Source organism: Euleptes europaea, chromosome 7 (genome assembly GCF_029931775.1).
Source record: "Euleptes europaea isolate rEulEur1 chromosome 7, rEulEur1.hap1, whole genome shotgun sequence".
Classification (NCBI taxonomy): Eukaryota; Metazoa; Chordata; class Lepidosauria; order Squamata; family Sphaerodactylidae; genus Euleptes; species Euleptes europaea.
In genome coordinates, this window is record NC_079318.1 from 99,349,819 (window position 1) to 99,420,825 (window position 71,007).

At 50.7% G+C, this 71,007-nt stretch overlaps 1 protein-coding gene across 1 annotated transcript; it reads right to left on the bottom strand.

Annotated features, from left to right (window-relative positions):
• Positions 1-1,085: 1,085 nt before the first annotated feature.
• SEMA6C (semaphorin 6C) lies at positions 1,086-55,216 on the bottom strand. The gene is made up of 18 exons (XM_056852473.1): positions 55,079-55,216; positions 53,429-53,543; positions 52,648-52,705; positions 50,186-50,242; positions 49,747-49,848; positions 49,413-49,503; positions 45,759-45,881; positions 44,571-44,659; positions 43,038-43,255; positions 39,035-39,166; positions 36,942-37,097; positions 36,246-36,419; positions 27,712-27,849; positions 25,171-25,248; positions 23,984-24,039; positions 20,944-20,994; positions 15,113-15,259; positions 1,086-2,350 (listed from the first exon to the last, which is right to left on the bottom strand). Exons 1-18 carry the CDS (start codon positions 55,182-55,184, stop codon positions 1,110-1,112), a joined length of 3,132 nt encoding a protein of 1,043 aa, XP_056708451.1. The 5' UTR covers positions 55,185-55,216; the 3' UTR covers positions 1,086-1,109.
• Between the last annotated feature and the right edge of the window lie 15,791 nt (positions 55,217-71,007).

Consider the following 71,007-nt stretch of genomic DNA (forward strand, 5'->3'; position numbering starts at 1 on the left):
ACTGCAGCAGTTGGGGTTCCACGGCTGACTTCAGAACGGGGGACTACCCAACTCAATACCAGCCTGGAGAAAGAATGAGGTGCGCGTGTTCTGGAAACCCCTTCTTCCTTCCAAGGAGGAGCATGGGTGGCACGCCATCCCTCCAAAAATCCCCACGGACCTGGAGTTCAGTGTGTTTTGCATTTCCAAGATGGCCACCAAAGAGATGCCGTATTCTGGTCTGCAAGAGAAAGTGCTTGTACCGTGGTCGGAAGGGCCACGCTTCACCGGCAGGGGCCTCTACTCACATGCTATGTTTTAGTCCCCCCCAAAAGGCACCAGCATGCTGGTCCAGAAGCCAAGTTGTTTCACTCCCCACAGGGCTGCCGAGGCCACGCGGCCTTCTAAGTTCTCTGGAAGCCGCCAGCTGTGTCCAGGAAGAGATCTCAGCCAAAGCTCCCGATGTCTAGAAGGGGTGCCTTTCCAAGAGAGTGGTGAAGCCAGTTCAAGATGTAAACCCACCCGGGAACAGGGCTCTGTTGCTACATCCACGTTTTTTTGCCCAGCAAGCGTGGCATTCGACACACCATTTTTTGTTACTTTCCTTCTCTAAGCCACGTTCCTAGTCCTCATGCTGGCAGAGAAGAAGCATAGAAAGCTTAAGTGCCCAAATCTGGAGGTGGCTGAGCAAGTATTTGGCACACCTCAGTAGCCTCCTCCCATGTTTCTCGCTTCCTACGGCCTCCCGCCCTGGATAAACCCATTCACCCTCTGCTCTTTTGCTGGCCTCTCTGCCCTACGTTCCTTCCATCTTTATTTGCAGAATTAAAACGGTGGGCAAGAGCACCGAACTTCAGTCGAGTGACTTCAGCAAGATTCTGCCACTGGGACAGCTGCCTATCAGAGGAGGCAGCCAATGGGACGGGGGTACACCCAGCTCTTCCCTCCCAGTGTTCTCAAAGCGTACGCCTCCCCTACCGCAAGGCATGCTGGGATTTGTAGTCCTGTTTTCTCCAGATGCCTCTGGTTCTGAAATGGCGAGATGGGAGGCCCAAAACAGTAGGTGGAGGAGAGACCCCCACCCCTACCCCATGGCTCTGGGGTCTGAACGAGTCCCTTGTCCAAATGGCTCAGTAATTGAACTGCCCGGAGGTCTGCGCTGGAGGAGAAGAAGGCATGAACAAGGGCATGGGCGACACGCCAGGCTTCACCATGGAGACCGACCGCTTGATGCCGCCGTGATGGCTGGGCAGCGAGACCTGGTCGCCGTAGCTGTGCTGCCTGGCTAGGAAGATGGCGTGGCCTTCCTGAGGCACTGACGTCGGTGTGGAGTGCATGCGCGTGAGGAGCGTGGGCGGATGCCGCCCCGCTTGGCTGAGGCTGTGGTGCCGCGAGAGCATGCCGCCGCCCATGTTCACCAGCTTGGGGGCCGCGCAGAGCGAGTGTCTATGGGAGGGGTGCCTGCCTGGTTTCTCCGAGCAGGCGTGGGGAGGAGGGTCCGGGGGGACGTCGAGCCGCCGGGGCAGGCTGTCCCGGGGCAGAGTGGACGAACTGTAGTAGGGGGCGCTCTCGACGTCGGGGATCTTGGGCTGCACCCGGTTGGCGAAGGAGAGGGCGGAGTGGGGAGCCGTGGCCGGGAGGTGCCCGGGGACCTTTGGGGGGGAGCCGCTGCTCTCGTGGAGATGTTTCAGGAGCTCTTCCAAAGTCGTGACCTCCATCCCTTTCGGCAAGTAACACTGGGAATGGCGCACCAGGACGCGCTCGGAGTTGGTGATCTTCTTCTCATCCAGGTAGCCCGCCAAGGGCGCGTCGTAGCCGTGGAGGTTGCTGGGAAGGGCCATGGCACTGGGGAAGGGCAGGGCGTGGCCGTTGGAGACGGGTGTGTGGAACAAGTGGGCCTTCCCTTGCGACTCCTTGGCATTGTTGAAGTTTTGGTTCTTCTCCCACTGGTTCCGGATGGCTTTCATGTTCTTCATGGGCAGCTCGGGGGTGGATTCAGGGGTGGGCAGGCCCGAGAGCTCCGGGTGATCTTTGACCCCAGCCTTGGCGGTCATCTTGGGGGTCTCTTTCTCGTTTGGCAGCAGCGTGGTGTAGAGTTTTGGGCCAGTGGCTTCCATCAAGCCCTCTTTGGCCTGGTTCTCCAGGAGGCCGTTCATCTTGGCCAAACTGCGGAGGGAGAGTGGCCGCTGGATGCTGCCCTCGGGGTCTTTGTTAGCGTGCTTGGCCTTCTGGAACGCGTGGTTGCAGTAGCAGGAGACGAACAGACCTGACAGGAAGGCCCCCAAGAGGAAGGCCACGAAGATGCAGCCGATCAGGAAGGTGAAATGCACCGTCTTCGAGCCGTCTTTCCCCTCCGACTCCTGCCGCACTCCTAAAACAATTTGGACACACAAAATTGGAGTTAGAAACTAGGGTGAACCATCCGACTACCCCCGGTCGTCATCTTCTTAGATTGACCCAAGGAATTAAGAAACTAGGGGGAAATGCGGGGTAGGGGGGAATTGCAGGAACGATAGAATTCATTACTCCCTCCCAGAAAGATTCGGGCTAGATCCTGTGGGTCCATTCCACGAACAGTGGCACCAACTGGTACAAGGAACCTCCCCCTGATGTAGTTTCAGAGGGTAGCCATGTCGGTGTGCAGGAGAACAGCTAGATTTGAGTCCAGGAGCAACTTAGAGACCGACGAGATTTTCGGCTCCTACCCGAAAATCTCGTCGGTCTCTAAGATGCTACCGGACTTGAATCTCGAAGAAGAAGAAGAGTTGTTTTTTATACGACAACTTTCTCTACCACTTAAGGAAGAATCAAACCGGCTTGTGGTCCCCTCCCCCTCCCCATAACAAACACCCTGTGAGGCAGGTGGGGCCGAGAGAGCTCCAAGAGAGCTGTGACTAGCCCAAGGTCACCCAGCTGGCTTCATGTGGAGGAGTGGGGAAACGTATCCAGTTTACCACATTAGCCTCTGCAGCTCATGTGGAGGAGTGGGGAATCGAACCCGGTTCTCCAGATTAGGGTCCACCGTTCCAAACCACCGCTCTTAACCACTACACAAGGCTGTTTCTAGCTGTTTCCCCTGATATAGAAGAGCTTCTTGTGTCAGGGGAAAGTAGTCTGGTGCCTAAAGGATTCATTCAGAGGGGATGTGGAGGTTTCTCCTCGAGGGGAGCTGGGAACTCAAACAAAGAGCCAGAATAAAGCAAACTTTTCTTGGTGCATTCTATACCCAATGGGAGAGAACAGGCATCGATATGGAATGTCCAATGAAGGATGATGGGATGGTGGAAATGAGATGGAAATGGATGACAGGAGGGGAGATTTTTGACCCCATCAGCAGCTGAGTCATAGCTCAGTGATGGAGCTTCTCCTTGGCATGCAGAAGGTCTCAGGTTCAATCCCCAGCATCTCCAAAGGGACTAGGGAGATAGGTGATGTGCAAGACCCCTGCCAGAGACCCTGGAGAGCTGCTGCCAGTCTGAGTAGGCAATACTGACTTTGATGGACCGAGGGCCTGATTCAGTATAAGGCAGTTTCATGTGTTCGTGTGAGCCGGGCAGAATTTGCTCCTGAGGAAGCCCACCAGATTGGCTGAGGCTGGGAGCTGGGTGTGACTTTGAATAGGCCACTGCGAAACTTCAAGGTTTCTTCTCCCCGCGTGTTCAGGAAAGAGTCCGTGCCCTGAATATGTATGAGGGCTGCTTTTATCTCTTGAAGGACAAACCATGGGAGATCTGGATTTCAGATCTCTCAGGGCTCAGAAGAAGATCCTGCCTTTCTATCCCTCTGCAAAATGCAAAGCACAGACTTCGGTGACATCATCTTTGCCTCCGGGCCGTGCAGGGAAGAGACGGGAGGTTTAAGCCTGCAACCTTCGCTCAGTTCTGCTAATCGAAATTGCGCTGTTTTACGACCAATGTTTTAAAGGGGGAAAGATGTGCTTTTAGAGGATTGCGTGGCTTTTCCTTTTCCACCGTTTGCATTTTACAGATGCTGGCACAGACACGTCATCTGCTTGATCCCCCATCACAGGCTGTCTGGCCCTCTGGCTGAGACACCTGGGTCCCCCACGTAAGCTTGTTGTGTCTGAATGGGGGGGGGGAGAGCTATGAGCCCCAGAAGTGACAAAAACACATTTCACCCCTTCAGTGGAGGTGTGGAAGCAAGAGAAGAAGAAGAAGAAGAAGAAGAGGAGGAGGAAGAGGAAGAGGAAGAGGAGGAGGAGGAATTTGTTTTTATATGCTGACTTTCTGTACGGAAGAATCAAACAGGCTTACAATCACTTCCCCTCCCCACAACAGACACCCTGTAAGATAAGTGGGGCTGAGAGACTTCGGAGAGAGCTGTGACTAGTCCAAGGTCACCCAGCTGGCTTTGTGTGGAGAAGCGGGGAATCGAACCCTTTTACCAGATTAGTGTCCGCTGCTCATGTGGGAGGAGTGGGGAATCAAACCCGGTTCTCCAGATCAGAGTCCACCGCTCCAAACCACCGCTTAACCACTACACCACACTGGGTCTGTGGTACTGTATGCTGCTGGGCTCCCTCCCCAGGCTCCAACCCCTAAATCTTCAGGAATTGTTTCAAACTGGAGTTGGCAACTCTACCAACCATGCCAGGCAGTGCTACCTTTTGCATATTAAAAATGCCTTCTACAGTTTAAATTTTTTTTCCCAATGCCCATTTTATTGCCAAAAAAACCCCTGAACAATGACATAATAAAATACTAAATTAAGAAAATTGTTAATTTAAATGTTTTAAAAGGAACTACATAAAAATTTATTTTATGCCAGCCTTTTATTGGGCAAGGAAAAAAAATTACCATTTAATAAAACGTGACTTTCATTGTTGGCTATATAAAATGACTTGGCTGCTTTAAAGGGCCAGAATCTACAGCCTTATAATGCAATATTAATACCAATTATTGCTATTAATTTCGGTCGTGATTTCATTACAGAAACCAACTCTAGAGTTGAGTATAGCGCACTTTTAATGGGCCAGAGGTATAATTATTTTATTAATCAAGCGATTCTTTTTATCCTGATGCGTTTTGTTAATTATCTTCCTGACTAGCTAAAGTGCTTTTCAGGCCTGGACCCGAGAACTCCATAACGTTAAAAAACTTTATTTTGCCCTTTGCCGTGTAAATAATTACCACTTCTGTAGCGCTTCCAGAACTGTCATCTCTGCCTGCCTGACTGGTCAGATGTTAGGTTCTAGAAGAAGTCGGGGTGGTAACAGAAGGACTTATAAGTGGACTTTGTAAAGGCATTCTGTACATACCCAGAGGTACCTCTGCATACCTATTCTCTCCAGGATCAGAGGAGCGTGTCTATTATATTAGATGCACTGGAACACAGGCAGGATAAATGCTGCTGCAGTCATCTTGCTTGTGGCTTCCTAGAGGCACCTGGTTGGCCACTGTGTGAACAGACTGCTAGACTAGATGGGCCTTGGTCTGATCCAGCAGGGCATTTCTAGTGTTCTTATGTACAAGTTACTGATGTTGGTTTCCGGCTTTACAAACCCTACTCTGCACCCACGGTCTGGCGGAATCATAGGATATTCATGCAGTGGATGGGTGAAAAGAGTGTTAAGCTGGAAAATGAGAGCGCTGAACTGTTTAAATATTCACATGCTTTAAATTAATACGGAGTCAGAGACAGAGATGGCCAGGAGGGTCCCAGCCGCCTCAGTCTGAGTTTCTGCCTTCCAGGCCCCATGCTATCAGGTAAAGCAATCAACGCTCTGAATGGTTCCTTATTAAGAATGCAAAAGAGAGAGAGAGAGAGGATAAAACAGATTTTTCTTTTCTGTAGGCCGGGAAGGGGGAGAGAGGTGGTAGTGTGGAAGAAAAGAAAACAGATGGGGGAAAGAAATAAGGGACGGAGATCTTAGCAAAAGGACCCACATTATCAGTCTGTCCCCCCCTATTGAGGAGCGGTCTATTCTAAAGTCAGTGGCTTGTGCATTGAGACCCTGGGCTGTGTTCATACAATTAGGCTTAGGTTACCTTTTTTTTAAAAAAGGGGAAAGAGGTACCGGTATTGGATCGACACCGATCTCATCAGATCTCAGAAGCTAAGCAGGGTCAGACCTGGTTAGTACTTGGATGAGAGACCTCCAAGAAACTCCTGTGTTGCTACATGTGTGTGTAAAGTGCCGTCAAGTCACAGCCAACTTATGGCGACCCCTTTTTGGGGTTTTCATGTCAAGAGACTAACAGAGGTGGTTTGCCAGTGCCTTCCTTGCCTTCCTCTGCACAGCAACCCTGGACTTCCTTGGTGGTCTCCCATCCAAATACTAACCAGGGCTGACCCTGCTACATGGAGGCAGGTAATGGCAAACCCCCTCTGTTAGTTTGTGGCCTTGACAGCTGTCCTGGGTTGCCATAAGTCGGCTGCGACTTGACGGAATTTCCCACCACCAAAGATAAATATCCTGTCCAAGTAGGGGTGCCCAATTCCTTTAATTGGTCTACCACATACTGGTGACATCACGTACAGCGACCCCCGGACTTCCTCGGTGATCTCCCATCCAAATACTAACCCGGGCCAACCCCGCTTAGCTTCGGAGATCTGACAAGCTCGAGCTAGCCTGGGATATCCAGGTCCGTATTTATCCTTGTTCGTGGGTATTTTTATACTGATTCATGGTTCCTGGTAAAAATGGATACTAGTCATGATGCATACGTATCCCTCCAGGATCTGAGGAGCATGCTTGTTATGTTAGGTGCTTTGGGACACAGGCAGGACAATGCTGCTGCAGTCATCTTGTTTGTTGGCTTCCTAAAGGCACCTGGTTGGGCCACGGTGAGAACAGACGGCTGGACTTGATGGACCTTGGTCTGATCCAGCAGGGCCTTTCTTTATGTTCTTATGATATGTTCTTTATGTTCTTACTGAACCATTGCAGTTGGTGGAAAAGGCGGAAGACAAACATTTTAATAAACACATCAAAATTGACATAGTGAGAAGAGGTTTGGGACTGCGATGCGGAGAGAAGAAACCTTCAAAACTTCATCGGGGGACTGACAGCCAGGAGGAGTCTTCCCTGGGGAGGGGGATGTCTCCCACCCAACTCCAGGTTTGGTGGACTTAGAAGAAGTGCGACCAGAAAACCCTATGGCTAATGCATCCATCAGAACCAGGCTCAGGATTGGCTGTGGAGGATGTGGGTTGCCCCAAATCCAGCCCATCTCCATGGCATCTGGCCTGCCTCTGGATGAGGGGATTTTAGCAGTGGGCCTGGAGACCCAGCCCTACGAGGAAAGGCTGAGGGAGCTGGGAATGTTTAGTCTGGAGAAGAGGAGGCTGAGGGGGGACAGGATTGCTCTCTTGAAGTAATTGGAGGGTTGTCCCTTGGAGGAGGGAAGGGAGCTGTTCCTGTTGGAAGCAGAGGATAAGACTCGCAATAATGGGTTTAAATTGCGGGAGGAAAGTTACCGGCTGGATATTAGGGAAATATTTTTTACAGTGAGAGTAGTTCAGCAGTGGAATAGGTTGCCTAGAGAGGTGGTGAGCTCCCCCTCACGGGCAGTCTTTAAGCAGAGGCAGGACAAGCACTTGTCAGGGATGCTCTAGGCTGATCCAGCATTGAGCAGGGGGCTGGACTAGATGGCCTCTATGGTCCCTTCCAACTCTATGATTCTAGGTGCAGATTGACACCCCCCCCAGAACCAGAGGGATAGCCAGAACAAAACAGAAGAAGTATTTCCATTGCTTTCCCCCACTTTCCCACCCCTGCAAGAAAATATATCTCTGCAGGAGGTCTCAAGGATTTCAACGGAGCGAAAAAAATAAATCTGCCAGATTTGCTACCCAGCAAGCCTTTCCACCTATCCCCAAAAACCATGCGGTTAGTAACTGGCAAACACAGTTAAGGAGACGCGGGCGCATCCAGTCCCTCCACCTCCTCTCCTCGGTCGTTTGGAGCAAGTCACAAGAGCAGCCAGACGAGCACGAGAAAGGGACGCAAATCCGTGCGGCAGACGGTGATCGGCTGAAGGTGCCAGTTGGGGTGGGGTGGGGGTGGAGATGCAAGAAGGAGAAAGGAACAGCCAGTCACACCACAGAGACATCAGCCAGGCCACACGCCAGCAAGCGTCCGCATCCATCAATGGTGCCAGGAGGCCGGAACCCCGAGTCGGACGCGACAGCCGATTAATCTGCTCTTTGACGGTCACCTTTGCGAACCGCTTCCTCTGAACATCTCTGCCAGGCTCGATAACCCTGGTCGGCAACTAGTTTTGCTAGAGAGATGTTAGTTCAGGAGGACGGGTTGAAGGTTGGCCACTTCCTCCCCTTGGCTGACTCGTCGTGAATAGAGACTTGAACTCGGCACCACGGAGGAGCAGAGGCGCCAGGAGCAAGCCGCCCTCCTCTGTCCCCGAAAAAGCCCTCCTTCCTGGCTGCTGGTCGCAGAGAGAGCATTTAGGAGAAAGGCTTTTCCTGTTGCTAACTTTGGCAGCCCTTTACTAAATTCTCCCCTGGACGTCTGCCCAAGATTACTCCACGTTAGAGCCGACCCAGCTTTTGAATTGCAGACTTCGCTTTGGAAAAATCTCTAATCTCTCTCTGCTTAAGTTGCTTAGAGGCTTAAAAACTCAAGTACATAAGCAGGCATTGGTTGTGTGTGTATGTTGAGGGGTTTTTTTATTCCCCCGCAGCTGACCCAGAACCCCTGTTGTTCAGAGAGGCCATTTGTCCTGGCCATGTTCTCCGGGGGGTGTCAGAGGGCACACGGAAAAACAGTTTTCCATTGATGCCTCCAATTTTTCACACAAAAGAAAAGGGAGCTCTTGGGGATGAAATTCTGTAAGCACCTGGGAATTGCAAAAAAATAAAATGAAATAAATTCCATCATTTTGTCACAAAACGAGCGGACGAAAGAGCATTTCCCATGGAGAAAACACAGGAAGGACGGACTCCCACAAAGCCAGTGATTTCTTTTGCAAATCTGGCCCAGAGAGCAACAAAACAACCAGAGTTGTGAGTTTCAAAATGAGCTGATGCACTCAACAGTGAGGGGCTATTGGAAACAATGGGGCTAACAATTGAGGGCAAAATGGCATTCTTTTGAGGCCACTAAGGGCTTGGCATCTTCCAAGAATGTGTGGGAGTTGCACGGCCTTGTGGGGACAGAGATGGAGTGGGGAGGACTTATGCTTGCCAACTCTCAAGTGGGGCCTGGAGATCTCCCAGAGTTACAGCTGATCTCCAGACTACAGAGATCAGTTCCCCTGGAGAAAATGGCTGCTTTGGAAGGTGGACTCTACGGCATTATACCCTGCTTAGCTCCTCCCCCCCCAAATCCCACCCTTCCCAGGCTCCACCCCCCAAATCTTCAAGAATGTCCCAAAAAGGGTTGCCAACCTCCAGTTACTTGAGCAAACGCTAACGTTTGTTTGCTACAACCTCCAGTTACTAGCTGGTGATGTCTCGCTATTACAACTGATCTCTAGCTGATAGAGATCAGTTCACCTGGAGAAAATGGCTGCTTGGACAATTGGACTCTGTGGAATTGAAGTCCCTCCCTTCCCCCAAACCCTGCCCTCCTTAGGCTCTGCCCCAAAACCTCCTGCCAGTGGCGAAGAGGGACCTGGCAACCCTAGTCCCAAACTGGAGTTGGGAACCCTAGGAGGAACCTAGACCAGAATTTGGTTTCCAACAGCAGCCAACCAGAGTTGCTAGTATCTCTGGTTTAAGTATCTGAAGGGCTGTCACTTAGAGGAGGGCAGGGAGCTGTTCCTGTTGGCAGCAGAGGAGAGGACTCGCAATCATGGGTTTAAATGGTGGGTAGAAAAGTATCGGCTGGATATTGGGGGGGGGATTTTTAAAGTAAGAATTGTCCGACAGTGGAATCAGCTAACTAGGGCAGTGTTGAGCTCCCCCTCCCTGGCAGTCTTTAAGCAGAGGCTGGAGAAGCCCTTGTCAGGGATGCTCAAGGCTGATCCTGCATTAAGCAGGGGGTTGGACTAGATGGCCTCTATAGCCCCTTCCAACTCTATGATTCTATGATTCATCTGTTATTTAGCAGAGCTTTCATTTAGATACTAGATTGTCTGACGGAGAGAACTAAACTCCATAAGTTTGTCTAATCCTCCCCTTTAAAAAAAATCTTGGAGCCAGGGTACATATTATAAATATAAAAGAGTTATTGGTTCTCGTAGGTTATCCGGGCTGTGTAACCGTGGTCTTGGTATTTTCTTTCCTGACGTTTCGCCAGCAGCTGTGGCAGGCATCTTCAGAGGAGTAGCACTGCGTGCTACTCCTCTGAAGATGGCTGCCACAGCTGCTGGCGAAACGTCAGGAAAGAAAATACCAAGACCACGGTTACACAGCCCGGATAACCTACGAGAACCAATGAACTCTGACAGTGAAAGCCTTCAACAATATAAAAGTAGTTAATACCAGATCATGCCAAGCATCAATTTAGCCCACCATACTGATTCCAGATGTGGTCTAGCCAGATGCTTCTGGAAAGCAAAATGTAAAGGAGTCAGCTTCCCCCTGTTTATGATAGTCACAGGTAGACTGCGTCTGAGCATGGAGTTCATCTTCCAAGACTGAATAGCCTTTGATGGGGCTGCTATCCAAGAATCCGTGTCGTGCTCTCTCATCCTTCCTTCTACCTCTCTCTGCAAAATGGGTAATCTTACTGTTTTTAGGGATAATGCGTTTTAAAATGCAAATCAATTTAAGGTGAGAACAGCCATCAAGCAAACCTGAAAGGATTTCATTATGAGTTCTTTTTTAACCTTCGATCAATGCTGGGGGGGGGGAGGATTTGCAGAGTGTTTCTTTTCCCCCCAGCAATAATTAATTAAGCATCACGAGATGATTTCAGAGTATCGTTTGTGAATTCTATTTATAGCCTCATCTCGTGGAAATCCAGGTTTGCGGCAGGGTTTTTTTTTTAAAAAAAAAAAAACTCTCTTCTGGACAAAGGTAATTTCCCTCCCCTTCCCCTGCCCCCACGACTTCCTCTATAAAACAAGAATTTATTCCTTGGCTCTGAGGGGGGAAAGAAAAAAAATGACTTGGCTCCCCCACCCCCAAACAAAGCTCGGAACAGATGCAAATTGTAGCAAACCGCAAGAGTTTACACAACCGAGGATTCGAAAGTCATGTCGCCCTGGGTGTGTGGTTTTTTTTAAAAAAAGAAAGAGGAGTGTATTCTTCCCCCCCACCCACTATGCAGGAAAAAAAGTCTGCACCTCCATTGCAGTGACTCTAATGCTACAACCATTTTTCATCTCATAAAAACTGGGGCGGGTGTGTGGAGCTGGGAGACAATGGCCTACGCCGAAGAAGGTTGGATTCTCTTATTTCCTCTCCGTTTTCCTTGCCCGCTGGGTTGTTTTAACGGGGTGGGGGCGGGGGAACCTCCTGGGCCTTTAATGCAAAAATTAGAAGGCATGTTCACAAACGCAATGCCCATTGCTAAAGGTGGCCAGCAGACCTGGAGAAAAACAAGCCTCCGATAGTGCTTTTAAGGCACGGGAAAGGGTTTTTGTTGAATGATACTGTTCCTGAAGTCACTTTAAAGGTGGCGGAATTTTTGATGGACGTTGTCAATATAAGGACTAAAGTCTAAACCATATTTAAATCGAAAATGTATGGACTGTGAATTTTGTGTACTGCTTACATCATGTTTCTGAGTATATGCGAATAAAGGTTGATTGATTGATTGATTGATTGATTGATTGGCGTGGGAAAGGGGCGGCCAAAACACTTTCCTGGCTTGGAGGTTGATGGCACCACCTGGCATATAAGATCCCATTGAGCTGCTGTTATAGGAATGGGATTCCCCCCCACCTCTGGGTAGTGGGAGAAGGCAAGGACAGAAGGGCAGTCACTCATTCCTCAGACAAAGAGCCCCCCCCCCCGTCTGTCCAGGCCTGGCGGAGGAAACAGGAAGTCTGTTGTCTGAGCAAAATGAATCACTTCTTCAGGCCAATCTCAAGGTACTCTGCGGGGCTTTCGGTTCCCTCGCTCCCTTTGGATCCTCTTCCCCCACCCTTCTGCCTCCTTCACGCTACGTGCCGTGTACAAGCCCCACAACTGTGGAAATGTAATCTACGAACTGTAAATGGGGGGGATTATTTTAATGATTTTCCCAGGCTCCACCTCCACACTGTCTCTTGCTATAACTCCAAGCCAAATTGGCCAGGGATCCTGGAGAGGTTTTTTTTTTGGCCATCTTCTGGGTGTGGAGTAGGGGTCACTGGGGGCGTGGAAGGGAGGTAGTTGTGAATTTCCTGCATTGTGCAGGGGGTTGGACTAGATGACCCTGGTGGTCCCGTCCAGCTCTATGATTCTAACTCCTAGCAGCCCTTCACAAACTGGCGTGCCACAACAAATGCAGACAGTAAAAAAAGATCTTATGAGCCCGCGGAGGCTGCCTGCCGCAGCTCTGCATGCACCACTGCTGGCCCAGCCTCTTGGCTGCATTGTGCAGGGGGTTGGACAAGCTGACCCTGGTGGTCCCTTCCAACTCTATGATTCTATGATTATTGATCTCGGTCAGCCGTTTACGTATCCCACATGTCCGTAGACAGAATTTGGCTACTTGGAAGAGAAGAGTCCACGAGGAGAACATTGTTTCCCCATGCAATCTTAAGCAGACTTACTAACACCTTCTAAGTCCTTTGTTGTCAACGGCCTGGACAGGTGTAACTCGGTTTAGGATTGCACTGTCGAGAGTCCACCGAAGGTGCTTTCGGCCTTGCCTTGATAGAAAAAAGCCCCCAAATCCTTTGCAAGCTCATTTCTAAACGCTTTGCAGTTTAGAGTGGGGCTCCGCGCTGTACCTTTGTGAGGAGTCTGCAGAAAAGATTTCAAAAGGGGGCCCGCGAGGAGGGCGGGATCAGGCAACCCGCCCCCTTCTTTGTCCCCGGGCGGACGTTTCTGAACTCCCAGGCAGCAAATCGCGATTGAAGTACAGAAGCGGGAGGCAGACGATCGTCTTTTGAGGGTTAAAAGCGGTTGAAAGGCTCGGCTTCCCATCGTCAGCCGTGCAACTCTTTTGCCATCCCCACTTCCCCTGCTTCAGTTCAAACAGGTTTCGCAAGTTTTCGCAACAGAACCCAAACCTGCCAAAGCTGTTTAGGCCAGAAGGGATGAGGTGTGTACATTTGTGGGTGTGATACCATCACACGCACCACCCCCTCTATATAAACCCATTTCAGCTCACAAACTGGGGGGTGGGGGCCTGTTTCAGCGCTTTAATAGGGGGACAAGGTGGTTGTTGCCTAGGGTTGCCAAGTGCCCAGTGGTGGCGGGCAAACCCCCACCAATCCACCCCGATGCCCGCCGACCAGCTGAGGTAGGGTTACCAGGTCCCTCTTCGCCGCCGCCGGGAGATTTTTGGGGTGGAGCCTGAGGAGGGCGGGGTTTGGGGAGGGGAGGGACTTCAATGCCATAGAGTCCAATGGCCAAAGCGGCCATCTTTCTCCAGGTGATCTGATCTCTATCAGCTGGGGATCAGTTGAATTAGCAGGAGATCTCCAGCTACTACCTGGCAGTTAGCAACCCTAAGCTGAGGGTCGGCGGGCAAACGCGCACCTGCACAGCACGGCGCGTCACTGCCGGTTTACACCCGGAAGCGCCGCAGGTAAACGCATTAGGGTTGCCAGCCTCCAGGTGGTAGCTGGAGATCTCCTGCTCTTACAACTGATCTCCAGCCGACAGAGATCAGTTTCCCCTGGAGAAAATGGCCACCTTGGCCATTGGACTCTGTGGCATTGGAGTCCCCTCCCCTGCACAAACCCTGCCCCTCCTCAGGCTCTGCCCCAAAAACCTGCCGGTGGCAAAGAAGGACCAGGCAACCCTGAAACACACCACAAAGCCCCTTGCAATGCGTTTACTCAATAAAGGAAGCCCACAGCCTTCAATTTGCAAGACCTGAGCAAGGCTGTCAAAGATAGGACACTTTGGAGGACGTTGACTCATAGGGTCGCCATGAGTCGGAAGCGACTTGACGGCACTTCACACACACACAATGCATTTACACCTGGAAGTGCCGCATCGCAAGGGCCTTTTACCACTCAAACTGGGAGTTCAATTTTCCTCTAAAATGGTGTGAATTATATTTGTATTTTAATGTGTAATGGATTATGTTAGACATATTACAGTCATGTGAGCCGCTCTGAGCCCGGTCTTAGCTGGGGGGTAAAAAGGTAAAGGTAAAGGTCCCCTGTGTAAGCACCGGGTCATTCCTGACCCATGGGGGGACGTCACATCCCGACGTTTACGGGGTGGTTTGCCAGTGCCTTCCCCAGTCATCTTCCCATAGCTGGGGTAGAGTGGGGTAAAAATTTAATAAACAAACAAAATTACTAAGGCCCGGAGTAGGGTTGCCTGCTCTGGATAGGGAAATTCATGGAGATTTTTTTTGTGGGGTGGAGCTTGTGGATTGGGGGGGCTTTGGAGAGGAGGGGGATCTCAGCAGAGTACAATGCCATGTAGTCTACCCTGCATAGCAGCCATTTTCTCCAGGGGAACTGACCTCTCTAGCCTGCAGATAATTGTAATTCGGGGAGATATCCCGGTCCCACCTGGAGGTTGGCATCCCTAGGCCCAGGGGCACGTTCTGCCTGTCTGGAGTAACCGCTTCCTTCTCACGCCCTGCTCGATATGCAAAGATCCTGCCTGTTCCGCTGCCCGCGTCCTCCTGACGACAGCCGCCCTCCGTCCCCGCCGTCCCTCTCATCTGAAACGTATACATCTTCTCCCACACACACACACACACACACACTTTCTAATTTTAAATCTAGCCACAAAGTCCTCGCTCGGTGCAACTCACACACTCATGGGCGCACACCTGCCTCCCACACATCCACATCTTCAAGAGAACCACATATCTCGCCCGTCATGCACAGAAAAGGTGTCTTCGGTGTACTGCGGGAGCGGGGAGCCACCCGCGCCTGGACCGTCTCCCGGGAACACGCAATGGAGACAGAAAGAGGGAGGGGGCTGCTCCTCTACCGGTTCATGCGTCCACATGCCAGTGCGTCGGTTAGCGTCTCAAACCCCCTGCTTCCCATGCCGGGTTAGTGGTTCCAGGACAGGCCGTTATTCTGTGGGTGCTGTACACACGGGGGCGTGTCAAGGCCAGCCGCCCCGCCCGTCTTACCCTGGGTGCTCACAGCCACGTGGAGGGTGGAGCGTGGGTCCCCAGCGCCCGGGGCCGGGTGGGCGTCAAGCGCCATGCTAGCAGAGGGAGACCCTGCGGGCGCCTCCGAGAAGGGCGCGGTGGCAGTGGCGGCCGTCTGCAAATCGCCTGCATTACCGGTGACAAACACAACGTCAGCAGGGAATGGGAAGGGGGAGACAGAGGTGGCTGGTTGTAGGAAATTGGGGTGAAGGCATTAGCCAGAGGTCCTGCCCCACTGGTGGGGAGGGAGCAGAGAAGAGCCCCCCACAACCACCAGGGGTTTCTCGGGAATACCCAAAAATTGTGCCCAAGACCCCACTGTACAAAACGGAGACAACCAGAGGGGACTCCTGCCACGAGGCACGGCAAAGCAGTGGATCATGCCCATCATTCAGGAAGGGTTGCCAACCTCCAGGTGGGGCCTGGAGATCTCCCAGAATTACAACTGATTTCCAGACTACAAAGATCAGTTCCCCTGCAGAAAATGGCGGCTTTGGAGGGTGGAGTTGGACACCGTACCCTAACCCCTCTCCAAACCCCACCATCCTCAGGCTTCACCCCCAAAATCTCCAGGAATTCCCCAACGTGGAGTTGGCAACCCTACACTCAGGGCAACACAATGGACGACCCAATGGGTGACCTGTGGAGAGACTAGGAGACTCTAAACAGAAACACAGAATATCACCAAGTAATATTAGGCGAGGGGCTGTGGCTCAGTGGTAGAGCATCTGCTTGGCATGCAGAAGGTCCCAGGTTCAATCCCTGGCATCTCCAGTTAAAGGGACTAGGCAAGTAGATGACGTGAAAGACCTCTACCTGAGACCCTGGAGGGCTGCTGCCAGTCTGAGTAGACAATACTGACTTGGATGGACCCAGGGTCTGATTCAGTATAAGGCAGCTTCACATGTTCATGCGTTCATCACCCGTTTCCCCTTCTGGGGAGCCAACTAGGGCTTGAATTCAATGACGCTGTTGAGGCCTGTTGATTTTGCAGGGGCCCCTCCTGTCTTCTGCCCCCCCAGCCCCCCTGCTCCTGCCCTCCTTCCCTTCCACCCACCCGCACACCTCCCCCATGTTTGTGGGCCCTCCACTTGTCTGCTCACCAGCCTCCCATGCCCCACGCTCACAGCTGCCCGTAGCCTTCCTCAGTGGCAATGGGCAGCATGTACGCAGGAGTGGTGGAACCCTCACCAGTGAGTGGTGCGGGCCCTGCCAGAAACCCTGGGCCTTGGCATCTGCCCCACATCCCCAAATGCTGATGCCACCCCAGCCCTCTCCCATGGGCCTTTGCACTTGGACGGAGTCCCTCTTCAACAGGCAGGCCCTGCGTGCAAAACAGTCGACGTGCCGACTTAGCAGGCCTGTCTGCCTACTGGAAAAGAGACTCCGCGGGAGCGCAAAATTTCCGCAGGCAAGCACCTGCGGCCTTCCCGCCGGAGAGTTTACACGTTTGTAGAGACACAACGAAAACCCAACGGTATTATGAGAAACAGGCCCTTAGCCATCGAAGGTGGAAACGGAGGGCAACTGAGGTGAGGACGACACTCTCGCTTCCTCTGGGTACCACTCTCCAAACAGGAAAGGTATCGGAAAGGGGCCGTGGCGCAGTTTGTATAGCATCGGCTTGGCATGCAGAAGGTCCCAGGTTCAATCCCTGGCATCTCCTGTTAAAGAGACCTGGGCAAGTAGATGACATGAAAGACCTCTGCCTAAGACCCTGGAGAGCCGCTGCCAGTCTGAGTAGACAATACTGACTTTGATGGACCGAGGGTCTGATTCAGCGTAAGGCAGCTTCATGTGTTCAAAGCCCTGTTCCACGTGCCCCGGCATAGCTAGCAAGACCTGAGCCGGGCCAGCAATTTGGCCTGTGTCGCACAAGCCCCGCCGAGCTCAGGTTGCTTGCGTGTCAGCCGGCCCTCGAAACGCCTTGGCTCGGCCGGCAACATCCCCTAATGAATCCCAGACGCTGCCGAGCAGCCTTTCTCGGCTCTACGGCAGGAGCAGGAAACAAGGGGACAGCCTGCCAAAGTTCGCAAGGAGCCAAAGAAAGGGGCCAGGAAGGACGGGGGAGGACCGACACCCCCGGGGCTCTCGGCCCCCTTTCCCCCACAGCTGACCCCTCCAATCTACAGATGAGGGCTGAGAGAGCGGAGCTAGGACCTGTTGTGTGTGTGTGTGTGTGGGGGGGACAGCATCAGAGCACTGGAGAGGCTTGGGGGGGGGGGTGTCAGGATCACACCCAGCCAGGCGACTCTCCCTCCTTTTGCTCCCCCCCCAAATACGTTCAGGCTCCCAAACCATCCCTGCAAAGCAAGCCAGGAGCCGCTAACAGGACGTGGCCAACCCCTCTCTTCCCGCCGCCTTCTCTTCCATTAACTCAGAGATTCTCCCCTGCTGGGTAATTAATGGGCTTGCCTGGGTTTTAATTTCTTTCCCTGCATCTGATGGGCTCGGCTTTCCCCTTTCTCGGGGAGGGGGGGCGGACGAGGCAGGGCTCCCGTGGTCCCTGATTGCATGTGCTGCGAGCACCCCCAGCACAACGATGCATTCCCATCTGCGTCGAGTGAGAAAGCAACTGGGGAAGGGGGTGGGGTGGTGGATCAGGACTCCTGGGTTCTTCTATCCCCAGCCCTTGCTGGGAAAGAAGAGGAGGTGTGTACGTGGTGCATTAGACAGTGTAGTGGTTGGAGCTGGGGGTCCCCAACCTTTTTGAGCCTGTGGGCACCTCTGGGCGCAGAGTGGTGGGTGCCGCAAAATAGCTGCGGCAGGAGGAGGAGCCACGTAAACAGAGGAAGCTCCAGCGCGGAGAATAAGAGGGACAATTTAAAAGATGCACTGGGAAAGAGAGAGAATAAAACAAACACCGTCATGGCAGCTGCCACTGAGACCAGGTTGTTTTAATCTGTTTAGTGGCCAATCAGAAGCCCTGCTGGGCAAAAGTCCTGCCTGGCCCCACACCTTCTAAAAACATTTGGTGGGCCTCAAGAAAGGTGTTGGCAGACACAAGGGCACCTGTGGACACTGTATTTGGGACCCTGGATTAGATAGGTGTGTCTGACTGGTAGGGGCGTGCATTCAGCTAAAGACGAACAGAAATTGGGGAGGGGGGAGGTTACCGGTAAAAAAATGGCAGCAATAAAGGGAGCCCCAAAAGCAGATCCCAAATAATGCCAAAATTTTTGGCGTTACTTAGATTGCAGCCCCCAATCTTGGAGACGGCAGGGAACCCTGTGTATTTTGGGGGTTCGAGTTTATTAAACCTGGAAATTTTTGATTATTCGAAAAAGCTGAATGCTTTATCTTCGGCTGTTTTAGATTTTTGAAAATTTCTGAGTTTGATAAATCCGAACCCGAAAAATACCTTTTAAAAATGGTGCATGACCCTACTGACTAGCATCTGGGCAACCCAGGTTCAAATCCCTGATTCTGGTCAGGACCACCACAATGCAGGAGGAGGAGGGGCCTCTGCCTTCCCTCCATGATGTTTTTCTGACCTAAAATGGTGCGATCGGGGACATTATCTGCCCATATGCCCTCTGGTGCCATTTCAGCTAAGAAAAACAGTGCGGGGGGAGAGGCATGAGTCCCTCCTCCTCTCCTGCCACTACAGTGGTCTGAACCAGAATCAGGGCCCCCACAGCTTTGTTAAAAGTTATTCTCTTGTAGGAACTCGCTGCTACAAAATGGGGGCATGTCCCCAGGGTTGAACTGGGGACACCATCTCGTCTAGTTTGGTCCTCCACCTGACCTACCTCACAGGGGTGTTGTGAGGATAAAATCAAGGAGAGGAGAATGGTTTAAGCTGCTTTGGGTGGCCACTGAAGAAAAAGGTAGGGTATCAATTAAGTTAAATAAATATAAATAAATGCACTTCCTAGTATAGCTCAAGAATATTCTAGGGGAGGGGCCAGTGGTAGAGCATCTGCTTGGCATGCAGGAGGTCCCAGGTTCAATCCCCAGCATCTCCAGTTAAAGCAGTGGTTCCCAACCTTTTTTTGACCAGGGACCACTAGGACTTTTTTGTTCGGTGCAGGGACCCCAAGGTTCAAAATAAAAAATTCCGAGAATTTGAAAATAAACTTTAATCATAACTGGTAGTTAAACATTAAACTAGAATAATATTTGAATATATTTTTTTATAATAGAGAACTTTTAATTGAAAATATTAATTTATTATGGGTTTATAACTTTGTTTTGCGGACCTTAATTTAGTTCTCGTGGACCCCTGGGGGTCCACGGACCCCCGGTTGGGAACCAGTGAGTTAAAGGGACCAGGCAAGTAGGTGATGTGAAATACCCCTGCATGAGACCCTGGAGAGCCATTGCCGGTCTGAGTAGACAATACTGACTTTGATGGACCCAGGAGGGTCTGATTCAGTATAAGGCAACTTCATGTGTGTTTAAGAATGTCACCTTCTCAGCACTTTGCCGTGGTTTCTGAAGAAGGCCTACCCTTTCAAATGCACTTAAGATGGTTCCCTGGTTTGGACTCACAACATCCCCATGCCTAATTTAACACATGCAAGGTGGTATCACTGGCTGATGACAAATTTAGAGGCCCCCAGTCCCATAAGGATGCACATACTCCGATCTTGCTTGCGCTTACCTTTCATCCTTTCCTGCCTGGGCCAAGACTGGCTATTGGCGGCAGTGGTGAGGGGAGAATTTTGATCCATAAAGACCCCCTCTCTCAAAACTTGGGAAGGGCTGTGAGCAACACAGGTGGCCATTATGGAGAATACCTTTAGAATTTTTTATTGGGAGGGGTGATTTGAGCTGTAACAAAATCTCCCGTGGGGAAGGGGGGCTCCATCCCCTTACAAAAATTAGTGAGTCTTGGATAATGGTGGGATGAATGAGGAATGGCGTGGAGTTGATGGTGGTTAGTGGTCCTTCGAGATGATGGTTAGTTTTGATAAGGAATCGGTGAGAAACCCGAAGAGCGATACACAATTCCTCTACCTCCGGCAAGGAATTAGAGAGCTCTGTTTCACTTTTCCCCTTTGACATTCAAGGAAGTACTTTTCTCCCACTTAAACTGGTGAACTTTCATGGACTGAACCAATATTTATAGGTCTATTCGTGGTCGGTAGCCATCTTTGGACAGCAGGGGCCCAAGGCCTGGACAAAAGTAGGCTGGTTGCCACGGTAACACACAAGGCCTTGCACTCCTTATCTCCAACCCACATCACATAACTGAGACCGAACCAGCAGACATTTGCATTAACTGCTGTGACTTAACAGGATCCTCAAATTGTCACCACCACCACAACCCCGCCGAAAGGGCACCCCAATATAGAGGACCTAATCAAACCACTCCAGCATTTGCATCCCCATGTTAGACCTGGGCAAGCCCAATGTGAACGGCCATAAATGGTTGATCCAATATGGCCGCCCTTTGTAAAAGCGCTCGAGACTTTGACATCCGAGCAGGAACTGGAGGGCTGGCCAAAGCGGACTTCTGCTACCCTCGTAGTCAGGGTTGCCAACTTCAAGGTGGGAGCTGGAGTTTCCCCAGAATTACAAGTGATCGCCAGACTACAGAGATCAGTTCCCCTGGAGAAAATGGCAGCTTTGGAGGAAGGACTCTACAGCATCACTTAGCTGCTGAGTTCCTCCCCTCTCACCAAACGCCACCCTTCCCAAGCTCTGCCCCCAAATCTCCAGGAATTCCCCAATCCAGAGTTGGCAACCCTGCTTGTACTGCAGAAGAGCTTGTACTTCCGAAGGGAGGGTAAGCAATCGTGGAAGGAGGCGCGTCGGGGAAGGAAGACCGCGGGAAGGAAGGAAGGAAGGAAGGCGGTACTGACCATACGCGGAGTCGCTGGTGCCGTCGTGGTTCCCGGTTGCCGTTACCACATCTAAAGGGGAACGGAGGAGAAACACAGGGTGGGAGGTCAGTTGGAGCAAGCTGGGGGGCAGGGGGGTGGTAAGCCAATACTTGGCAGCAGAATTGGGGGGCGGCAGGGAAAGGGGGAAATAGCCATTAGGCAATGGAAATTTCTTTCACCTGAGTGTCGGGATGGATATCCACAAACAAGGTAACAAAGTCAAGGCAGCAGTGGTGGCGGCAGCTCCGTGGAGATCCGGGAATCCCAATCTACAGCAGCCTTGCCAAGCCTTTGACTTTGGCCCCCAAGAGCCAGATACCCTGAAGAACCATTGGGACGGGAAACCTCATTATCTGGAGGGGAACCATGTTAATCTGTTTTCCATGATGGACCTCTCTCTCTCTCTCTCTCTTTCTCTCTCTCTCTCTCACACACACACACACAAAACTGAGGCCTTATTCTACAATCCTTGCACTAGTTTTTGGTTGTGAATTTCAGTCTAGAGAACAGACAGCTAAGGTGGGGTCAGGACAGAACATAAGAACATAAGAAAAGCCCTGCTGGATCAGACCCAGGCCCATCAAGTTCACACAGTGGCCAACCAGGTGCCTCTAAGGAAGCCCATAAGCAAGACGACTGCAGCAGCATCCTGCCTGTGCTCCACAGCACCTCAGATAGCAGGCCTGCTCCTCTGATCTTGGAGAGAATAGCTATGCACCATGACTCGTATCCATTTTGACTAGTAGCCATGGATACCCCTCTCCTCCATGAACATGTCCACTCCCCTCTTAAAGCCTTCCAAGTTGGCAGCCATCACCACATCCTGGGGCAGGGAGTTCCACAGTTTAACTATGCATTGTGTGAAGAAATACTTCCCTTTGTCTGTTTTGAATCTCTCCCCCTCCAGCTTCAGCAGATGACCCCGCGTTCTAGTATTATGAGAGAGGGAGAAAAGCTCCTCCCTGTCCACTCTCTCCATCCCATGCATAATTTTATAGACCTCTATCATGTCTCCCCTCAACTGCCAGGATGCTGGACTAGATGGACCCCTGGTCTGATCCAGCAGGGCTCTTTGCTAACATGATTTGCTTACCCCAGACAGAAATGAAAGATGAAAGAATCCCCTGATTATGCAGGGGCTTTTTAAATTGAACACATCGAGGGATTCTTTTTTACTCATTCACTCATTCAGTTCACATGTGAATGGAACAGAGATTAAAATAAATCAAGGAGTTATCCCAGAATACTTGATAATATTGATACTTGATACTATTCTCCCCAGCCAAACTCACCAATGCTCTCGATCGAGACCAAAAAAGGCACCCACTTGTAGGGACCTCAGAGACCACCCATGGCCACAAAGTTCACTGTGTGACCGTGGGTCAGTAATTCTGTTTCAGCCGGACCTACCTTGCAGGGCTGCTGTGAAGATAAAATGGAAGAGGGAAGGGCTACATGCTCTGCTCTGAGCTCCTGGGAAATATTCCCTCCTCAAATTCCAGGTTTGGGTTTGTCCTTTCTCTGTTCACAGCCAGATGCAATTTCCTTCGCATCGGTGGACCAAACTAACTGTGCACCTGTTGTCAAATGCGGCATCTGTTCACCTACCTCCGTCTCTTCCACTTTGTGGTAACTATCATAACTTATTTCATGACATTGCAATGTTCCAGATTTTATTGCCGTACCCTGCCGCCTCACTGGCAGGTTGGGAAATGTGGAACTTCATGGCACAAAGTAAGTAGTGGAGGGAGAGGAGGGGGAAATGAATGTTACAATTCTTATGGCACAAACGCTCAAAAGATGCTTGTGTTCTCAGCAGCCACCAGGCTGTGAGCAGAGCATCAAGCCTGGCCACAAGATAGGGTTGCCAACTCCGGGTTTGGAAATTCCTGAAGATTTGGGGTTAGAGAATAGGGAGGTGAGGGGCTGTGGCTCAGTGGTAGAGCCTCTGCTTGGCAAGCAGAAGTTCCCTGGTTCAGTCCCTGGCACCCTCCAGTTAAAGGGACTAGGCAAGCAGGTGAGACCCTGGAGAGCAGCTGCCTGAGACCCTGGAGAGCAGCTGCCAGTTGAGTAGACAATACTGACCTTGATGGAACAATGGTCTGATTTACTATAAGGCACCTTCATGAGTGCATTACTTGGGGAGGGACTGTGGCTCAGTGGCAGAGCATCTGCTTGGCATGCAGAAGGTCCCAGGTTCAATCCCCGGCATCTCCAGTTAAAGGGACTAGGCAAGTAGGTGATGTGAAAGACCTCTGCCTGAGACCTGGAGAGCCGCTGCTGGTCTGAGTAGAGAATACTGACTTTGATGGACCAAGGGTCTGATTCACTATAAGGCAGCTTCATGTGCTCATGCAGAAGGTCCCAGGTTCAATCTCCGGCATCTCCAGTTAAAGGCAAGTAGGTGATGGGAAAGACCTCTGCCTGAAACCCTGGAGAGCCGCTGCCGTTCTGAGTAGACAATACTGACTTTGATGGACCGAGGGTCTGTTTCAGTAGAAGGCAGCTTCATGTGTGAGTGTGGAGTTTGGGGAGGGGAAGACCCTCAGAAGGGCAGGGCCCACCCCCCAAAGCAGCCATTTCCTCCAGGGAAACTGATCTCTGTCGTCTAGAGAGCAGTTGTAATTCTACGAGATCTCCAGGCCCCACCTGGAGGTTGGCAACCCTAATGCAGGACCTGGGCTCAGATGGGAATTCAGTCAACCCCAGTCTAACTCCAGTGGCAAAAGGATTCGGGAACGAGGCCCCATCTTCTTCCCACTCCTCCGTTCGCAGACAAAGCGCAACGCCTCCCCCACAACAGCTCTTCACACACATGTCAGTTAGCAGCCGGCGGTAGGGGGGGAGAGGAAATAGCAGCACAGAGATGGTTTTGTTCAGCTCAGAAAGACGAGTTTTATCGCTGGGCTGGGACAGCGAGCCGGCTCCGTTTTCCCCCACCGAGACCCCGCGCAAAAAAGCAAAACCGCTTCCTGGCCGGCGCAGCTGCGAACCGGCCCTCTCCGGAGCGGCCGCTCACCTTGACAGTTCCCCGCGTACTTGGCCGCATTTTCCACGTCTTGCTCAAATCCGCTTCTGCGGGAGAAATTAGGAGAAGGGGGCGGGGAGGGAAGGAATCTCATTAAAACCGGCTCGCCAGGTTGACGAGACCCCTGCTAATTAATCGATGGGCTGGTGCCCAGGAAACAAGAGACAGGGAAAAAATTATCTCGCTTTGGGCCCAGATAGAAGCGCCGGATCCCCTCCCCGCCGCAGCCAGTATTGCCGAGGGAGCCCTGCAAGTGATGGATGGCGTGAGGGTGGCAGGCCGTCATGGGGACCGGCTGAGCGTCAGGCGGCAAATTGCATCCAGTTGTTTGGCGTCTTGTGGGGAGGATGAGGTGGCAGAGAAGGGGAAAGGAGAGTTGGTTTTTATATGCCAACTTTCTCTACCACTTAAGGCAGAATCAAACCGGTTTACAGTCGCCTTCCCTTCCCCTCCCCACAACAGACACTCTGTGAGGTCGGTGGGGCTGAGAGAGCTCTAAGAGAGCTGTGACTAGCCCAGGGTCACCCAGCTGGCTTCGTGCAGAGAAGTGGGGAAACAAATCAATTTCACCAGATTAGCCTTCACCGCTCACGTGGAGGGGAATCAAATCCGGTTCTCCAGATTATAGTCCACCGCTCCAAACCACCGCTCTTAACCACTACACCATGCTGGCTCATAGAGTTGGAAGGGACTGTACAGGCCATCTACAGACACCCTGTGAGGTAGGTGGGGCCGAGAGAGCTGTGACTAGTCCAAGATCAGCTGGCTTCACGTGGAGGAGTGGGGAAACAAACCCAGTTCACCAGATTAGGGTCCGCCGCTCATGTGGAGGAGTGGGGAATCGAACCCGGTTCTCCAGATCAGAGTCCACCGCTCCAAACCACCACTCTTCACCACGACTCCACGCTGGATGAATCTGGGGGAGAAAGACCCCTGTTCTCTCTTGAGAAACCAAGCGGAGCCCCACAGACAGCCTGAACCACATTTATATTATTATTTTTTACGTCTGCCATGTTTCTAGGTCACATGATAGCCAAAATAATTATTATGCTGTGAAACCAGTCGGGGCTTTTGATTTTCCAAGGGACGCGAGCAGTATCGCTGAGATTTGTGCTGGGGAAAGAAAAACAGAAGGAAGGACGAACTTGGCACGCCGATTCCCAGGGTCTCCGGCTTACCTGATTTCGTTGCTGAATGGAACACATGCTCCGGTGTGCAGCCAGACACAATACGGGTCACGGGAAGCCAGGCAGCGCCTGCAGGGGACAGGAAAGCGGCGTGTATTTATTTACTTTCTTTACATCCTGCCTTTCTCCTCTGTGGGAACCCAAAGTGGCTTCCATCGTTCTCCTCTCCCCCGTTTTATCATCACAACAACCCTGCGAGGTAGGTTAGGCTGAAACCGGCTCACGGTCTCCCAGAAAGCTTCCGTGGCCGAGTGGGGATTCGAACCTGAGCTTCCCAGATCCCAGTCTGACATTGTAACTGCTACACCACAGCTCCAGGTTGGGAAATACCTGGAGATTTTATGGGTGGAAACAGGGACAGGATCCAGGAAAACGGCCCAAAGGTGGGCCAATCCAGACCTGTGGTTTGCTGCACCTGGTCCTGAGGCCAAGTCTATAATGCCTGCTGGCCAGATTGGTTCACTTGAATCCCACTGGCCTGGAACAGAAAACCAGACCCAAGCCACAGCCATACAGGTTATCTTGGGAGGTGGTGAGCTCTCCTTCCCTGAAGGTTTTTTAGCAGAGGCTAGATGGCCATCTGTCAGCAATGCTGATTTTATGACCTTGGGCAAATCATGAGAGGGAGGGCATCTTGGCCATCTTCTGGGCTTGAAGTAGGGGGTCACTGGGGGTGTGTGTGGGGGAGATAGTTGTGAATTTCCTGCATTGTGCAGGGGGTTGGACTAGATGACCCTGGTGGTCCCTTCCAACTTTAGGATCCTATGAGTCTATGATCTGGCCCGGGTTCAGTGCAGTGGGGAAGAGGGTTGCCAACATTCTCCTGGAGTACGGTTGCCAGCTCTGGGTTGGGAAACACCTGGAGATCTTGGGGGTATTTCTCCTGGTGGTGGCTGGAGATCTCCCGCTATTACAACCGATCTGCAGGTGATAGAAATCAGTTCCCCAGGAGAAAATGACTGCTTTGGCCACTGGACTCTATGGCTAGGGTTACCAGGTCCCTCTTTGCCACCGGCGGGAGGTTTTTTTTGGCAGAGCCTGAGGAGGGCGAGGTTTGGGAGGGGAGGGACTTCAGCGCCATAGAGTCCAATGGCCAACGCGGTCATTTTCTCCGGGTGAACGGATCTCTATTGGCTGGAGATCAGTTGTAATAGGGGGAGATCTCCAGCTACCACCCCCCCCACACACACACACCCCGTCTGTCTGCCGCAGCATGTGCAAGCAGAAGAATCAGGCACAGAAGAATTTGAGCCCGTGTTATGGTAGGATTAGCAAGTGGGGGGAGAGAGAGGGTGGTTTAATTGTCCGTTAAAGGAAACGGAAAGCTGGGTGCCGGGCTGCGGTCCGGTTGGCATTTCCTGGAAATGGCCCGGGCTGTGGCAGTCAGCACCTGTTCGCAGTCAGGGTGGGGAGGGGGAAACAGGTCAGACGGGGTGAAGCAGAAGCTAACAGCTGATTGGCGGCCGCGGGCACCAGCCCCTTGTAAGGGCTTAATTGTGGGACATATAAAGCTACCTTGGCTCCCACCTCGTGCGCTACATGCCTCAACGCATAAAAATACACACTGCTTATATGCACACACACCCTGCCCTCGAGAGACACAAACACTGGACCGGTTTGTCGCTCCCAAATCAAATGCCAAAACCCCATAGCCGGGCCTGTGCGGGTCTAGCTGCAGGATTTCCAGTGGCCCTCAGATAATCTGGAAGATCCAGGGACTGTGGGGGCCCAACTGGGAAAGCCCAGCAATGGTGAGAGCATTGTGGAAAAGCCACATTTTCCTGGCGCAAAATTTCCTCTCCCGAGTCCCATAAAGACACATTTGGACTATGCATTTTGGACTAAACATACTGGGTATGTTTAGACTGAAGAGGAGAAGACTGAGAGGGGATACGATAGCCATCTTCAAGCGCTTGGAGGGTTGTCATAGAGAGGAGGGTGCCGAGTTGTTTTCTGTTGCCCCAGAAGGTCAGACCAGAACCAACAGGTTGAAATTAAATCAAAAGAATTTCCATCTAGACATTAGGAAGAATTTTCTAACAGTTAGAGCAGCTCCTCAGTGAAACAGGCTTCCTCGGGAGGTGGTGAGCTCTCCTTCCCTGGAGGTTTTTAAACAGAGGTTAGATGGCCATCTGTCAGCAGTGCTGATTCTATGACCATAAACAGATGATGAGAGGGAGGGCACCTTGACCATCTTCTGGACATGGAGTGGGGGTCACTGTGGGTGTGGGGGGGAGGTACTTGTGAATTTCGTGCATTGTGCAGGGGGTTGGACTAGATAACCCTGGTGGTCCCTTCCAACTCTATGATTCTATGATACGCTTGCAAGGGGACTTTGGCTGCCATCCTAAGGACACTTTCCTAGGATTAAGAGCCATTGAATAAGGCGGGAGTTACTTCTGAGTAGACCTTCTTGGTCTACTCCCTCAGTTTCAAACTGCTCTGGAAGGGTGGACGGGAACGCTCTTTTCTTAGTAGCCTCCTCAACTGGATTTCCTAAGACACAATCTTTCCTTCCTCTGCTTCACTAACCTTCGGCAGGTGCCGTAGGTGGCGCAGCGGCTGAGCGGTACTCGGGCCACGCAGCTGGAGAAGGCCACATAGAGGGCGTGGTTGGCCGTGTCCAGCTCCAACCCCAAAATCCGCCGATCTTCCTTCTTGACGTTGCACCTGGAGATGGGGCAGAGAAAACCAAGTGAGACTCATCCTGGCAGTTCAAGAGCTTCCCTGCTGAGGCCAGGCCTCTCTGCTTTGATCTGCATTGGCCTCCCCCAGGTGAGACAAGGTCCCTCCATGCGGCCTCAATTTGCCTCTGGGCCATGCAGGAAGTTAACTCTTTAACTTCCACTCTGCGTCACTATTCAAAACCAACTTCTTACTCTACTGGTGTGGAGGTTGTTTTCTGTTGCCCCAGAAGGTCGGGCCTGAACCAACAGGTTGAAATTAAATCAAAAGAGTTTTCGGCTAAACATCAAAAAGAACTTCCTGACCATTAGAGCGGTTCCTCAGTGGAACAGACTTCCTTGGGAGGTGGTGGACTCTCCTTCATTGGAGGTTTTTAAGGAGAGGCTAGATGGCCATCTGTTAGCAATGCTGATTCTGTGAACTTAGGCATCTCTCGAGAGGGAGGGCAGGAAGGGTTGAGACAGTGTTTGGCTTTCGTGGCCCTTTCTTACATGCCCAGGGTAATGCCAATCACCCCTTTGGGGGTCAGGGAGCAATTTTCCTCTAGGCCAGATTGGCCACGGATCCTGGAGGGGTTTTTTGTTGCCATCTTCTGGGCATGGAGTAGGAGGTCACTGGGGGTGTGGGGGGAGGTAATTGTGAATTTCCTGCATTGTGTAGGGGGTTGGACTAGATGACCCTGGTGGTCCCTTTCAACTCAATGATTCTATGATTCTACTGTTAGCTTTTTTAAAGAAGAAAAACATGTTTTTTTAAAAACAACAACAACACATGTAGACAGTGAGAAAGCTTGTAACACGGGTCTGTCTTTCCTCTGATGTCAGTTTGTGGAATGGTTCTGCAGGATCAGTCCCAGGCAAACCACACCAAGAAACCGAGAAGCCCAAACACACTGATCGATCCTTCTCCGCATCAGAACTCCCAGAGTTCCCTGGGAGGAAGCCATGACAGTGGGGAGTAAGTTTGCAGCACAGTTTATTTCTCCAGAATCGCCGCCTCTCTAGCGACACCTCCTCAAAGCGGCTCGCAGCTTAAAACATGGCAAAATAATAAAAGCAGCATGAAACCATCAAAAAATTAACAAACCATTAAAAACCCACTTGCAATGATTCCGATTTTATTTACGCTGAAAGGAAAGCATGGGGGGGTGGGGAATCAGAACGATAACAGGAAATGGCACCAAAGAACAATGGGGAAAATATCTAGAGCTAAAAATACTTGGAAAGTAAACTGAATACCAAGCAGCAGCGTTCTTGCTGGGTTAAAAACATGTGTCCTCCCAGAAGATCCGATTGACCCAATTACCCATTCAGTGCAGGATATTTTGGTTTAATGCATCTCTCCACCACAGCATTGGTGAGAACCACTGAGAAAATCCGGCAGTCTTTAACCCTCCAGTAAAGAAGGCAGAGCTTCAGTCTAGGCATGGGGCTTCCATCTCCTCCTGGTAGGGTTGCCAATCCCCAGGTGGTGCCTGGAGATCTCCTGGAATTACAACTGATCTCCACACGAAGAGATCAGCTCCCCTGAAAGAAATGGCTGCTTTGGAGGTTGGAGTCAATGGTATACCATAGAGTCTAGGAGTAACAGAAGGTTGCCAAGTCCATAGGGTTGCCAGCTACTTCTTCGCCACCGACAGGAGCTTTGGGGGCGGAGCCTGAGGAGGGCAGGGTTTGGGGAGGGGAGTAGAGTTGCCAACCTCCAGGTACTAGCTCCAGGTACTAGCTGAAGATCTCATACTATTACAACTGATCTCCAACCAACAGAGATCAATTCCCCTGGAGAAAATGGCCGCTTTGACAATTGGATTCTATGGCATTGAAGTCCCTTTCCTCCCCAAACCTCACCCTCCTCAGGCTCCACCCCAAAAACCTCCCACTGGTGGCGAAGAGGGACCTGGCAACTCCAGAGGGGAGGGACTCCAATGCCATAGAGTCCGATTGCCAAAGTGTCCATTTTCTTCAGGTGAACTGTTTTCTGTTGGCTGGAGGTCAGTTGTAATAGCAGGAGATCTCCAGCCAGTACCTGGAGGTTGGCAATCCTACAATTCCAGGTTGGAAAATTCCTGGTGATTTGGGGGTGGAGCCTGGGGAGGGGGGACTTTGGGGTAGGGAAGGGTCTCCGCAGGGATGGGATGCCCTCTGAAGCTGCCATTTTCTTCATGGCAGCTGTTCTCTCTAGTCTGGAGATCAGTTGATCCAGGAGAATGGCAGACCCCAGCTGCAGGCTCACAAAGCTCCGAAAGCCACAAGAAAGGCATGTGTCTTCCAGCCACCATAACATGCTCCACATGCAAAAGCACCCGCGGCCCACAAGAGTAGAAACATGCAGGGCATTGCTTCTGGTGGGGTTCACATTTATCCCTTCTGCTGCACCGCAAACATGGTTTTGCAAACACCCGGGCAGCCCGACGAGGTCCAACTGTATCATGGGGCAACCTAAGGCAGGTACCTCCGGGAGCAATTTTAGGGGTTGGCAGCTAGGCTCTCTTCTAGGGTTGCCAAACTCCAGGTGGTGGCTGGAGATCAGTCCCGCTGGAGAAAATGGCCGCTTTGGCAATTGGACTCTATGGCATTGAAGTCCCTCCCCTCCCCAAACCCCACTCTCCTCAGGCTCCACCCCCAAAGTTTCCAAGTATTTCCCAACACAGAGCAGGCAACCCTGCTGTCTTCCCCTCCCGACACACTCTTTGTTCCCACTCAGAAATCTGGTTTCCAACATCCGGGTGGGGGGGCCTGGAGATCTCCCCCTTTGACAACTGATGTCCAGAGTACAGAAATCAGTTCCCCTGGAGAAAATGGCTATTTGGAGGGAGGACTGTATGGCATTATATCCAGAAGAGGTCCCTCCCCTTCCCAAATCATGCTCTCCCCAGGCTCCACCTCCTAATCTCCAGGAATTTCCCAGCTCGGAGTTGGCAACCCTACAGGAGCCTGAACCAGGATCCAAGCGGCTTTCTTTTAGGCCCCATGCAAACTTATATGTGCATGAACCCCCACCTACACGTCTATACAATCTCATGAGTCATGGAAGGAAAGTAGCTATTTTAATTCTGCATTTACATTTTCTGTTTCAGAAGTTACACCGCAGCCCACGCTGGGGCCTTTTTACTATGACCTCAATCCCCCCCCCTCTGATTTTTTGCTATTTTTTTTAACATCTAGCCTGAAGAAGAATCTTAATAAGCTTGCCAACTATTTTGCAATATTTTGCTTCGTCCAAAGGTATCATTCCGTTGATGTTTTCAGTTTTTTTTTATTCTAATGGATGAATGCTTTATTCAATAAAATATTTATAACCCGCCTCTCCTCGTGCCCGAAGGCGGCAGAATGATCTCCCCCAATGCAAATTTTATTACAAGTGCACACTTTTTTTTTTTGCCGTCAAGTCAGAGCTGGCTTATGGCGACCCTGTAGGTTGTCAAGGCAAAAGACCTTCAGAGGTGGTTTGCCATTGCCTGCCCCTGCGTAGCAACCCTGAACTTCCTTGGGGGTCTCCCATCCAAGTACTAAACTGGGGTCGACCCCGTTTATCTTCTGAGACCTTATGTGATCAATAGGGGAGGGGCTGGGCTCAGGGTTAGAGCCTCTGCTTGGCCTGCAGAAAGTCCCAAGTTCAATCCCTGGCATCTCCAGTTAAAGGGACTAGGCAAGTAGGTGATGTGAAAGACGCCTGCCTGAGACCCTGGAGCGCTGCTGCCGGTCTGAGTAGACGATACTGACTTTGATGGACCAAGGGTCTGATTCAGTAGAAGGCAGCTTCATCTGTTCATGTGTTGCCAGGTCCCTCTTTGCCATGGGGGGGGGGAGTTTTAGGGGCAGGGCCTGAGGAGGGCAGGGTTTAGGGAGGGGACGGACTTCAATGCCATAGAGTCCAATTGCCAAAGCGGCCATTTTCTCCAGGGGAACTGATCTCTATCAGCTGGAGATCAGCTGTAATAGCGGGAGATCTCCAGCTAGTACCTGGAGGTTGTCAACCCTAGTGATCAATGGGGTACAATGTCATAGATTTTACCCTTCAAAGCGGCCATTTTCTCCAGGGGAACTGATCCCTGTGGTCTGGAGATCAACTGTAATTTTGGGAGAACCCCAGGCCTCACCTGGAGGTTGGCAACCATACCCTCACGAACACATGACCACATGAAGCTGCCTTCTACTGAATCAGACCCTCGGTCCATCAAAGTCAGTATTGTCTACTCAGACTAGGGTTGCCAGGGGACGGACTTCAATGCCAGGGGACGGACTTCAATGCCAGGGGACGGACTTCAATGCCATAGAGTCCAATTGCCAAAGCGGCCATTTTTCTCCAGGTGATCTGATCTCTATCGGCTGGAGATCAGTTGAACTAGCAGGCAATCTCCTGCTACTACCTGGCAGCTGGCAACCCTAACTCAGACCGGCAGCGGCTCTCCAGGGTCTCAGGCGGAGGTCTTTCCCATCACCTACTTGCCTGGTCCCTTTAACTGGAGATGCCGGGGATTGAACCTGGGACCTTTTGCATGCTAGGCAGATGCTCTACCACTGAGCCACAGCCTGTCCCCTGAACACATGAAGCTGCCTTATACTGAACCAAACCCTTGTTCAGAGTTGGCACTGTCCACTCAGACCGGCAGCGGCTCTCCAGGGTCTCATGGTAGCAGGTTTGCAGCCCGCCCGCCCGCCCTGGATCTCAGGGCCCGGGGACACAACATCCCCTTCCGCCCCCATGCTCGAGCCCGGAGCAGAACAGACCCTTTGCCCCTCTCCCCTTCAATAAAACAGCCACGCACACTTTTATAGAGCTTTGGGACTTTATGCGAGGTGTCTCCCTTTCGCATTTTGGTTGCCTAAGTGAGCCTGAGAAGAGGCGGGGTTGCCAGGGCAACCAGCACGAAGGACCGAAGTCGCACAAGAGATGGAAACCTTGCAAGAGTTTGGGGAAGCCCTAAAGGGCATGAGCGGCTCGTGATACGGTTTCTAAAGATCACGTCTGTCTGAAGCAGTAGAAAAGAGCAAGAGGTCCAGGAGCACCTTAAAGACTAACAAAATTTCTGGCAGGGGAGGAGCTTTCGTGAGCCACAGATCACTTCTTCAGATCTGAAGAAGGGAGCTGTGGCTCACAAAAGCTCATCCCCTGCCAGAAATTTTGTTAGTCTCTAAGGTGCTCCTGGACCTCTTGCTCTTTTCTACTGGGAGGGGTGGGGAGACGGTGGGGAGGATTCGCTGCTTTGGCAGGGGACACCTGGATCTTGGGGCGGAGGGGGGAGCAGACGAGATGGCAATATTTTGTGCGCTGCTTCGAGTGGCCAAACCCTCTTGACGTGGCAGCCAATCTCTTTACCTGAAGGGTTCGAGTGGGCACGAAGCCTATGCCACTCATGCAAAAAGAAGGAAAAGAACCACCCGCCAATGGCAAACTTGTCCAGATTCTGGAAGGGGCTGCCACAGCTTGGCAGGCAGAAGACCCCCAGCTTGCATTCTCAAATTAGACGCTTTAAAAGGATCTAGGTTTGCTGGTCTCTGGAAAGATCTTAAGACCCTGGGGAGAGAGGGTTGCCAACCTCCAGATACTATACAAAACAATAACCTGCGCTGCAGTGAAGACTAAAAGGAGAAACAGCGCAAGGGCCCAAATAAATATAAAACTTATAAGTTCACTTATCAATAAAGTGTACTACTCAAATATTTTTTCAATAAATTTATTGCAGGAACTTAACCTAGTAGACTGAACCTACTAACTAATCTATGCTCTACCTACCATTACTAACCATTGGTAACACTACTACACAAAACAAAACAATTAATTATGCTTGTACAGGTTGATATAGGGTTGCCAGGTCCCTCTTTGATACCGGCGGGAGGTTTTTGGGGCGGAGCCTAAGAAGGGCGGGGTTTGGAGAGGGGAGGGGCTTCAGTGCCATAGAGTCCAATTGCCCAAGCGGCCATTTTCTCCAGGTGAACTGATCTCTATTGGCTGGAGATCAGCTGAAATAGCAGGAGATCTCCAGCTATTACCTGGAGGTTTGGAAATCAGCACAAAGTACAAAATTACAAAATTATTATTAGTGATTAGGACAAATTACAACAAGTGTTATACAACAACCACAAATGCTATCCTACTATGATACATATATACAAAATTCTCTCAATGTCAACCACACAGGTGTACACACTGAATTGTATCCCTCGAGGAACCATGAATTTAACTTGAAGTAGTATTGGATTGAAGACTAATGACAAATTACCAAACCTTGGACTTTGCAATGAACTGAACATGGGGCTGAAGAAAACATCTTGAAACGGCCATCCCCCAGCTCATTCTTTTTGGATTATACCATTCATTGGATATCCTACTTGAATTGGACTTTTCAACCTCACCATAAAGAAAAATTGCATATTTGCATCTATAGCATCGAGAATATGTGTACACCTGTGTGGTTGACATTGAGAGAATTTTGTATATATGTGTCATAGTAGGCTAGCATTTGTGGCTGTTGTATAACACTTGTTGTAATTTGTCCTAATCACTAATAATAATTTTGTACCGTAATTTTGTACTTTGACTGTGCTGATTTCCAAACCTACTAGGTACAGGCATAGTGATGCTCTTATTTGTTTAATCTATTACCTGGAGGTTGGCAACCCTAGGTTGATAAGGCTCAACCCAGCATAACGAATAACAAAACAATGTAAAGAACTCAGCGCAGATGGTGCACTGTTGCCCGAGATAGATGGAGTCAATAAGGTCTTTTTGCTCAACAGCAATAAATCAGTTTGTTAGTATAGCTCAGCCTCCCGGTCTGGAGATGGCAAGGACGTGAGGTCGATGCACTTTCACGTTTCAGTTTTTCTTCAGCCTGCCCATGAATTCATCAGTCTTTCCGCAGAAGCAGCTTACTTAGCACTCTGAGTCACTACATATCATTCTTAGATAGAACTTGTAGGGAGGGCAGGGTTTGAAGAGTGGAAAAACCTCCATGGGGTATGATGCCATAGAGTCAGCCTTCCAAAGCAGCCGTTTTCTCCAAGGGAACTGATCTCTGTCATCTGGAGATCAGGCGTAATGCCAGGAGATCTCCAGGCCCCATCTGGGGGTTGGCAAATGCCAGGTCGGTGGCCTCACTCCATATAAGACAGTTTCATATGTCTTTGATGCGGTCCAAATTCTGCACCGTCTCATCCCCCTAGAGCAGGGATCCCCAACCTTTTTGAGCCAGCGGGCACCTTTGGAGTTCTGAAAAGATGTGCGCAGCCACAAAGCAGATGCCACCAAAATGGCTGCCGAAGGAGGTGGAGCCAACTACAAAATGGCGGCCGCAGCCCACCTTCAGTCACACAGTGAAGATCCTTGTGCTGAGGTGGCAGCTACTGCCAAATCAACATTTTTAAAAACCCACAGCCCATCAACTCTCCAATGGCCAATCAGAATCCTTGCTGGGCAAAAGCCTCACCTGGCCCTGCCCACTTTGAGAATAATTTGGTAGGCACCAGGTAGGGTTGCCAGGTCCCTCTTCGCCACCGGCCAGAGGTTTTGGGGGCAGAGCCTAAAGAGGGCGGGGTTCGGGGAGGGGAGGGACTTCAATGCCATAGAGTCCAGTTGCCAAAGGGGCCATTTTCTCCAGGTGAACTGATCTCTATAGGCTGGAGATCAGTTGTAATAGCGGGAGATCTCCAGCTAATACCTGGCGGTTTTCTTAGGAAATAAGCAGCACGGAGGCTCTAGTATTAGTCACGGTGCAAAAACTGACATACACCGTGTAGTCATAGAACATTCAAAAATATTTACTAGGCATTAACGTCATGCCCTAGAATAAACCAAATGCAAAGTCAAAGAAATATATACATACAATATAACAACCAGAAGGATATACAGAATTGCAATTCAATAGCAACACAACAATAGTTCATGGGCACAAAGCCTCAAAATAAGTTGCAATAGCACCTGAAAAGGGACCGAAAAGGGATCACAACTTATTTTGAGGCTTTGTGCCCATGAACTATTGTTGCGTTGCTATTGAATTGCAATTCTGTATATCCTTTTGGTTATTATATTGTATGTATATATTTCTTTGACTTTGCATTTGGTTTATTCTAGGGCATGACGTTAATGCCTATTAAATATTTTTGAATGTTCTATGACTACACGGTGTATGTCAGTTTTTGCACCGTGACTAATACTAGAGCCTCCGTGCTGCTTATTTCCTAAGGTATCCTATTATGGCACAGGTTGTTTGTTTTATTTAGCTTACTAATACCTGGAGGTTGGCAACCCTAGCGCCAGGAAAGGTGTCACCCTGCTCCATGGCACCAGGGGTACCACATTGGGGACCCCTGCCCTAGTAGGTTTTTCAATCTCCATTTGCACCCCCACCCCCTAACTCTCACTCTGCCCCCACAACTCACCGGCCTGGATTATAGACAGAGATCTCTTCCAGCAGCCGGGTCTCCACTGTTGAGTTCTCGTGGGTTCCAGCGACGACCTTCAACACCGTCCCGTCTTCCGAGCCCAGGAAAAGAACGGTGTAGTTCTGGAAAGGGCCTGCCGCCGTGTCCACAGCTAGCCGGGTCAGCTTGTACCTGCAGAGCAGTGCGGAAAGGGTTGTTAGCTAAGCCCGGTGGCTGGGCAAACGCTTCGTGCACAGAGGGTCCTGGGTTCAGTCTGGCCAATAGCATTTTGAGGGGCAGAAGAAGAAGAAGAGTTGGTTTTTATAAACTGACTTTCTCTACCACTTAAGGGAGAATCAAACCGGCTTACAATCACCTTCCCTTCCCCACAACAGACAGGAGTGGGGGTTTGATTCCCCACCCCTCCACATGAGCGGCGGAGGCTAATCTGGTGAACTGGATTTGTTTCCCCACTCCTACACACGAAGCCAGCTGGGTGACCTTGGGCTAGCTAGTCACATCTCTCTCTGCCCCACCTACCCCACAGGGTGTCTGTTGAGGGGAAGGGAAGGGGATTGTAAGCCGGTTTGAGTCTCCCTTAAGTGGTAGAGTAAGTCGGTATATAAAAACCAACTCTTCTTCTTCTTCAGATCTGGGCAAGAGATCGGGTAGGGCTGCATTACAGGATCCCGCCCTTGCCTGGCAGCCCTTTACCTGCTGGACGTCTTGGAGAACCACGGTCGCTCCGTGACGGAGGGGACGGCCTCGTCCAGCAGCGGGAAAGACTTGATGAAACTGAGCATCTCATCGGGGAAGTCATTGGAGGTTTTGTAGCTTGAGGCTTGGCCGACGCCGGCACAGCTGCCCGGCCTGAAAAAAAAATGAAAAAAGAGGCCACGGATCATTGGAGAGCAGCCGGTCACCTTTTCAAGAGAGCTGCAGACAAGTGTGGGAGAAGGAGGCGGCTGGAACCGTGAGATTCTGCCGTCCCAGGTTGAGATCACAAGCCCCCCATTCTCCATGGCTGTGCGGGAATCTCTGCCTGTTTGGCTCTCAGTGCCCTTTCTTACATGCCCAGGGTAATGCCGATTGTCACTTTGGGGTCAGGAAACAATTTTCCTCCAGTCCAGATTGGCCAGGGATCCTGGAGGGTTTTTTCGCCATCTTCTGGGCATGGAGTAGGGGTCACTGGAGGTGGGGGGGGGAGTAGTATGGAATTTCCTGCATAGTGCAGGGGGTTGGACTCAATGACCCTCGAGGTCCCTTCCAACTCTATGGTTCTATGATTCTAAATCATAACCAAGGCAACCCAAATTCTACAATACAATACCCGTAACCCACACTTATTGTTCCAGTTGGACAAATTCACACGGGGTCCTTGATTTGGTGCACATTATTCTGTATTTTAAAAAATGAGTTGGCGTCAACGTCTTTTTAATATTTAAAATGCGAGCTTTTGTAAAGGCACTTATCTACCGAAACCCTTAGAAGGGTGAAAAAAAGACTGGGTGAATGTGTATGTTTGTCATTGCAAAAAAAATATTAATAAAATATGTTAAAAAATGAGTTTGCTGGAATAATTCCCCCCCCCCAAGTTGTGGCAGAAGGTGAGAAGCTGTATAGGTAAAGTTGCCAACTCTGGGTTGGGGAATATCAGGAGATTTGGGGGGTGGAGCCTGGGTAGGGAGAGACTTGTGGATGGGAGGGACCTCAGTAGGGTACAATAGAGTCCACCCTCCAAAGCAGCCATTTTCTTCAGGAGAACTGATCTCTGTTGCCTGGAGATCAGTTTTAATTCTGGGAGATCTCCATCCACCACCTGGAGGTTGGCATGTCTAGATATCAGGCACTGACGTTCTTCTGCTCCCCTTCCAGCTGCTGGAAGCACCATTCAGTCACCTCTCTGGCTTTGGCAACCTCAGTAGGCATTGTCCACATATAAGGATGCCAGCCTCCAGGTGGGACCTGGGGATCCCCAGGAATTATAGCTCACGGGTTGAAATTAAATCCAAAGAGTTTCCGTCTAGACATCAGGAAGCATTTTCCAACAGAGCGGTTCCTCAGTGGAACAGGCTTCCTTGGGAGGTGGTAAGCGCTCCTTCCCTGGAGGTTTTTAAGAAGAGGCTAGATGGCCATCCGTCAGCAAGGCTGATTCTATTACCTTAGGCAGATCATGAGAAGGAGGGCATCTTGGCCATCTTCTGGGCATGGAGTAGGGGTCACTGGGGGTGTGGGGGGGGAGGTAGTTGTGAATTTCCTGCATTGTGCAGGGGGTTGGACTGGATGACCCTGGGGGTCCCTTCCAACTCTATGATTCTATGACTACAGAGATTTAATTTATTGATTCATTTATATTTTGACTTATACCCCACCCTCAATCTACCAGCCGAAGCTGGGCTCAAGGCTGCTTGAGATCAGTTCCCCCGGAGAAAATGGCCGCTTTGGAGGGTGGAATCTATGGCACTTTACCCCACTGAGGTTCCTGTCCTCCCCGGGCTCCATCCCCAAATGTCCAGGAGTCCCCCAGCTTCTAGGAGTTTCCCAACCTAGATCTGGCAACCCTACCCCCAATGCCCTGCCAGTGGCCAGGGGGGAACCTGGCAGCCCTACGCCCCGATCTTCAAGCGTCTTGTTGCAATCATGAGGCCTAGAAACTTGCTTGTATTTTGAAAAATGTCAGCCCCGGTTTCCCAGGAGTCCATTTTTATTTCCACTGTGCCGCTTTTCCCTCTGGCGAAATTGTCGGCACCGGCCTGTGACTCCTCATGGACTCCTCTTTCCAAAGACCCTTGGAGAAGTCACAATACCTGGGCTTTGGCACTTTCTCCTCAGGGATGGGGGTCCAGGCTGAATCCGCATTCTTCTGCTCCTTGAATTTCCCACCAAAGACTCTCTCCACCTCATCCATGTAGAAAGCACAGACGGCAGAGCCTGTGATGCTGGGGAGAAGAAGAAGAGTTGGTTTTTATATGCCAACTTTCTCTACCACTTAAGGGAGACTCAAACCATCTTACAATCACCTTCCCTTCCCCTCCCCACAACAACAGACACCCTGTGAGGCAGGTGGGGCTGAGAGAGCTGTAAGAGAGCTGTGACTAGCCCAAGGTCACCCAGCTGGCCTGATGTGGGGCAGTGGAGAAACCAATGCAGTTCTCCAGATTAGAGTCTTTCACTCATGTGGAGGAGAGGGGAATCAAACCCGGTTCTCCAGATTAGAGTCCACTGCTCATGTGGAGGAGTGGGGAACACCTTGGCCATCTTCTGGCCATGAGAGGGAGGGTCTTCTGGGCATGGAGTATGGATCCCTGGGGGTGTGGAGGGGGGAGGTAGTTGTTAATTTCCTGCATTGTGCAGGAGGTTGGACTAGATGACCCTGGTGATCCCAATTCTGTGATTCTATGATTCTAAGCCGGGTTCACCAGATTAACCTCTGCCGCTCATGTGGAGGAGTGGGGAATCAAACCCGGTTCTCCAGATTAGAGATCACCGCTCCAAACCACCGCTCTTAACCACTACACCACACTGGCACTCCCAGAGAGGCAGGAGACCAGGGAATGGTAAGAAGAAGTCAGAGGTCTCTATAGTAGTGGTAGTGGTGGGGTTTCAGAAAAGCTTCCCCCACAATGAATTTGGCAACATCGGGCTCACCCCCGCCTCCATATTTCCTCCTTCGCAGTGCTCCTTAAAATGGGCAGCCGCTGTTTAACTCCCTGGGCAGTTTTGGACTACACTTTCTTTCTCAGCCTAACCTATGCCTACCTCACTGGGTTGTTGTGAAGGCTAAAGTGCTGTAACCCCCCATGTATGCCACCCTGGATGAAGGACAAGAGACAGATGGGACAAATAATGCTACACCACAATTGTATGGTGGAGCCTGGAGACAGGAGATCCAAACGGCGCCTGCCTGAAACAATATTCTTACACACAAGAACTTCACCTATATTATCTTGTTGCAGTCCTTACAACCCTACAAGGTAGACATAAGAACATAAGAAAAGCCCTGCTGGATCAGACCCAGGCCCATCAAGTCCAGCAGTCTGTTCACACAGCGGCCAACCAGGTGCCTCAAGGAAGCCCACAAGCAAGACGACTGCAGCAGCATTTATCCTGCCTGTGTTTTGCAGCACCTACTATAATAGGCATACTTTTCTGATCCTGGAGAGAAGAGGCATGCATCATGACTAGTATCCATTTTGACTAGTAGCCATGGATAGCCCTCTCCTCCATGAACATGTACCCTCCCCTCTTAAAGCCTTCCAAGTTGGCAGCCATCAACACACCCTGGGGCAGGGAGTTCCACAATTGAACCATGCATTGTGTGAAGAAATACGTCCTTTTATCCGTTTTGAATCCCTCATCCTCCAGCTTCAGCAGATGAGCCCTCATTCTGGTATTATGAGAGAGGGAGAAAAGACCATAAGGCAGACTGGAATACGGTGGCAGAGACTGCCAACAAGTGAATTTGTGGCCGAGGCGAGATTCGACCCTGCCAATTCTGAGGGTCCTTCCCCGCTCATTCTCTTAAAGACCCAGTATAGCGGAGAGCCTATCTATGCTCAGAATCTACTAAAGAAAAGAAAAAACCCACCAAGCTGATCTATAGCAACTATCTTAAATGCCCCATCACCGGTCCAGACGATCGATTGTCGTACATCACTCACAAAATGCGTTCAAGGAAATTGACAGGCTACGTCTGCCATTATCGATCACAAACGCCATAGACGGCTCGAGGAGGAAAAACAAGCCGCTCGGAAAAGCTCTTTGGTAACTCTCCTTCTCGGTAGTTACGGGAGATTTTTTTATACTGCAGATGGCTGCGAATGACACACGTTGCAATCCTACTTGAGAAGGCCTGCCGGCAGAGGCCGAAGGTCTTTTTCTTGCAATTATTGTCAGGAAACAATATATTTATGGCTTTGAGGTCATATTGAAAGCCCACGGCTGGGTCAAGACATATTGCTTCCAATAAACAAACTGGTGTTTTTTTTAACGGCCGCCAAGGATGGCCTTTGGTCGAAAATGTTCAGTGTTTTTACTAACGTTCGATGTTGGCCGTTTTAACAACACGACGCCGATCGACTGTATTGGACAAAGTCAATGTTTCCTCCTTCTCTGGAGACGGCACGTGACGGATTCAGCGGCCAGCCCGTCAGTTTCATTGAATACCCGCTGAGCGATGGAGACTTAGAAACAAACAAGGCCTGGGGACCCCAACATGGCACCTGCTAACACCTCTCCTGACACCCGCCAAGTGCTTTTTAGAAAATGGGCAGGGCTAAGAGGGGCTTTTGCCCAGCAGGGCTTCTCATTGACTGTGAAGAAGAAGAGTTGGTTTTTATACTCGGTTTTCTCTACTTTTAAGGAGTCAGGTGGGGCTGAGGGAGTTCGGAGAGAGCTGTGACTGGCCCAGCAGGCTTCAACACATAACACAAGAAGCTGCTTTATACTGAATCGGACCCTTGGTCCATCAAAGTCAGTATTGTCTACTCAGACTGGCAGCAGCTCTCCAGGGTCTCAGGCTGAAGTCTTTCCCATCACCTACTTGCCTAGTCCCTTTAACTGGAGATGCCAGGGATTCAACCTGGGACCTTCTGCATGCCAAGAAGATGCTGTACCACTGAGCCACAGCCCCTCCCCAATGTGGAGGAGTGGGGGGTCGAACCCGGTTCTCCAGATTGGAGTCCGCCTCTCTAAACTACTACACCATTCTGGCTGTGCAGATCAAAAGACATCCTGTTAAACAGAGCTTCTGCCTGAAACGTTGAAGAGATACTATTACGGTTATACATAAAATCCCTCCCTGATATTTTGTGGTTGGGTCCATCTCCTGTGGAAGTCATGTTGTGATTGTGCCCCGTGCCAGAAATCCACAGGTGCCCGCAGGCTCAAAAGGGTTGGGGACCCGTGGACTAAGGCATCAAGAGACTGTTCAGAATAGCGAATCTTAATTCTTTTGGGCTCCACAATTTAAGAAGGATGCAGACAAGCTGGGACGTGTCCAGAGGGCAACCAAGATGGTGAGGGGTCGAGACCAAGTCCTATGAGGAAAGGTTGAAGGAGCTGGGTATGTTTAGCCTGGAGAGGAGAAGACTGACAGGGGATATGAGAACCATCTTCAAGTACCGTGAAGGGCTGTCATATAGAGGATGGTGCCGAGTTGTTTTCTGTTGCCCCAGAAGGTCGAACCAGAACCAACGGGTTGAAATCTAATCAAAAGAGTTTCCATCAGGATATTAGGAAGAATTTTCTAACAGTTAGAGCAGTTCCTCAGTGAAACAGGCTTCCTCGGGAGGTGGTGGGCTCTCCTTCCCTGGAGGTTTTTAAGCAGAGGCTAGATGGCCATCTGTCAGTAATGCTGATTCTGTGACCTCAGGCAGATGATGAGAGGAAGGGCAGGCAGGGCTGCATCAGTGTTTGGCTCTCGTGTCCCTTTCTTACATGCCTAGGGCAATGCCAATCACCACTTTGGGGCCAGGAAGCAATTTCTTCCAGGCCAGATTGGCCAGGGATCCTGGAGGGCTCCCCCTGCCATCTTCTGGGCATGGAGTAGGGGGTCACTGGGTGCAGGGGGGGAGGTAGTTGTGAATTTCCTGCATTATGCAGGGGGTTGGACTAGATGATCCTGGTGGTCCCTTCCAACTCTATGATTCTTTGATCCTTACAGATTGACTCAGCGGTGGGTGGGTTTCTATTTTTTTTTAGGTTCAATCCAAACTTTTATCTCTTGTGATAACCGCTACCTCTGCTCTGCCCTCGCAGGAAGCCATCCTGTGACGGATGGGGAGGCGAAGGTCTTGTGGTGGGGTTTACCTGTTGGACTGTGTGGTGAAGACCCCGAAGATGGCGGGCCGACCGTTCACCTGGATCACGTCCGTCACTGCTTGAAGGACGTCGAAGTAGAAAAAGGAATCGCCAGGCACTGAGCAGTTGAGGCGGGCCTTGACGAAGGACGTCCAGTATTTCTCCAGCACTCGTGGGGAGCCGCCCATGTCGTTTTTGCACACCCGTCCCACACGGGAAAAGATCACCTGCAGCAGGGAAGAGAGAACAGAACTGGAAAAGTGCATCCCCCTCATATACCCTAAATGCAGGCATGTTATCCTTAATATCTTTCTATCGCATTTTTTATTCTCACCCTTGCTTGGAGGAGGAAGAAGAGTTGGTTTTTATATGCTGACTTTCTCCACCACTTAAGAAACATAAGACCGTAAGAAAGGCTGAGCTGGATCAGAACAAGGTCTATTAAGTCCAGCAGTCTGTTCATGCAATGGCCAAACAGGGACCTCTAGGAAGCCCACAAACAAGACGACTGCAGCAGCATTTATCCTGCCTGCGTTCCATAGCACCAAGATATAATAGGCCTGCTCCTCTGATCCTGGAGAGAATAGGCGTGCATCATGACTAGAATCCATTTTTACTAGTAGCCATGGATACCCCTCTCCTCCACGAACATGTCCACTCCCCTCTTAAAGCCTTCCAAGTTAGTGACTCTAATCTGGAGAACTGGGTTTGATTCTCCTCTTCTCCATGTGAGCGGCTGACTCTAATCTGGAGAGCTGGGTTCAATTCCCCCCCTCCTCCACATGAAGCCTGCTGGGTGACCTTGGGCTAGTCACAATTCTCGCTGAACTCTCTCAGCCCCAACTACCTCACAAGGTGCCTGTTGTGGGGAGGGGAATGGCAGGGGATTGTAAGCTGCTTTGAGACACCTTATACTAGAGAAAAAGCGGGATATAAAAAACCAACTCTTCTTCTGCCTCTGTGTTAGCAACCCTGGACTTCCTTGGTGGTTTCCCGTCCAAGTTCTAACCAAGGCTGACCCTGCTTAGCTTCCAAGATCTGATGAGATCGAGCTAGCCTGGGCCGTCCAAGTCAGAGCCCATCTGTGTTACAAACTGGCCTGTTGTGACTGTCCCTCTCCATCCCAACAGGAACTTTTCCCCAAGTACACACAAACACATGAAGCTGCTTTATACTGAATCAGACCCTCGGTCCATCAAAGTCAGTATTGTCTACTCAGACTGACAGCAGCTCTCCAGGGTCTCAGGCAGAGGTCTTTCACATCAGCTACTTGCCTAGTCCCTTTAACTGGAGATGCCGGGGATTGAACCTGGGACCTTCTGCATGCGAAGCAGATGTTCTACCACTGAGTCACAGCCCCTCCCCGGAGGAAGACCAAGGCTCTTAAAGAGCAAATTCCCAACGTATTTGCCAAGTGATCTGATTCCTAAGGAGCCTTGGAGAAGCTGCGGCCCTGAAATCGGTTTCCAGGAGTTTCAAGTTTGCCGCATCGAAGGATCTTGGCTCCAACCCCCCCACCCCACAGTTCGAGCGAACACTCACCCGACCAAGCGTGGTGTACTCCATGGAGATTTCTCGGAAGAAGAAATAGACATAATCCTTATATTCCAGGGCATGCAGAAAATGAGGTTCTGAGAAGAAGGGGAGGAAAAGCTCAGTCAAATATTAATGCCGGGGGAGGGTGCCTTCTGCAACCCTGTATGATGCAGAGATAATCACACTAGAAGGCTTATACCCCCAAAGTCTGGTTGGTCTCTAAGGGCTACTGGACTTGAATCTAGCTATTGTCATTCCAGAAGATCTCCAGCCCCCCCCCCCCGAGGTTGGCAACCCAAAGCCCCTGTTCTATTCTGGAACATATAGCACTGGCCCTTTCTTACAGTATAATGCCAATCGCCACTTTGGGACCAGGAAGCAATTGTCCTCCAGGCCAGATTGGCCAGGGATCCTGGAGGTGTTTTGGGGCCATCTTCTGGGCATGGAGTAGGGGTCACTGGGTGTGTGGGGAGGGTGGTAGTTGTGAATTTCCTGCAATGTGCAGGGGTTTGGACTAGATGACTCTGGTGGTCCCTTCCAACTCTATGATTCTAATACTCTTGCACTAAGGTTAGAGACTTTAAAAATAATAATGATTTAAAGTAACCACCAGCCTATCCTTCCCTCTCTTCTCTGAACATGACTAGAGAACAAAATGTACGGCACTTTCAATCCATCTTTCTTCCAAAGGAAGTTGGGTTACAAAGATGGGTTACAAAGATGGTGAGAGGAGACTTGATAACCATCTTCAAGTACTTGAAGGGTTGCCATGTAGAGGATGGTGCCGAGTTGTTTTCTGTTGCCCCAGAAGGTCGGACCAGAACCAATGGGGTTGAAATTAAATCAAGAGTTTCTGTCTAGACATTAGGAAGAATTTTCTAACAGTTAGAGTGGTTCCTCAGTGGAACAGGCTTCCTTGGGAGGTGGTGAGCTCTCCTTCCCTGGAGGTTTTTAAGCAGAGGCTAGATGGCCATCTGTCAGCAAGGCTGATTCTATGACCTTAGGCAGATGATGAAAGGGAGAGCATCTTGGCCATCTTCTAGGCATGGAGTAGGGGTCACTGGGGTGTGGGGCGGAGGTAGTTTTTAATTTCCTGCATTGTACAGGGAGTTGGACTAGATGACCCTAGTGGTTCCTTCCAACTCTATGATTCTATGGTTCTATGGTCTGCTCTGCCCCGTGCCCCAGCCTCACCTCGCAGCCATTTGGAGTCATACTTGACCGTCCGGAGAACGGGACTGCGCTCCCCCAAACTTCGGTAAATCACGGCATCGCTGGCTTGGAAGTCGGCCACCGTAGCAGAGTAGAGGTTCCCTTCTGGGAGCGAGAAGAGAGAAAAAATGGAGAGGTCGGAATGCCGAACTCAGAGTATAAAACCAAACCTCCGTTATTACATTGTTAACATTAAATAAGCAAACCAGAGCAGTCAAAAGGCTATCTGTCTTGGGCTGGCCTCCTGCTGACAATACATGAAGCGGTCTTCTTCTGATTCAGACCATCAGTCTATCTACTCAGACTGGCAGCAGCTCTCCGGGTTCGCAGGCAGAGGTCTTTTGCTTCGCCTACAACCTGATCCCTTTAACTGGAGATGCTGAGGATTGAACCTGGGACCTTCTGCATGCCAAGCAGATATTCTACCACTGAGCTCTACCACTGAGCCACAGACCCTCCCAGTTTGGCGCATGTATAAGGCACCTTGATCTTTGGGGGGGGGGGAGAGGGAGGAGGGATAGAAAATATTTTAAATAAATAGCAGCTACCCCCAAATTGCTCCTCTGAGAAGCTGCTGCTTTTCTTCGCTTGTCTCTTTTTGGAGGCAGATCTAATTAGTCCACCAGGCATTCGGTACAGCAATTTAGAACAGTTAAAAACCTCGTATATTTTATACTGCTGCTGATTGAGGAAATTTGAAAGCTCTTTCATAGACATATTAAAACCAATTAAAGACATCTCATTGCATGGAAACAGTGGGGTAGTGAGAGATTGGCCCTGGGTTCGAATCACTCCCAGCCCCAAAACGCGCTGTATTGCCTCAGATCGGTAGGGTTGCCAAATGCCCAGTGAAGGTGGACAATTGCAGATGATGGCAGGCAATCCATTGTGCTGCCTGCCGCCTCTCAGCTAGTAGACGGGCAGAAGCAGGAAGAGGGGGAGCAATCAGTTCATGCAGAACGATGCCAGCGCTCCCAGAAACCAGAGTTTTTGGAGAAAATTGCTAGAGCATCCTGCGTGATGCCGGAACTTCTTATGTAAACCTGGAAATGCCGACTGCTGGACTTGATGGGTCTTGGTCTGATCCAGTAGGGCTTTTCTGGTGTTCTTATGTTCTTATGACAAGTAAGACCTGACAACCCTACAGATCTGTCACCTTTCTCAGCCTAACCTACCTCACAGAATTGTCGTGACGACAAAAATGGGAGATCAATAACAAAGGGGAAACAGACTTAACCCTAAAAACAGCAGAATTATGTACCCAAAGGTCAAGAAAAAATCAACATCGCAGGCCAAAGGTTATACAATGTAAAGATTATGTCAATGCGATAGATAGATAGATAGATAGATAGATAGATAGATAGATAGACAGACAGACAGACAGACAGATGTGTGTGTGTGTATATATATATATATATATATATATATATATATATATATATATGTGTATATATATATATATATACACACACACACACACACACACACACATATTTATTTATTTATTTATTTATTTATTTATTTATTTATTTTCAGGCTAAAATCAATAACACATATAAAGCCCTGCAATAGCCTACCAAACCAAAACGCTCATGTAAACCCACAACACAAATAGACATAAAATCACAAAATTAAACTTTGACCAAATATGTGAGCTGCTCTGAGCACCGTGGAGGATGAACACATTTTTTTTTAAAAAAGGGAGATACCCACCATATAATCCTAAGCAAAGTTATACCCTTCTAAGGCTATTGGCTTCAATGGGCATAGACGGAAGTAACTCTGCTAAGGATGGTTCTGCGAGATATTGAAAATAAGGAGCAATGATATTTCTGGATCCCACCCAAATGGCTACTCTGGTTAGACCTCACCTATAGTACCATGTTCAGTTTTGGGCACTGCAATTTAAGAAGGATGTAGACAAGCTGGAACGTGTCCAGAGGAGGGCAACAAAGATGGTGAGGAGTCTGGAGACCAAGTCCTATGAGGAAAGATTGAAGGAGCTGGGTATGTTTAGCCTGAAGAGGAGAAGACTGAGAGGGGATATGAGAACCATCTTCAAGTACTTGAAGGGCTGTCATAGAGAGGAGGGTGCCGAGTTGTTTTCTGTTGCCCCAGAAGGTCGGATCAGAACCAATGGGTTAGAATGAAATCAAAAGAGTTTCTGTCTAGACATTAGGAAGAATTTTCTAACAGAGCAGTTCCTCAGTGGAACAGGCTTCCTCTGGAGGTGGTGGGCTCTCCTTCCATGGAGGTTTTTAAGCAGAGGTGAGATGGCCATCTGTCAGCAATGCTGATTCTATGAACTTAGGCAGATCATGAGAGGGAGGGCACCTTGGCCATCCTCTGGGGGTGTGTGGGGGGGAGGTAGTTGTGAACTTCCTACATTGTGCAGGGGGTTGGACTAGTTGACCCTGGTAGTCCCTTCCAACTCTATTATTCTAATATATCCCCCACTGTGCAGCCAGAAGTGAAGTCATCACATCGCTGCTGACGCTCTAGCATTCAGACTAAACCATAGAGGTTTGACCCGATGCTGGCGAGAGGCCTCCCCCAATTGGCGAGTCTCCTGTCAGTTGTCAACCGCATGCTGGCAACCCCATACATAGACAACTTGGATTGAAAAGCACCAGTTCCTCACCAAACTGCCTGCACGCCAGCCAAATTCGATAACCATTTGAGTGATTTCTCCAAGGGCTCCCTCCGCCAGGTTTCCCATCTCTGCGTTCCAGCTGCTGTTAGCAGATGTGTTTCTAGTGGCGCATTCACTGTTTCTTAAAGGAGCCCAGAAAAGCCATCGCTGGGTGGAACGTTCACTCTATAATGTTGTGAGTTATCTCGCACGCGCTATTTCTATATAATCACATATGGCCACTAACAGCTAATAAAATCTGCCGAAATTCTGTGCTTGCTCAGCTGCTCCCTGGAATTTTAAGTATGTAAGTGTCTAAAGGAGGAAATGTTCAGATTGTCAATGAAAGCAGAGCATCATAGGACACTGGTTTTTTTTGAGAGGGGGTATGTGGGGTTTTATTCTATTGGCTTTAAACTGTAATGTTTTAATTGTGTCTTGGAAGTCACCTTTGTGGTGGAAAGTGCCGTCAAGTTGCAGATGACTTATGCTGAACCCATAGGGGTTTCAAGGCAAGAGATGAACCGAGGTGGTTTTGCCATTGCCTGCCTCTGTATAGCAAGCCTTGACTTCCTCAGTTGTCTCCCATTCAGGTACTAACCAGGGCCAGCCCTGCTTAGCTTCTGAGATCAGATGAGATCAGATTAGCCTGGGCCATCCAGGTCAAGGCAAGAGATGAACATAGGCGGTTTACCATTGTAGTGGTTAAGAGCGGCGGACTCTAAACTGGAGAACTGGGTTCGATTCCCCACTCCTCCACATGAAGCCTGCTGGGTGACCTTGGAATAGTCACAGTTCTTGCTGAACACTCTCAGCCCCACCTACCTCACAAGGTGTCTGTTGTGGGGAGAGGAAGGGAAGGAGATTGTAAGCTGCTTTGAGACTCCTGAAAAGGTAGAGAAAGTTGGCATATAAAAACCAACTCTTCTTCCTCGTCTGTTGCCCAGTTCCAGCAAAGTGGATTGTACCTGATGGAAGTGAACCCACCCCTCTTGTAGACCTACCTGCAAAGAGGGCGACGTTGGTCTGTTTTGCATCGAAGGGGCACCTGGCCTGCCCGTTCAGCTCCTCGCCCTCCTGCTCCAAACTACTCGTCTAGGAGCCGTGGAAGGAAGAGACGTCAGTCGAGGGCACGTCGAGCCTATCCCACAACCCCCCCACCAAAACCAAGGAGGATCCCCACCTCCTGGATTCTACGGCACGGCTGTCCCCGTCCACCGAGGCAACCTCAGGAGGCTAAAGTACCCAGCTTGCATTGCAACATCCTGCCCCACCACACCCAGCTCAGGAGTTTGAAAGGAGGCAACGGTCTCCAGGTGAGCCCCTGTCTTTTCGTACCTTGTAGGTCCGACACATGGGGTTGAAGGCATTTGTCCCGCAAGCTAAGAGGGTTTGGTCATTCTTCGGAACCAAGACTTTAATGTAGTTGTAGCATTCGTTCTGCAGAGCAGGAAAGCAGAGGGGTAAAAACTCAGCTTACTGGGGAGGGGAGGGGTAATGACCCCACGTCACGCTGTTCCCATCTGAATAGGGTTGCTAACCTCCTGGTGGTGGCTGGAGATCCCCCGCTATTACAGTTGATCTCCAGGCGAGATAAATCAGTTCCCCTGGGGAAAATGGTCGCTTTGGCAATTGGACTCTATGGCACTGAAGTCTCTCCCCTCTCCAAACTCTGACCTCCTCAGGCACCGCCCCCGAAATCTCCAGGTATTTCCCAACCCGGAGCTGGCAACCCTACATCTGAATCCAGGCTCAGGATTTGAGACGGAGGTCTTACCCGAAGCTTTCCTCTCATGGCACAGTTGACCATATCCTGGGTCTTCCATGTGAGATGCTGGGGGTAGAAGAAGAAGAAGAGTTGGTTTTTATATGATGACTTTCTCTTAAAACTTAAGGCAGAATCAAACCGGCTTACGATTATCTTCCCTTCCCCTCCCCATAACAGACACCCTGTGAGGTAGATGGGGCTGAGAGAGCTCTAAGAGAGCTGTGACTAGCCCAAGGTCACCCAGCTGGCTGCATGTGGAGGAGTGGGGAAACCAACCTGGTTCACCAGATTAGCATCCACCACTCATGTGGATGAGTGGGGAATCAAACCCGGTTCTCCAGATTAGACTCCACCGCTCCAAACCACCGCTCTTAACCACTACAGCATGCTGCCTAGAGAGGAGAACAGAGAAATCAGAAAACCATAATTGTCCATGGAAAGACAAATTGGGTTCTAGGTAGTACACAAGGTCTTCCAGTTAAATTTTAGCAAACACGGCCTAGAACCGTGAAGGCAGAGACCAACACAGAGTTGTCCGCTAGAACTGTGTTCTAGGTATGACATGGCCTCAGCCTATCATAGAATCATAGTGCTGGAATGGGTTCTAGGTAGCCCTCAAAACTGTCTAACAGGAGAAGAGTTTGGGCAGTACATGGATCCATCTAATTCTCAGGCTGAAGACAACCAAACATGAGCGACTACAATAATACACCGAAAAGCTACATAATAGGCCCACTTTAACTATGCCAGGGGTCTCTAACCTTTTTGAGTCTGTGGGCACATTTGGCATTCTGACGCAGCAACAAAACGGCTGGCCCCAAATGGCTGCTGCAGGAGGTGGAGCCAGCCACAAAATGACTGCCACATAGGGCTGCCAGGTCCCCCTTGTCCTCTGGTGGGAGCTTTTGGGGCAGGAGAGCAGCATGTGCGTGAGCTCGCATCGACACACCTGCGTGGCAATTCCGGCAGTGCCGCACGGGTGCGTCGAAGCGCGCGTGTGCATGTTTGCCCACTGGCCCTCAGGTGGTCGGCGGGCAGAGGGGCAAATTACTGGGGGTTTGCCCGCCACCACCGGGCACCTGGCAACCCTACTGCCACAGCTGAACTTCAGCAACACAATGTGGATCCTTGTGCTATCGTGGCAGCTGCTGCCAAAATCCAATCTCCAGTAGTCACTGAGAAGCCTTGCTGCGCCCTACCATCCCCCCCCCACTTCTTAAAAACACTTGGTGGCACCAGAAAAGCTTTCAGCAGGCACCATGCTAGAGATCCCTGGGTGTGTGTTAAGTGCCATCAAGTCGCTTCCGACTCATGGTGACCCTATGAATAGGGTTGCCAACCTCCAGGTAATAGCAGAAGATCTCCTGCTGTTACAACTGATCTCCAGCTGATAGAGGTCAGTTCCCCTGGAGAAAATGGCCGCTTTGGCAATTGGACTCTATGGCATTGAAGTCCCTCCCCTCCCCAAACCCCACCTTCCTCAGGCTCTGCCCCCAAAACCTCCTACCAATGGCGAAGAGGGACCTGGAATCCCTACCTATGAATGAAAGTCCTCCAAAATGTCCTATCTTTGACAGCCTTGCTCAGGTCTTGCAAACTGAGGGCTGGGGCTTCCTTTATAGAGTCAATCCATCGCATGCTGGGCCTTCTTCTTTTCCTGCTGCCCTCAACTTTTCCTAGCGTGACTGTCTTTTCCAGTGACTCCTTTCTTCTCACAATGTGACCAAAGTACAATAGCCTCAGTTTAGTCACTTTAGCTTCTAGGGTCAGTTCAGGCTTGATTGGATCTATAACCCTGGACATCCTTGGTAGTCTCCTATCCAAGTACTAACCAGGGCTGACTCTGCTTAGCTTTCCAAATCTGTCAAGATCGGGCTAGCCTGTGCCATCTAGGTCAGGGCTATAGCTGATCAGATACGATTAAGTAGCTAGGATTGCTATCAGCTATAACCCACTGATTTTTTTTATTATTTTTTTTGGCAGTCCACGGTCCGTAACACTCTCCTCCAACACCACATTTCAAAGGAATCAACTTCCTTCCTGTCCCCTGAACTACAGCTGTTCCTATGAAAGTAATTGGCCCTTCATAAACACAAAGAGAAGGAGATATTCCAATGGGCCTGAATACTCACTCCAGGCATTGCCTGTGGCTTACAAGCAGCGTCGCCAACCTTCAGGTGAGGCCTGGAGATCATCCTGAATTACAACTGACCTCCAGACTACAGCGATTATTTCCCCTGGAGGAAATGGCATCTTTGGACCCGGAGTCTATGGAATTACATCCCTGCTCATCTCCCTCCACCCTCCAAGATCTAGGAATTTCCCAAGCTGAAGCTGGCAACCCTGTTCACAAGCCAGCAACCACACCGTCCTCATTCAGTTCTGGGCACCCAAGATCAGAGGTCAACTTCTGGCGCTGACAGGAGAAACCAGATGGTTTTATCACAGAGATCCGTTGTTCGCGTCCTCACCCTGGCCGGAGAGAAGTCATCCTTGGTCCTTCGGAGATCAAAGGCATAGACATGGTCTCTGTTAGTAGGGTGGTGGAAAGAAAAGAAAGTAGTTGGTAGTCGAACGGTTGAATCCAAGTGTCAGGCAAGTGTTGAAGGTGGGGAAAAGGAATCAGATTTGCCTCGAGCGTTTGGGTCGCTTGCCCCCCCTCCAGCTCCGATTCTCTGCTTGCCAATCTCAGGTGTGCAGGGTTGGATCTGCGATGACTTCACAGTAGGGTTGCCAGGTCCCCCTTTGCCACCGGCAGGAGGTTTTTGGGGTGGAGCCTGAGGAGGGCGGGGTTTGGGGAGGGGACTTCAATGCCATAGAGTCCAATTGCCAAAGCGGCCGTTTCCTCCAGGTGAACTGATCCCTATCGGCTGGAGATCAGTTGTAATAGCAGGAGATCTCCAGCTAGTACCTGGAGGTTAGCAACCCTAGCTCAGGATGGCTGGCTGGCAGGCAGCTTGGGGCAAGCTCATGCCAGGGTAGGGTTGCCAGCCTCCAGGTACTAGCTGGAGATCTCCTGCTATTACAACTGATCTCCAGCCGATAGAGATCAGGTCGCCTGGAGGAAACGGCCGCTTTGGCAATTGGACTCTATGGCATTGAAGTCCCTCCCCTCCCCAAACCCCGCCCTCCTCAGGCTCCACCCCAAAAACCTCCCGTCAGTGGCGAAGAGGGACCTGGCAACCCTATGTCTGGGGGATACCTGGGCCGGCTAGCCTAGGGAGTCCAATGGCTGCCAACCCCACCACTTACCGGGCCGCGATGAAAAGTGTCTGGTTGAGTCGCAGCATGCTTTGGAAATCCAGGCCCAGCTGGGCGGTGTCATTATCCCCCGGAAGACCTTGGAAATACGGGCACGGGGCCGCGCCTGGTGGGGGGAAGAGAGACCTTCTGTTACAAACTGTCTTAAAAAAAAAAAACACCTTTATTGAGGGATTAAGACAAATCCATTTCTAGTTTGCCAATAAAAACCTGGCTCAGATACTTTAAAAAAAATATCCAACCAAGGGATCTACTACATTCTTTGATACCAACAATTCCTATCTATGGTCGTTTATGCATGGGTACTTTCACTCAGGTTCGCCCCCAGTCCGTCTCAGTTGTTCCTTGGAGTTATGCATGAGTTTCCCCTCCATTAGAGATGACTTCGCTTCCAGCCTTGCAAGTCCTGGGACTTCCCGTCCCTCTGTTAACCTGATTCTTCCCTCTCCCCTGACCTCAGCCCGGGTGAAATCCCCGTGCATAAGGCAAAGTGTGGGACATGGAAGCTTGGTTTCTCTCACAGCCAAGTACAAAGCAGTGTGTAAAGAGGCGGCGATTCAAATGCTTCCTGCTTCCTTGGAGCTACTTCTGAGCAGAAGAAAGGCTTTTTAAAACCTAGGCTTGGATTTCTACCCCCACTTCTTTTCAGGTTGCTCCGTTTTTTTATTTATGTTCTTAAAATGCTTTTTAATGCAGCAATTGGTTTTTTTGGGAGGGGGATTTTCTCTCACAGTAAGCTCTACAAAGTACGCCCATTACAAAGCAGCATTTCAAGGGGCGGGGACTCGAATGCGTCTTGATTCGAGCCTGGAGACTCCTGGTGCAGAGCAGTGGTTCCCAACCTTTTTTTGACCAGGGACCACTAGGACTTTTTTGTTCGGTGCAGGGACCCCAAGGTTCAAAATAAAAATTCTGAGAATTTGAAAATAAACTTTAATCATAACATTAGAATAATATTTGAATATATTTTTATAATAGAGAACTTTTAATTGAAAATATTAATTTATTATGGGTTTATAACTTTGTTTCGCGGACCTTAATTTAGTTCTCGCGGACCCCTGGGGGTCCATGGACCCCTGGTTGGGAACCAGTGGTGCAGAGACTTCCAACAGGAAAGTGTGGGTCCAGCGGGCAGCGAACCTCCGGTAAAACTCCCCATGCATAAACGACTGATGTAAGCAATAGACAACATTTGCATCATGAAACTTGTAACATATTTCTGGCTTTGCCTGCAAGAAAGGTGCATTAGGAAAGGTTCTGAACAGAAGCTCATGAAAAAAAGAAGACAAACTCTTGCCACGGCTCTTGCCCCACCCCTACTGGCAACTTATTCTGTGTTTCTCATCACTGAAGCCATTTGAAGAGAAAAGGTTGCCTTGGGGGGCGATTCTCGAGTAGGATTGTCTATTCTGGGATGGGAAATTCCTGGAGATTTCACAACTACCTCCCCCCACACCCCCAGTGACCCCTACTCCATGCCAGAAGATGGCAACAAAAACCCTCTAGGATCCCTGGCCCATCTGGCCTGAAGGTAAATTGCTTCCTGACCCCGAAGTGGCGATCGGCATTACAGCCGACGTTAAAATAAGGAGTGTTGTACCAGTCTTACGATGCCCCGATTCTGCTTCACCTGACACTCACCTGCCAAACTGACCGTGCTTACGGGAATGAGGTCCTTTGGAAAGGAGGCTGCGGACGCGAGGAGGAAGAGGAGGAGGACGCCAGGAGGGAGGAAGGAATGGAGCATTCTCAGGAACTTCCCGGGAGGAGAGCGGGACCGAGCGAGCCAGATCCTAGGAACGAATCATGCTTCTGCCTGGAGACCCTGGAGAGGAGAGGCAGGGAAGGGGGGGGGTCGTCAGTTTTTACAGGAAACGCTGGTACAGGAAAGCCTCGCGTGGCCCTTAAGCTGCTGGGCCGTGGCTGAAAGGCCATGTCCTAGGGTTGCCAACTGCCAGGTACTGGCACTTGTAAATAATACATCACTTTTGCATACTATTTTGAGCTTGATACCATTATCTTTACCCAGCTTGTCTAAAGGTATCTGTGCTTGACTTTTGCTTAACTGCCAGGTACTAGCTAGAATTCATTTTCTATGACAACTGATCTCCAGCCGATAGAGATCAGTTCCCCTGGAGAAAATGGTCGCTTTGGCAATTGGACTCTACGTAGGGTTGCCAGGTCCCTCGTCGCTACCGGCAGGAGATTTTTGGGGCAGAGCCTGAGGAGGGCGGGGTTTGGGGAGGGAAGGGACTTCAGTGCCATAGAGTCCAATTGTCAAAGTGGCCATTTTCTCCAGGGGAACTGATCTCTGTCAGCTGGAGATCAGTTGTATTGCAGGAGATCTCCAGCTAATACCTGGAGGTTGGCAACCCTAACGCTATGGCACTGACGTCTCTCCCCTCCTCAAACCCTGCCCACCTCAGGCTCCACCCCAAAAACCTCCCACCAGTGGCAAAGAGGGGCCTGGCAACCCTATCCTGTCCCCGACTTCCTGAGCCCCCAGGGACGCTTGCAAGTAGGGTTGCCAGGTCGCTTTTCACCACCGGCGGGAGGTTTTTGGGGCGGAGCCTGAGGAGGGCGGGGTTTGGAGAGGGTAGGGACTTCATTGCCATAGAGTCCAATAGCCAAAGTGGCCATTTTCTCCAGGGGAACTGATCTCTATCGGCTGGAGATCAGTTGTAATAGCAGATCTCCAGCTAGTACCTGGAGGTTGGCAACCCTACTTACAAGTGTAGGACCGCGCTGGTCCTGTAGTTGCTGCTCTGTAGCGCCACCCCTGCCAGAGGGTGGCATTGCGTCTAGCAGCCCAGCAGGGGGTCACACAACACCAAGAGGCGGCAGCATTGCAATCGTGATCCTCGCCCTGGACAATATATCATCCGGACATCGGACTGACTAGCTCAGAGGCGCAGGACGGTTTGCTTGCCCAGAAGGGTGGCACGCGTGGCCAGGGAGAGCCAATGTTCCCGACGCACGCGCATGGAGACCAAGGCTCTTCTCTGCTGGGCACGGTTTGCTTTCTGAAAAGCTTGCCGGTGTGATTTCGGCAGAACGGCCAGCAAAATACGCGCAACCCCAGTCTCAGAGAACACGACGGCACATCAAATAGGGTTGCCAGCTCCAGGTTGGGAAATTCCTAGAGATCTGGGCATGGATAGGGTTGCCAGGCCCCTCTTCGTCACCGGAGGGCGGTTTTGGGGGCAGAGCCTGAGGAGGGCAGAGTTTGGGGAGGGACTTCAATGTCATAGAGTCCAATTGCCAAAGCGGCCATTTTCTTCCGTCGGGATCAAACTCAAGTCGTGAGCAGAGCTTGGACTGCAGTACTGCAGCTTATCACTCTGCGCCACGGGGCTCCTAATCGTGCTATATCCATCCCCTAAAGCTGCTACTTTCTCCAGGGCAACTGGTCTCCGCAGTCCCGAGACCAGTTGTAATTCCAGATCTCCCGGCTCCACACGGAGGTTAGCATAGGATTGCCAGGTCCCTTTTTGCCACCGGCGAGAGGGTTTGGGGGCTTGAGGAGGGCGGGGTTTGGGGAGGGGCTTCAATGCCATGGAGTCCAATGGCCAAAGCGGCCGTTTTCTCCAGGGGAACTGATCTCTATTGGCTGGAGATCAGTTGCAATAGCAGGAGATCTCCAACTACTACCTGGAGGTTGGCAACGCTAACAGAAAAAAACATAAAATAAAACCCCCCTCTTCCCAAACTACCCAGTCTGAGGTTGCTGCCAAGACCGGAAGCCTGGGCTAGGGACTGCCTCTTTTGATATTCACCCAACCCAGCAGCTAGTAAACCGAGCCAGAATGCCCTTGAACATGGAGGCTCCATGCCGCAACCATTGCTCCTCTGAGCCCAGACAGATTCTCCTGCACCTCCCTCCCCCATGGAAACATAGAGCTGGAAGGGATATTTAAGTTCATTTTCCACTGGCGCTGTGAGCAATACCTGAACCCAGCCAATGCATGCTGGGGAGGGACCATGGCTCAGTGGTAGAGCATCTGCTTGGCAATTCAGAAGGTCCCAGGTTCAATCCCCGGCCTCTCCAGTTAAAGGGAATAGGCAAGTAGGTGATGGGAAAGACCTCTGCCTGAGACCCTGGAGAGCCACTGCCAGTCTGAGTAGACAATACAGACCTTGATGGACCAAGGGTCTGGTTCAGTAGAAGGCAGCTTCATGTGTTCAATGCTATAAATATCAAAAACACTCCCCGCTCAGTTAATTTAGCGAGTAAGCAGGGGATTTATGCCCCCCCCTCATCCCACCCCACCTGTTCCTTCACACAGCCAGGAACCGAGCCTACAACAGCTGGCGTTGTGGATTGAGTTACAGTGGAAGTCCCCTTCCAGAGAGTGGAGAGACTGGCGGGCTTGGGGGGAAACAGGGACACGGGCAGGGAGGGCAGAGGTGAAGGACCCTGACCTCTCTCTTGACCTGGCGGTCTCCCGTGCCTCTCCTTTGTTGCAAACTACAGTCCATAACCAGAAACTCCACGTGCACAACCTCAAGCGATCCCTCATCAGCACTCTGGTAACGCTGCACATTTATATTGCAGTTTTGGCATGCAGCCGGCCACTTCCGGCCACTTCCTGACAAACACCCCTGCAAGGTAGGGCAGGATTATTATCCCCACATGGCTGATGGAAGAACAGGAGAAGAGTGGCTCAGTGAGGATCGCTGTGTCCCTACGGATAGCTTCCGAGGTCAGCAGTGTTGGTCTGTAGTAGGAGAGCTAGATTTGAATCCAGGAGCACCATAGAGACCAACCAGATTTTCGAGGTATGAGCATTTGAGAGTCAAAAGCTCCAGTCATCCCTTCCTTATCGGACAAAGGGGGCTTTGGCTCACGAAAGCTTATCCCACCTTTGCCATTCTCTTTGCATTCATTGTCTGAAAAAATATCAAAATTTATCCTAATTTGGGGCACCATGCTCCAAATTAAAAGCCAACACAGAAACCCACTCGAGGAGGAGGAGGAGGAGGAAGAGAAGAAGAAGAGGTGGTTTTAATATGCCGACTTTCTCTACCACTTAAGGAAGAATAAACTGGATTACAATAACCTTCCCTTCCTCTCCCCACAACAGACACCCTGGGAGGTAGGTGGGGCTGAGAGAGCTCTAAGAGAGCTGTGACTAGCCCAAGGTCACCCAGCTGGCTTCATGTGGAGGAGTGGGGTAACCAACCCGATTCTCCAGATTAGCCTCTGCCGATCATATATAGGAGTGGGGAATCGAACCCGGTTCTCCAGATTAGGGTCCGCTACTCCAAATAGGAGCCCCGTGGTGCAGAGTGGTAAACTGCAGTACTGCAGTCCAAGCTCTGCTCATGACCTGAGTTCGATCCCACCAGGAGTCGGTTTCAGTTAGCCGGCTCAAGGTTGACTCAGCCTTCCATCCTTCCAAGGTCGGTAAAATGAGTCCCCAGCTTGCTGGGGGTAAAGGGAAGATGACTGGGGAAGGCACTGGCAAACCACCCCGTAAACAAAGTCTGCCTAGTAAACGTCGGGATGTGACGTCACCCCATGGGTCAGGAATGACCCGGTGCTTGCACAGGGGACCTTTACCTTTTTACTCCAAACCACCGCTCTTCACCACTACACCATGGTGGCTCTCAGAGAGCAGCTTCTGAAAAGATGGATGATCTGTCTTGGACGGATATAGCACAACGTACTGGGTTGCTGCCACTGGAAAACCAGCAACAAAGAAACGCAGTGCGCTTAAGCATGGGGAAGCCCATTCATCTCAATGAGATCCCTCTGGAGGATGGTGCTTCAGGGAAATGAGCAGTGAGGGACAGATGATAAACGGCAAACTGGTTGTGTGCTCCTCAACACACTGGGCTGACCTCGAGCACATGCGTGTGACCAAGTCATGAAGACAAAAGACGCCTAAAGCAAGGCTGCTGTGCTGAAATCTATCCCGCGCTAACCTCACCTGTCCCCTTCCACAAGAATACTTCACCACAGTCAAAATTGAGATTTCAAGGGTCTTGGGGGCAGGGACCAGAGCCAGTGTGATGTAGTGGTTAAGAGAAGTAGACTCTAATCTAAAGAACCGAGTTCAATTCCCCACTCCTTCACATGAGCGGCGGACTCTAATCTGGAGAACCGGGTTCGATTCACCTCCACATGAAGACTGCTGGGTGACCTTGGGCTAGTCACAGTTCTCTCCGAACCCTTTCAGCCCTACCTACCTCACAAGGTGTCTGTGGGGGGGGGGAAGGAAAGGAGATTGTAAACTGGTTTGATTCTCCCTAAAAGGTAGAGAAAATCGGCATATAAAAACCAACTTTTCTTCTTCTTCTTCTAAAGAACAAAGTGGAACGCCAAGTATCCGGAACGTGCCACGAACAGCGTCTTCAGCTCCCTCCCAAGGGTTTCTCGGGGAGGCTCCCAATTCCCAACTCCAATTAGCCGGTCTCTCCTCTTTCTCCGGGGCCCCTTGTGTGGCGTCACCAACCGGCAGGTCTCGCAGGCTGGTGACGCTGCAAAAACCCCTCCGGGATCCGGCCGACGCTCTTTCCAGTGTCACCTGGCGGATCCCAGCCTCCATTGGGACTTGGTGGAACATACAACGAAATCTGTTTTGGTGCCAGGCTTCCAGATGCTTCCCTTCTGATGCTTGCAGATGAAAGGGACGCACACAACGCAACCCTCTGCGGAGTGACTCTGGTCTGAAGTAGAGTTGCCAACCTCCAGGTTGCACCTGGAGATCTCCTGTTATTCAAAGTGATCTCCAGACTACAGAGATTAGTTCTCCTGGCATACCACGGTGATATCCCTCCCTTCTCAGGCTCCATCCCCAACTCTCCAGGAAATTTCTCAACCTGGAGCTGGTGTTCCTAAGATCCTAACCTCTTGGAAACTCCTGCCAATTGCCAGGAGGGACCTGGCAACCGTACTTGGCCTCTATGCCCTATAGCTGGACCTCCAGAGGAACTGGTCGGCCCCTGTGTGGGACGGGATGCTGGACTAGATGGACCGCTGGTCTGATCCAGCGGGGCTCTTCTGATGTTCTTACCAGGGGAAGTGATGGCCTACCTTGGTTGGTTGCTCACAACATCAGGCATTTAGAGGTAGAGTGCCCCTGTATAAGAAGCTCTACCTCTATCAGCAGCTTTACAGTCCTGCACAGAGTCACACCCTTCCAAGCCTTTCAACTTCCACAAATTTAGAATAAAATGTCACAAGCACACTCTCTAGTCTTTAAAAAAGCTTTCTGTCCAAAAACATGCGGTCAGTCACTACATCTTCTGCTTGTGGATAACATCAGTTCAATATGTTTTAAGCAAAGAAAGAAACTGGGAAAAAGATTAAATGCTGCAGAGGAATAATTAATCTGCTTTAAGGATCTATTCTAGTTCCTTTGATTTCTTGGCTCCAGCATCATCCAAAAGGGAGACTGCAGCCAAGAAATCAGAAGGAGGTTGAGACTGGGGAGGGCAGCCAAGAAGGAGCTAGAAAGGATTCTGAAGTGTAAGGATGTGCCACCGGCCACCAAGATCAGGTTAATTCATGCCATAGTATTCCCTATTACTATGTATGGGTGCAAAAGCTGGACAATGAAAAAAGATGATAGGAAGAAAGTTGATTCCTTTGAAATGTGGTGTTGGAGGAGAGGGTTATGGATACCCTGGACCACCAAAAAAAACAAATCAGAGGGTTCTAGATCTAATCAAGCCGGGACTGACCCCAGAAGCTAAAATGACCAAACTGAGGCTATCGTACTTTGGTCACATTATAAGAAGACAAGAGTCACTGGAAAAGTCAATAACGCTAGGAAAAGCGGAAGGCAGCAGGAAAAGAGGAAGACTCAACATAAGAAGAAGAAGAAGAGTTGGTTTTTATATGCCGACTTTCTCTACCTTTTAAGGAGAATCAAACCGGTTTACAACCACCTTCCCTTCCCCTCCCCACAACAGACACCCTGTGAGGTAGGTGGGGCTGAGAGAGCTCTAAGAGAGCAGTGACTAGCCCAAGGTCACCCAGCAGGCTGCATGTGGAAGAGTGGGGAATCGAACTCGGTTCTCCAGATTAGAGTCCGCCGCTCCTGTGGAGGAGTGGGGAATCAAACCTGCTCCAAAGAGGTGGATTGATTAAAGAACAGAAATGAAGACCGGGTAAGGCTGTCAATGACAGGAGACCTATGGTCTGAGCTAGGGTTGCCAGCTCCACATTGGGAAATGCTTGGAGATTTGGGGGTGGAGCCTTGAGAAAGTTGGGGTTTGGCGAGTGGAGGGATCACAGAATAGTATAATGCCAGAGAGTCCACCCTCCAAACCAGGTATTTTCTCCAGGGGAACTGAGTTTTGTCGTCTGGAGATCATCTGTAATTCTGGGAGATCTCCAGGGCACACCTGGAGGTTGGCAACCCCAGTCCAAGCATGAACTTAGGTGGCAGGTTCAGTGCCAGTCTTAAAGAACCTCAGACTTTACACAGGACGCCAAGATGAGCGCCCTGAGGAATATATAAATCAACACCCTTGTGCTTGTCTTATGTTCTTTCTTCTGTAATAATTGTTCACATTATGCCATATTATTTAATACATTTCCACCCCACCAATGCTCCCTGATAGACTCTCCCCCTCAACAGTCACATGCACAATAGGTTCAAATCCCAAAGCAGTTGGGAATTTGCAGGTTGGTTTGGGCAGGGCACGCCAGTTCACCAACTGGGCCTCAGTTTCCCCAATTGTAAAAAAAGGGAATTGTAGCTGCCTGCCTCACAAGACCATTGCGAAACTAAGATTGCCAAACTGTTAAGGAGCTGAATTCCCAAAAAAAAAGGATGCACAGACGGTGCTCAGAAAAAGAACAAACCCCCAACTATCCCCCCTTGCCTGGAGTGAAGGGGCAATAGTATTCCCAGGTCCTTCTTTGCCACCAGTGGGAGATTTGGGGGGTGGAGCCTGAGGAGGGCGGGGTTTGGGGAGGGGAGGGACTTCAATACCACAGAGCCCAATTGCCAACGTGGCCATTTTCCCCAGGGGAACTGGTCTCTATCGGCTGGAGATCAGTTGTAATAGCAGGAGATCTCCAGCTACTACCTGGAGGTTGGCAAGCCTAGGGGGCAACTCGCCAATATTTTTACAAATAGCTAATGAGGGAATATGGGAATGCAGGATTGACCCATGGGCAGTGAACATTGATGGAGATGGGCAACCTGGGATGGGGAGAAGTTAAGGGTGGTGTAGAAGTACGGTTGCCAACCTCCGGGTGGGGCCTGGAGATCTCCCAGAATGGCAACTGATCTCCATACAACAGATATCAGTTCCCCTGGAGAAAATGGCTGCTGTGGAGGGTAGAATTTATGGCATCATACCCCGCTGAGCTCCCTCCCCTTTCATCGCCAAACCCCAACATCCACAGGCTCTACCCCCCAAATCTTTAGGAATTTCCCAACCTAGAGTTGGCAACCCTAAAGAAGATAGGTACAGGACATAACTACGATGGGGGCCCTTGCAGGAGAAAGGGGCTGTGATCAACAGTCAGGCCATAAAATGTTGGCACAGCTTGGTTTTTAAAGGCAGAGAAAAGGTAGTTTTGATTGCCCCAGAATCACAAACTACACAGAGCCAGATAGGATTCCCAGCTCTGGGTTGGGAAATACCTGGAGATTTGGGGGGTGCAGCCTGAGGAGGGTGGGGTTTGGGGAGGGGAGGGGGTTCCATGGGGTATAATGCCATAGAGTCCACCTCCCAACGTGGCCATTTTCTCCAGGTGAACTGACCTCTGTGTTCTTGGGATCAGTTATAATCCCAGGAGATCTCCAGCCAATACCTGGAGTTTGGGGGAAAATTAGACCCCACTGTACTAATATTGGGAGGATGAGGAACTCAGTACAGGAGCGAAGTGCATACAAAGTGCAAAAAACTTTATAAGCTACCAAAATGACATACCAATACAGCTATACACACTATATATACTACTAAGCTAAAACACACAAGCTAAGACAAACAACATGACTGTACAAGGTGGAAAAGAGTGTCAAAAAGACACAGCTAATGTTCATAGAGTCTCTCTCAATTGTAGGAGAAGTGGTATCCAAAGGATTTTCAACGAGGTTCCCAATGAGGAGACGATAGTGAACTTTGCTCCTGTACTGAATACCTGGAGTTTGGCAACCCTAGAGCCAGGTCATCCTCCCTGGGTTGGCAAGTCCAATTCCGGCAGGAGGTTTTGGGGGGCAGAGCCTGAGGAGGGCAGGGTTTGGGGAGGGGAGGGACTCCAATGCTAAGGAGTCCACCTTCCAAAACGGCCATTTTCTCCAGGTGAACTGATCCCTATCAGCTGGATATCAGTTGTAATAGTAGGAGGTCTCCAGCTAGTACCTGGAGGTTGGCAACCCTATCAAATGGCATATAATTAGGGTTGCCAGCTCCAGGTTGGGAAATACCTAGAGATTTTGGGGCAGAGCCTGAGGAGGGCAGGGTTTGGGGAGGGGAGGGACCTCAATGCCCTAGAACCCAATGGCCAAAGTGGCCACTTTCTCTAGGGGAACTGATCTCTACCAGCTGGAGGTCAGTTGTAATAGCAGGAGATCTCCAGCTAGTACCTGGAGGTTGGCAACCCTACCTGCCCCACTGTTTAAATTAGCCCCCCTACTCCCCCCGCCCCCAGTGCCTGAAATCAGCTTGCTGGGGTGGGAAGCGGGGAGAGGAAAACCGCAGCAACCGGTGGAAGCTTTTCTTTGCTACATGCAACGCCGACCTCCTCAAGCAGGCTGAAAATTAATTTCTGCCGAGGCCTGCTTGCTCAAAGTCCCCCTAATCCCCCAATGTGGCATTCACCATTTCTGCTGCTTCTTTTTTAATGATAACAATAATATTTTTTGTAAAAAAAAATAAAAAAAAATCCCCACATTTCCCAAGGCGCCGCCAAGGTGAGAAGACCTCCGTGCCGGATTTGTTTACACTTGTTAAACTGAACTTTCCAGCTGGTATATAATTAGAACCGGGACACCGGGGGATTGAGTTTAATAATAATTCTATATCTTATATGTACATATATATGCACACACACACAAATGAAAGGGGAAGAGAACTGTAGAAAAGAGTATAACAATGGGAACGAGAGAACCAGCCACACGCCAGAGTCACACCCTTCTTTGTAAATTTGATTCCTGGGGTTGCCAACCTCCAGGTACTAGCTGGAGATCTCCTGCTATTACAACTGATCTCTAGCCGACAGAGAATAGTTCACCTTGAGAAAATGGCCACTTTGGCAATTGGACTATGGCATTGAAGTCCCTCCCCTCCCCAATCCTCGCCCTCCTCAGACTCTGCCCCCAAAACCTCCCGCCGGTATGGGCTTGCCAACCTCCAGGTATTAGCTGGCGATCTCCTGCTATTACAACTTATCTCCAGCCAACAGAGATCAGTTCACCTTCAGAAAATGGCCACTTTGGCAATTGGACTCTATGGCACTGAAGTCCCTCCCCTCCCCAAAACGCCGCCCTCCTCAGGCTCCGCCCCAAAAGCCTCCCGCCAGTGGCAAAGAGGGACCTGGCAACCCTACTCCAGGGGGACTGATCCTCTGTTGTCTGGAAATCAGTCCTAATTCTGGGGGATCTCCAGGCCCCACGTATGACTTCAAGCCCAGAATGAGAACTAGCGAGAGTTCAGTCCATGTACAAATAGTGAATCCTGATGAAGAAAAATCGAAACAGGTGACTACCGGATCCCTGTCTTTTTGGGATTCCCTTTGGGGTTCCCAAGAACCACATTACAGGGTTCAGGATAAAGGAGTCCAGCTCTGATGATATCGGGATCAGAACACTACTCGCGAATCCGAAAAGAGCAATAAGGACTGTTCATGGAATAGATCATATGGACTTCAGCTTTTGGATTCAACTTGAATATTTATAGAATTAATTGTGTTTATTCACCATTTGGACCCTATTTTGGACACACGGCTGGATTTATAATTGCATCCTAGGTGTTTAGTATTTGGTTGTCAGTTACCTGTTATTACAAACCAAAGATTCTGATATGTTGCATGAATTGTTAGTCACCACTGCTGTTATTCGGTTGCCCACCTGGAAGGGGGCAACCCCAATCCTCCCAATGTAGCGCAACTCCCCGCCAGAATAGCAGCCAAGTGGAGTTTCTGCCTCCTGGCCAGCTGCCTAGTCCATTTGTGTTGTTGGACCTCCATCAGCTCCCTCCATTAAGATTCGAGCATTCTCCTAAAGGCCCCACTGTTGTCCTACTGACTTTAGTATCCCGTCTCTTCCCGCCATAGGGTTGCCAGGTCCCTCTTCTCCACCAGCAGGAGGTTTTGGGGGCCGAGCCTGAGGCATAGGGTTGCCAGCCTCCAGGTACTAGCTGGAGATCTCCTGTTATTACAACTGATCTGCAGCCGATCGAGATCGGTTCCCCTGGAGAAAATGGCCGCTTTGGCAATTGGACTCTATGGCATTGAAGTCCCTCCCCTCCTCAAACCACGCCCTCCTCTGGCTCTGCCCCCAAACCTCCTGCCGGTGGCAAAGAGGGACCGGGCAACCCTACCCCCTGCTAAGTTTCTGAAAATAGAGGTTTGGGGGTTCAGGCCTTCGTAGATCCTGGCAGTTTCCAAATGTGGGTTCAACTTTTGATGCTGTGTGCTAGAGGCCCCTAGCCTCCCAAGTAAATTTGTGGCAGAGGAGAAATCTGAACCCAGACCACATCTCATTCCTTTCCATCTCCAATTCACAAAGGATCAAGCAGAGGCTCCCATAGGGTTGCCAGGTCCCTCTTTGCCACCGGCAGGAGGTTTTTGGTGCGGAGCCTGAGGAGGGCGGGGTTTGGGCAGGGGACGGACTTCAATGCCATAGAGTGCAATTGCCGAAGCTGCCATTTTCTGCAGCAGAACTGATCTCTATCGGCTGGAGATCAGTTGTAATAGCGGGAGATCTCCAGCTAGTACCTGGAGGTTCATCAATATAAACAAAACAAAAGCACTCCCGTGCCTATTGGTTTGGAAATTAGCACGGGTAAAAGGTACACAAATGCACAGAGCCAAGTAGCAAAAATGCAAAAGTTAATAAGTGCAAAACATCATGTCTTTGATGTTTTGCACTTATTAACATTTGCATTTTTGCTACTTGGCTCAGTACCTGGAGGTTGGCAACCCTACCCTGCCACCAAGCCCTGACGTTTCCGAGGATACGGAAAGAAAATAAAATTCGAGAGGCCGCCCATAGGGAACGTTCCTCCCCCCGCTTCATTAATTAAATCTTGTTTCTTACCACAAAGAAAGAGAAAAAAAATATCATGATGGAACAGATGGAGCACAAGATGGCTTTCCATGAGATGCCGCACGAGCGTCCCACGGCGCGGCAAAATATTTTTCGCACTAGGAGGCTGCAGGGGACTCCGAAGTGCGAAGGCTAAACAGAAGCTCGAGTTGGGTGGGCGAGCTTAAACTTTTGGGGTGTTCCTCCGCGCACCCCAAAGCCCTGCCAGTGAACGGGTAGGGCCCGGAGACAAGGAACGACAATCGGAGCGGAGCGACTTGTGTCCCTGGCAGGAGCCGCTGGAGATGGAAGCAGGTCTCCGTGCCAAACCTGCTGCAGACCCCCCAACGAGACGGGAACAGGAGTCAACTCCTTCGGTGCCCGGCTTCTCTGTCGGAACAGAGACAGCTGGCAAAGCAGGGCTGCGCCATTTGTGCTGCCATGTGCTGCGGGGATTTGCATGCTCGTGTTTTGGGTTTTTTTGGGGGGGAAAACAGCACAAAGAGAAGCGCCAAAGGATAGACCTGTGTTAGAGCGAGAAGCTGCTCGAACGGCCACGCTTCCGAAACCACCTGCCGACGAGAAGGGAGCGGCCGCTATAAATACAGAACTTGGCTCGGAGTTCTGTCCTGGAATCTCGTCCGAGAGCGGGGCGTAGGATTCGCGGTTGGCACACGGGCGAGGCGGCAGACGCTGATGCGCCGAAGCCAGAGGGACCGCATCGCTGTCCAACGGGAAGCGCCGGGAAGAATTCTAGAGCACCTGGCCCGGTTCGAGCTCTTCCAGTGTTCTCGGCTCCTCAAGCAACCTCACGTGCCATTCGCGTGTGATTTGGGACCCTTTCCTTCTGACTCTGCCCCAGCTATCAATGACCTACAGGGTGGTTGGGGGAAATCTGCCATGCAACTGGACACACCACGGCACAAGGTTGGCATCTCCACAGGTGCCATGAGGTGGTGTCAGGCGCAAAGGTCTTTGCCATGGATGACCCCAGCGGAGGAAACCTGAGCTCTGGCCGCAAGCGCCTTTCACCCTACTCATCCGCAGACCCTAGTGCCCTCCTCGCATTGTGAGTGGGGGGCAAAATATATCTTGCCCGACAGAGCCAGCGTGGTGAAGTGGTTAAGAGCAGTGGTTTGGAGCGGAGGACTCTGATCTGGAAAACTGGGTTTGATTCCTCACCTCTCCACATGAGTGGCGGAGGCTAATCTGGTGAACTGGATTTGTTTCCCCACACCTACGCATGAAGCCAGCTGGGTGACCTTGGGCTAGTCACACTCACTCGGCCCCACCTGCCTCACAGAGTGTCTGTTGTGGGGAGGGGAAGGTGATTGAAAGCCGGTTTGATTCTTCCTTAAGTTGTGGAGAAAGTCAGCATATAAAAAACAATTCTTCTTCCTCTTCCTCTTCTTCCTCCTTCCTTCTTCCAAGTTACGTCAGTGTTTGGCTCTTGTGGCCCTTTCTTACATGCCCAGGGTAATGCCGATCGCTACTTTGGAGTCAGGAAGAAATTTTCCTCCAGGCCAGATTGGCCAGGGATCCTGGAGGGGGTTTTTGGGGCCATTTTCTGGGTGTGTAGGGGTCACTGTGGCTGTAGGGGGGGAGGTAGTTGTGAATTTCCTGCCTTGTGCAGGGGGTTGGACTAGATGACCCTGGTGGCCCCTTCCAGCTCTGTGATTCTATGAAAAGTTGGGTCCAACCGCCACTTCCCATCTCCCTCTCCTTCAGCTGCTCTTTCCCCCAGCCGTGTCATTTCAGCGGATGTTCCCAAGCCGCCACATGTGTCGCTTCACATCGCATCGTTAGCAGAGTTAATTACCAGCATGCAGGCGTGCACAGCCAGCCGCACCGCAGCCGCGCAAAAAGCGGCCGCTTTTAATTACAGAGCAGGCCCGGGACCCAGGCCCAGAGAAGCAAGGCGAAACCGGCGGCTCCGCGCCCAGGCACAGTGGGCCACGGTGAGGCCTGCCACACCATCGGCCGGAGCCCGAAGCAACAGCCCACCTGTGGCCATTCAGATTCTCACCTCAGGGGACCCGCGACCTTGCAAGCAAATCTCCCTTGCACGGGGCCTGAGAATCCAAAGTGGAGAGCCCAAACTGCTGGAGAATGGAGCGACTCCAACCATCCCCCTGGAGTTCCAGTCTGTGAAGCAAATTCTGGCAAGGGGGCGCCTAAGTGAGGGGTCGTGGTTCGATGGCAGAGCATCGGCTCGGTATGGAGAATCATAGAGTTGGAAGGGACCACCAGGGTCATCTAGTCCAACCCCCTGCACAATGCAGGAAATTCCAAACTAACTCCCCCCCACACACAGTGATCCCTACTCCATGCCCAGAAGATGGCCAAGGTGCCCTCCCTCTCATCATCTGCCTAAGGTCATAAAATCAGCATTGCTGACAGATGGCCATCTAGCCTCTGCTTAAAAACCTCCAGAGAAGGAGCGCTTACCACCTCCTGAGGAAGCCTGTTCCACTGAGGAACCGCTCCAACTGTTAGAAAATTCTTCCTAATGTCTAGACAGAAACTCTTTTGATTTAATTTCAACCCGTTGGTTCTGGTCCGACCTTCTGGGGCACAGAAAACAACTTGTCACCATCCTCTGTATGACAGCCCCTCAACTACTTGAAGATGGTTCTCATATCACCCCTCAGTCTTCTCCTCTTCAGGCTAAACATACCCAGCTCCTTGAACCTTTCCTCATTGGACTTGGTCTCCAGACCCCTCACCATCTTTATGGCCCTCCTCTGGACACGTTCCTGCTTGTCTACATCTTTCTTAAATTGAAGGTCCCAGGTTCAATACCCAGCATCTTCAGTTAAAAGCATCAGGTAGTAGATGATGTGAAAGACCCCTGCCTGAGACCCTGGAAAGCTACTGCCAGTCTGAGTAGACAAGACTGACCTTGATGGACCAGATTCAGGATAAGGCAGCTTCATGTGTCCAGGTTCATGGGGAAAGGCTGTGGCTCAGTGGTAGAGCCTCTGCTTGGCATGCAGAAGGTCCCAGGTTCAATCCCCGGCATCTCCAGTTAAAAGGACTAGGCAGTAGGTGATGTGAAGGGCCCCTGCCTGAGACCCCACTGCCAGTCTGAGTAGACAAGACTAATCTAGATGGACCAATGGTCTCATTCAGTATAAGGCAGATTCATGTGTTCATGTTTGAGGCGGGCCCACGGCTCAGTGGCAGAACATCTGCTTGGCATGCAGAAGGCTGTAGGGCTGCCAACTTCCAGGTGGTGGCTGGAGATCTCCTGCTATTACAACTGAGTTCCAGGCAACAGAGATGAGTTCACCTGGAGAAAACAGCTGCTTTGGAAGGTAGATTTTATGGCATTATACCTTGTTGAAGCCTAGGGTTGCCAGGTCCCCCTCCCAATCAGCAGGAGTTTTTAGGGGGTAAGGCTGGGGCAGCATTGCATATGTGCGGGCACTAGGGTTGCCAGGTCCCTCTTCACCACTGGCGGGAGGTATTTGGGGCAGAGTCTGAGGGGGGGGGTTTGGAGAGGGGAGGGACTTCAATGCCACAGAGTCCAATTGCCAGAGTGGCCATTTTCTCCAAGGGAACTGATCTCTATCAGCTGAGATCAGCTGTAATAGCAGGAGATTCCCAGCTACTACCTGGAGGTTGGCAACCGTAGCGGGCACGTGCACACAATGACATCACTTCTGGTTTTACTTCCAGAAGCAGTACATTGCCACGGCCGATTTAACACTCAAACCTATTGTACACAGACACCACTCCGGAGCGGCTGGGTGAATTGGCGAGCAATTGCCTGCCATAACCACCCACCTGGCAACCTTACTGATCCCTCCTCAAACCTTGCCCCCTCAAACCCCCCAAATCTCCAGGTATTTCCCAACCCAAAGCTGGCATCCCTACAAGAGGGACTTTGATGGACCAAGGGTTTTATTCATAGGGTTGCCAGGCCCCTCTTTGCCACCAGCAGGTTTTTGGGGCAGGGCCTGAGGAAGGTGGGGTTTGGGGAGGGACTTCAATGCCATAGAGTCCAATTGCCAAAGCGGTCAATTTCTCCAGGGGAACTGATCTCTGTCGCCTTGAGATCAGTTGTAATAGCAGATCTCCAGCTAGTACCTGGAGGTTGGCAACCCTACTGATTCAGTATCAGGCAGTTTCCTGTGTGTTCAGGTGATCAAGGGATTACAACACCTTCCCTAGGAGGAAAATCAAAAGAGTTTAAATCAAAAGAGTTTCCGTTTCGACATGAGGAAGAATTTTCTAATACTCGGAGTGCTTCCTCAGTGGAACAGGCTTCCTTGGGAGGTGGTGAGCTCTCCTTCCCTGGAGGTTATTAAGAAGAGGCTAGATGGCCATCTGTCAGCAATGCTGATTCTATGA

What these genes read in the sequence shown, in the direction of transcription:
- SEMA6C (XM_056852473.1), bottom strand. Translation starts at nt 55,184, where the DNA reads ATGCTCCATTCCTTCCTCCCTCCTGGCGTCCTCCTCCTCTTCCTCCTC. An exon ending in TTCACCACACAGTCCAACAG is followed by an intron (nt 39,167 to 43,037) that starts GTAAACCCCACC and finishes TCTTCTCCCCAG; the next exon opens with CATCACAGGCTCTGCCGTCT. An exon ending in GAGAAAGTGCCAAAGCCCAG is followed by an intron (nt 37,098 to 39,034) that starts GTATTGTGACTT and finishes TTTTTTTTTCAG; the next exon opens with GCCGGGCAGCTGTGCCGGCG.